This window comes from Hyla sarda, unplaced genomic scaffold, assembly GCF_029499605.1.
Source record: "Hyla sarda isolate aHylSar1 unplaced genomic scaffold, aHylSar1.hap1 scaffold_79, whole genome shotgun sequence".
Lineage (NCBI taxonomy): Eukaryota > Metazoa > Chordata > Amphibia > Anura > Hylidae > Hyla > Hyla sarda.
Genome location: NW_026610814.1, coordinates 441,064 through 513,152, shown reverse-complemented (window position 1 = coordinate 513,152; position 72,089 = coordinate 441,064). Strand labels below are relative to the sequence as shown.

Below are 72,089 nucleotides of genomic sequence, written 5' to 3'. Positions count from 1 at the left end.
CCATCTTTTTTGGACACAAAGAAAAATCCGGCTCCGGCAGGAGAGGAGGATTTACGGATAAAGCCCTTTTTTAGATTCTCCTGGACGTATTCAGACATGGCAAGAGTCTCTGGGGCAGAGAGAGGATAAATTCTGCCCCGGGGTGGAGTAGTGCCCGGGAGGAGGTCGATAGGACAATCATAAGGCCTGTGAGGAGGTAGAGTCTCAGCTTGTTTTTTGCAGAAAACATCCGCGAAGTCCATATAGGCCTTAGGAAGACCGGTTACTGGAGGAACCACAGAGTCACGGCAAGGGTTACTGGGAACCGGTTTTAGACAGTTCTTGGAACAAGAGGACCCCCAACTCTTGATCTCCTCAGTGGACCAATCCAGGGTTGGGGAATGAAGTTGAAGCCAGGGAAGTCCAAGGAGAATTTCCGAGGTGCAATTGGGGAGGACCAAAAGTTCAATCCTCTCGTGATGAGATCCGATGCTCATAAGAAGGGGCTCCGTGCGGAAACGTATGGTACAGTCCAATCTTTCATTATTTACACAATTGATGTAGAGGGGTCTGGCGAGACTGGTCACCGGGATGTTGAACCTGTTGACGAGAGAGGCCAAAATAAAATTTCCTGCAGATCCAGAGTCCAAGAAGGCCACAGTAGAGAAGGAGAAGGCAGAGGCAGACATCCGCACAGGCACAGTAAGACGTGGAGAAGCAGAGTAGACATCGAGGACTGTCTCACCTTTGTGCGGAGTCAGCGTACGTCTTTCCAGGCGGGGAGGACGGATAGGACAATCCCTCAGGAAGTGTTCGGTACTAGCACAGTACAGGCAGAGGTTCTCCATACGGCGTCGTGTCCTCTCTTGAGGTGTCAGGCGAGACCGGTCGACCTGCATAGCCTCCACGGCGGAAGGCACAGGAACAGATTGCAGGGGACCAGAGGAGAGAGGAGCCGAGGAGAAGAAACGCCTCGTGCGAACAGAGTCCATATCTTGGCGGAGTTCCTGACGCCTTTCGGAAAAACGCATGTCAATGCGAGTGGCTAGGTGAATAAGTTCATGTAGATTAGCAGGAATTTCTCGTGCGGCCAGAACATCTTTAATGTTGCTGGATAGGCCTTTTTTGAAGGTCGCGCAGAGGGCCTCATTATTCCAGGACAATTCTGAAGCAAGAGTACGGAATTGTACGGCATACTCGCCAACGGAAGAATTACCCTGGACCAGGTTCAGCAGGGCAGTCTCAGCAGAAGAGGCTCGGGCAGGTTCCTCAAAGACACTTCGGATTTCCGAGAAGAAGGAGTGTACAGAGGCAGTGACGGGGTCATTGCGGTCCCAGAGCGGTGTGGCCCATGACAGGGCTTTTCCGGACAGAAGGCTGACTACGAAAGCCACCTTAGACCTTTCAGTGGGAAACAGGTCCGACATCATCTCCAGATGCAGGGAACATTGGGAAAGAAAACCACGGCAAAACTTAGAGTCCCCATCAAATTTATCCGGCAAGGATAGGCGTAGCCCAGGAGCGGCCACTCGCTGCGGAGGAGGTGCAGGAGCTGGCGGAGGAGATGACTGCTGAAGCTGTGGTAGTAACTGTTGTAGCATAACGGTCAGTTGAGACAGCTGTTGGCCTTGTTGCGCTATCTGTTGTGACTGCTGGGCGACCACCGTGGTGAGGTCAGCGACAACTGGCAGAGGAACTTCAGCGGGATCCATGGCCGGATCTACTGTCACGATGCCGGCTGGCAGGTAGTGGATCCTCTGTGCCAGAGAGGGATTGGCGTGGACCGTGCTAGTGGACCGGTTCTAAGCCACTACTGGTTTTCACCAGAGCCCGCCGCAAAGCGGGATGGACTTGCTGCGGCGGTAGTGACCAGGTCGTATCCACTAGCAACGGCTCACCTCTCTGGCTGCTGAAGATAGGCGCGGTACAAGGGAGTAGGCAGAAGCAAGGTCGGACGTAGCAGAAGGTCGGGGCAGGCAGCAAGGATCGTAGTCAGGGGCAACGGCAGAAGGTCTGGAAACACAGGCTAGGAACACACAAGGAACGCTTTCACTGGCACAATGGCAACAAGATCCGGCAAGGGAGTGCAGGGGAAGTGAGGTGATATAGGGAAGTGCACAGGTGAACACACTAATTGGAACCACTGCGCCAATCAGCGGCGCAGTGGCCCTTTAAATCGCAGAGACCCGGCGCGCGCGCGCCCTAGGGAGCGGGGCCGCGCGCGCCGGGACAGGACAGACGGAGAGCGAGTCAGGTACGGGAGCCGGGGTGCGCATCGCGAGCGGGCGCTACCCGCATCGCGAATCGCATCCCGGCTCGCAGCGGAATCGCAGCGCCCCGGGTCAGAGGATGTGACCGGGGCGCTGCAGCGGGGAGAGTGAAGCGAGCGCTCCGGGGAGGAGCGGGGACCCGGAGCGCTCGGCGTAACAAGGAGAACACAGGAGAAAGATGATACACTAGAGAAGAGGAGAACACAGGAGAAGGATGATACACTAGAGAGGAGGAGAACACAGGTGAAGGATGATACACTAGAGAGGAGGAGAACACAGGAGAAGGATGATACACTAGAGAGGAGGAGAACACAGGAGAAGGATGATACACTAGAGAGGAGGAGAACACGGGACAAGGACGACAGACTAGAGAAGAGGAGAACACGGGAGAAGGATGACACACTAGAGAAGAGGAGAACACAGGAGAAGGATGATACACTAGAGAAGAGGAGAACACAGGAGAAGGATGATACACTAGAAAAGAGGAGAACATAGGAGAAGGATGATACACTAGAGAAGAGGAGAACACAGAAGAAGGATGATACACTAGAGAGGAGGAGAACACGGGACAAGGACGACAGACTAGAGAGAAGGAGAACAAGGGAGAAGGATGATACACTAGAGAAGAGGAGAACACAGGAGAAGGATGATACACTAGAGAAGAGGAGAACACAGGAGAAGGATGATACACTAGAGAGGAGGAGAACACAGGAGAAGGATGATACACTAGAGAGGAGGAGAACACAGGAGAAGGATGATACACTAGAGAAGAGGAGAACACAGGAGAAGGATGATACACTAGAGAGGAGGAGAACACAGGAGAAGGATGATACACTAGAGAGGAGGAGAACACAGGAGAAGGATGATACACTAGAGAAGAGGAGAACACAGGAGAAGGATGATACACTAGAAAAGAGGAGAACACATGAGAAGGATGATACACTAGAGAGGAGGAGAACACAGGAGAAGGATGATAGACTAGAGAAGAGGAGAACACAGGAGAAGGATGATACACTAGAGAGGAGGAGAACACGGGACAAGGACGACAGACTAGAGAAGAGGAGAACACGGGAGAAGGATGACACACTAGAGAAGAGGAGAACACAGGAGAAGGATGATACACTAGAGAAGAGGAGAACACAGGAGAAGGATGATACACTAGAAAAGAGGAGAACATAGGAGAAGGATGATACACTAGAGAAGAGGAGAACACAGAAGAAGGATGATACACTAGAGAAGAGGAGAACACGGAGAATGATGATACACTAGAGAGGAGGAGAACACAGGAGAAGGATGATACACTAGAGAGGAGGAGAACACAGGAGAAGGATGATACACTAGAGAGGAGGAGAACACAGGAGAAGGATGATACATTAGAGAGGAGGAGAACACAGGAGAAGGATGATACACTAGAGAGGAGGAGAACACGGGAGAAGGATGATACACTAGAGAAGAGGAGAACACAGGAGAAGGATGATACACTAGAGAGGAGGAGAACACAGGAGAAGGATGATACACTAGAGAGGAGGAGAACACGGGAGAAGGATGATACACTAGAGAAGAGGAGAACACAGGAGAAGGATGATACACTAGAGAAGAGGAGAACACAGGAGAAGGATGATACACTAGAGAAGAGGAGAACACAGGAGAAGGATGATACACTAGAGAAGAGGAGAACACAGGAGAAGGATGATACACTAGAGAAGAGGAGAACACAGGAGAAGGATGATACACTAGAGAAGAGGAGAACACAGGAGAAGGATGATACACTAGAGAAGAGGAGAACACAGGAGAAGGATGATACACTAGAGAGGAGGAGAACACAGGAGAAGGATGATACACTAGAGAGGAAGAGAACACAGGAGAAGGATGATACACTAGAGAAGAGGAGAACACAGGAGAAGGATGATACACTAGAGAAGAGGAGAACACAGGAGAAGGATGATACACTAGAGAGGAGGAGAACACAGGAGAAGGATGATACACTAGAGAGGAGGAGAACACAGGAGAAGGATGATACACTAGAGAAGAGGAGAACACAGGAGAAGGATGATACACTAGAGAGGAGGAGAACACGGGACAAGGACGACAGACTAGAGAAGAGGAGAACACGGGAGAAGGATGACACACTAGAGAAGAGGAGAACACAGGAGAAGGATGATACACTAGAGAAGAGGAGAACACAGGAGAAGGATGATACACTAGAAAAGAGGAGAACATAGGAGAAGGATGATACACTAGAGAAGAGGAGAACACAGAAGAAGGATGATACACTAGAGAAGAGGAGAACACGGAGAATGATGATACACTAGAGAGGAGGAGAACACAGGAGAAGGATGATACACTAGAGAGGAGGAGAACACAGGAGAAGGATGATACACTAGAGAGGAGGAGAACACAGGAGAAGGATGATACATTAGAGAGGAGGAGAACACAGGAGAAGGATGATACACTAGAGAGGAGGAGAACACGGGAGAAGGATGATACACTAGAGAAGAGGAGAACACAGGAGAAGGATGATACACTAGAGAGGAGGAGAACACAGGAGAAGGATGATACACTAGAGAGGAGGAGAACACGGGAGAAGGATGATACACTAGAGAAGAGGAGAACACAGGAGAAGGATGATACACTAGAGAAGAGGAGAACACAGGAGAAGGATGATACACTAGAGAAGAGGAGAACACAGGAGAAGGATGATACACTAGAGAAGAGGAGAACACAGGAGAAGGATGATACACTAGAGAAGAGGAGAACACAGGAGAAGGATGATACACTAGAGAAGAGGAGAACACAGGAGAAGGATGATACACTAGAGAAGAGGAGAACACAGGAGAAGGATGATACACTAGAGAGGAGGAGAACACAGGAGAAGGATGATACACTAGAGAGGAAGAGAACACAGGAGAAGGATGATACACTAGAGAAGAGGAGAACACAGGAGAAGGATGATACACTAGAGAAGAGGAGAACACAGGAGAAGGATGATACACTAGAGAGGAGGAGAACACAGGAGAAGGATGATACACTAGAGAGGAGGAGAACACAGGAGAAGGATGATACACTAGAGAAGAGGAGAACACAGGAGAAGGATGATACACTAGAGAGGAGGAGAACACAGGAGAAGGATGATAGACTAGAGAGGAGGAGAACATGGGTAAAGGATGATACACAAGAGAAGAGGAGAACACAGGAGAAGGATGATACACTAGAGAAGAGGAGAACACAGGAGAAGGATGATACACTAGAGAAGAGGAGGAGAACACAGGAGAAGGATGATACACTAGAGAAGAGGAGAACACAGGAGAAGGATGATACACTAGAGAAGAGGAGAATACGGGAGAAGGATGATACACTAGAGAAGAGGAGAACACGGGAGAAGGATGATACACTAGAGAGGAGGAGAACACAGGAGAAGGATGATACACTAGAGAAGAGGAGAACACAGGAGAAGGATGATACACTAGAGAAGAGGAGAACACAGGAGAAGGATGATACACTAGAGAGGAGAACACAGGAGAAGGATGATACACTAGAGAGGAGGAGAACACAGGAGAAGGATGATACACTAGAGAAGAGGAGAACACGGAGAAGGATGATACACTAGAGAGGAGGAGAACACAGGAGAAGGATGATACACTAGTGAGGAGGAGAACACAGGAGAAGGATGATACACTAGAGAAGAGGAGAACACAGGAGAAGGATGATACACTAGAGAGGAGGAGAACACAGGAGAAGGATGATACACTAGAGAAGAGGAGAACACAGGAGAAGGATGATACACTAGAGAAGAGGAGAACACGGGAGAAGGATGATACACTAGAGAAGAGGAGAACACGGGAGAAGAATGATACACTAGAGAGGAGGAGAACACAGGAGAAGGACGATACACTAGAGAGGAGGAGAACACAGGAGAAGGATGATACACTAGAGAGGAGGAGAACACAGGAGAAGGATGATACACTAGAGAAGAGGAGAACACAGGAGAAGGATGATACACTAGATAAGAGGAGAACACAGGAGAAGGATGATACACTAGATAAGAGGAGAACACAGGAGAAGGATGATACACTAGAGAGGAGGAGAACACAGGAGAAGGATGATACACTAGAGAGGAGGAGAACACAGGAGAAGGATGATAGACTAGAGAGGAGGAGAACACAGGAGAAGGATGATACACTAGAGAAGAGGAGAACACAGGAGAAGGATGATACACTAGAGAGGAGGAGAACATGGGAGAAGGATGATACACTAGAGAGGAGGAGAACACAGAAGAAGGATGATATACTAGAGAGGAGGAGAACACAGGAGAAGGATGATACACTAGATAAGAGGAGAACACAGGAGAAGGATGATACACTAGAGAGGAGGAGAACACAGGAGAAGGATGATACACTAGAGAAGAGGAGAACACAGGAGAAGGATGATACACTAGAGAGGAAGAGAACACAGGAGAAGGATGATACACTAGAGAAGAGGAGAACACAGGAGAAGGATGATACACTAGAGAAGAGGAGAACACGGGAGAAGGATGATACACTAGAGAAGAGGAGAACACAGGAGAAGGATGATACACTAGAGAGGAGGAGAACACAGGAGAAGGATGATACACTAGAGAGGAGGAGAACACAGGAGAAGGATGATACACTAGAGAAGAGGAGAACACAGGAGAAGGATGATACACTAGAGAGGAGGAGAACACAGGAGAAGGATGATAGACTAGAGAGGAGGAGAACATGGGAGAAGGATGATACACTAGAGAAGAGGAGAACACAGGAGAAGGATGATACACTAGAGAAGAGGAGGAGAACACAGGAGAAGGATGATACACTAGAGAAGAGGAGAACACAGGAGAAGGATGATACACTAGAGAGGAGGAGAACATGGGAGAAGGATGATACACTAGAGAGGAGGAGAACACAGAAGAAGGATGATATACTAGAGAGGAGGAGAACACAGGAGAAGGATGATACACTAGATAAGAGGAGAACACAGGAGAAGGATGATACACTAGAGAGGAGGAGAACACAGGAGAAGGATGATACACTAGAGAAGAGGAGAACACAGGAGAATGATGATACACTAGAGAAGAGGAGAACACAGGAGAAGGATGATACACTAGAGAGGAGGAGAAAACAGGAGAAGGATGATACACTAGAGAGGAGGAGAACACAGGAGAAGGATGATACACTAGAGAAGAGGAGAACACAGGAGAAGGATGATACACTAGAGAGGAGGAGAACACGGGACAAGGACGACAGACTAGAGAAGAGGAGAACACAGGAGAAGGATGATACACTAGAGAAGAGGAGAACACAGGAGAAGGATGATACACTAGAGAAGAGGAGGAGAACACAGGAGAAGGATGATACACTAGAGAAGAGGAGAACACAGGAGAAGGATGATACACTAGAGAAGAGGAGAACACGGGAGAAGGATGATACACTAGAGAAGAGGAGAACACGGGAGAAGGATGATACACTAGAGAGGAGGAGAACACAGGAGAAGGATGATACACTAGAGAAGAGGAGAACACAGGAGAAGGATGATACACTAGAGAAGAGGAGGACATAGGAGAAGGATGATACACTAGATAAGAGGAGAACACAGGAGAAGGATGATACACTAGAGAGGAGAACACAGGAGAAGGATGATACACTAGAGAGGAGGAGAACACAGGAGAAGGATGATACACTAGAGAAGAGGAGAACACGGAGAAGGATGATACACTAGAGAGGAGGAGAACACAGGAGAAGGATGATACACTAGAGAAGAGGAGAACACAGGAGAAGGATGATACACTAGAGAGGAGGAGAACACAGGAGAAGGATGATACACTAGAGACAAGGAGAACACAGGAGAAGGATGATACACTAGAGAAGAGGAGAACACGGGAGAAGGATGATACACTAGAGAAGAGGAGAACACGGGAGAAGAATGATACACTAGAGAGGAGGAGAACACAGGAGAAGGATGATACACTAGAGATGAGGAGAACACAGGAGAAGGACGATACACTAGAGAGGAGGAGAACACAGGAGAAGGATGATACACTAGAGAGGAGGAGAACACAGGAGAAGGACGATACACTAGAGAGGAGGAGAACACAGGAGAAGGATGATACACTAGAGAGGAGCAGAACACAGGAGAAGGATGATACACTAAAGAAGAGGAGAACACAGGAGAAGGATGATACACTAGAGAAGAGGAGAACATAGGAGAAGGATGATACACTAGATAAGAGGAGAACACAGGAGAAGGATGATACACTAGAGAGGAGGAGAACACAGGAGAAGGATGATACACTAGAGAGGAGGAGAACACAGGAGAAGGATGATAGACTAGAGAGGAGGAGAACACAGGAGAAGGATGATACACTAGAGAAGAGGAGAACACAGGAGAAGGATGATACACTAGAGAGGAGGAGAACACAGGAGAAGGATGATACACTAGAGAAGAGGAGAACACAGGAGAAGGATGATACACTAGAGAAGAGGAGAACACAGGAGAAGGATGATACACTAGAGAGGAGGAGAACACAGGAGAAGGATGATACACTAGAGAAGAGGAAAACACGGGAGAAGGATGATACACTAGAGAAGAGGAGAACACAGGAGAAGGATAATACACTAGAGAGGAGGAGAACACAGGAGAAGGATGATACACTAGAGAAGAGGAGAACACAGGAGAAGGATGATACACTAGAGAGGAGGAGAACACGGGACAAGGACGACAGACTAGAGAAGAGGAGAACACAGGAGAAGGATGATACACTAGAGAAGAGGAGAACACAGGAGAAGGATGATACACTAGAGAGGAGGAGAACACAGGAGAAGGATGATACACTAGAGAAGAGGAGAACACAGGAGAAGGATGATACACTAAAGAGGAGGAGAACACAGGAGAAGGATGATACACTAGAGAAGAGGAGAACACAGGAGAAGGATGATACACTAGAGAAGAGGAGAACACAGGAGAAGGATGATACACTAGAGAGGAGGAGAACACAGGAGAATGATGATACACTAGAGCGGTGGAGAACACAGGAGAAGGATGATACACTAGAGAGGAGGAGAACACGGGAGAAGGATGATACACTAGAGAAGAGGAGAACACAGGAGAAGGATGATACACTAGAGAGGAGGAGAACACAGGAGAAGGATGATACACTAGAGAGGAGGAGAACACAGGAGAAGGATGATACACTAGAGAGGAGGAGAACACAGGAGAAGGATGATACACTAGAGCGGTGGAGAACACAGGAGAAGGATGATACACTAGAGCGGTGGAGAACACAGGAGATGGATGATACACTAGAGAAGAGGAGAACACAGGAGAAGGATGATACACTAGAGAGGAGGAGAACACAGGAGAAGGATGATACACTAGAGAGGAGGAGAACACAGGAGAAGGATGATACACTAGAGAGGAGGAGAACACAGGAGAAGGATGATACACTAGAGAGGAGGAGAACACGGGACAAGGACGACAGACTAGAGAAGAGGAGAACACGGGAGAAGGATAACACACTAGAGAAGAGGAGAACACAGGAGAAGGATGATACACTAGAGAAGAGGAGAACACAGGAGAAGGATGATACACTAGAAAAGAGGAGAACATAGGAGAAGGATGATACACTAGAGAAGAGGAGAACACAGGAGAAGGATGATACACTAGAGAAGAGGAGAACACGGAGAATGATGATACACTAGAGAGGAGGAGAACACAGGAGAAGGATGATACACTAGAGAGGAGGAGAACACAGGAGAAGGATGATACACTAGAGAGGAGGAGAACACAGGAGAAGGATGATACACTAGAGAGAAGGAGAACACAGGAGAAGGATGATACGTTAGAGAAGAGGAGAACACAGGAGAAGGATGATACACTAGAGAAGAGGAGAACACAGGAGAAGGATGATACACTAGAGAAGAGGAGAACACAGGAGAAGGATGATACACTAGAGAAGAGGAGAACACAGGAGAAGGATGATACACTAGAGAAGAGGAGAACACAGGAGAAGGATGATACACTAGAGAAGAGGAGAACACAGGAGAAGGAGGATACACTAGAGAAGAGGAGAACACAGGAGAAGGATGATACACTAGAGCGGTGGAGAACACAGGAGAAGGATGATACACTAGAGAAGAGGAGAACACAGGAGAAGGATGATACACTAGAGAGAAGGAGAACACAGGAGAAGGATGATACGTTAGAGAAGAGGAGAACACAGGAGAAGGATGATACACTAGAGAGGAGGAGAACACAGGAGAAGGATGATATACTAGAGAAGAGGAGAACACAGGAGAAGGATGATACACTAGAGAAGAGGAGAACACAGGAGAAGGGTGATACACTAGAGAGGAGGAGAACACAGGAGAAGGATGATACACTAGAGAGGAGGAGAACACAGGAGAAGGATGATACACTAGAGAAGAGGAGAACACAGGAGAAGGATGATACACTAGAGAGGAGGAGAACACAGGAGAAGGATGATACACTAGAGAGGAGGAGAACACAGGAGAAGGATGATACATTAGAGAGGAGGAGAACACATGAGAAGGATGATACACTAGAGAGGAGGAGAACACGGGAGAAGGATGATACACTAGAGAAGAGGAGAACACAGGAGAAGGATGATACACTAGAGAGGAGGAGAACACAGGAGAAGGATGATACACTAGAGAGGAGGAGAACACGGGAGAAGGATGATACACTAGAGAAGAGGAGAACACAGGAGAAGGATGATACACTAGAGAAGAGGAGAACACAGGAGAAGGATGATACACTAGAAACGAGGAGAACACAGGAGAAGGATGATACACTAGAGAAGAGGAGAACACAGGAGAAGGATGATACACTAGAGAAGAGGAGAACACAGGAGAAGGATGATACACTAGAGAGGTGGAGAACACAGGAGAAGGATGATACACTAGAGAGGAGGAGAACACAGGAGAAGGATGATACACTAGAGAGGAGGAGAACACAGGAGAAGGATGATACACTAGAGAAGAGGAGAACACAGGAGAAGGATGATACACTAGAGAGGAGGAGAACACAGGAGAAGGATGATACACTAGAGAAGAGGAGAACACGAGAGAAGGATGATACACTAGAGAGGTGGAGAACACAGGAGAAGGATGATACACTAGAGAAGAGGAGAACACAGGAGAAGGATGATACACTAGAGAGGAAGAGAACACAGGAGAAGGATGATACACTAGAGAAGAGGAGAACACAGGAGAAGGATGATACACTAGAGAAGAGGAGAACACAGGAGAAGGATGATACACTAGAGAGGAGGAGAACACAGGAGAAGGATGATACACTAGAGAGGAGGAGAACACAGGAGAAGGATGATACACTAGAGAAGAGGAGAACACAGGAGAAGGATGATACACTAGAGAGGAGGAGAACACAGGAGAAGGATGATAGACTAGAGAGGAGGAGAACATGGGTAAAGGATGATACACAAGAGAAGAGGAGAACACAGGAGAAGGATGATACACTAGAGAAGAGGAAAACACAGGAGAAGGATGATACACTAGAGAAGAGGAGGAGAACACAGGAGAAGGATGATACACTAGAGAAGAGGAGAACACAGGAGAAGGATGATACACTAGAGAAGAGGAGAATACGGGAGAAGGATGATACACTAGAGAAGAGGAGAACACGGGAGAAGGATGATACACTAGAGAGGAGGAGAACACAGGAGAAGGATGATACACTAGAGAAGAGGAGAACACAGGAGAAGGATGATACACTAGAGAAGAGGAGAACACAGGAGAAGGATGATACACTAGAGAGGAGAACACAGGAGAAGGATGATACACTAGAGAGGAGGAGAACACAGGAGAAGGATGATACACTAGAGAAGAGGAGAACACGGAGAAGGATGATACACTAGAGAGGAGGAGAACACAGGAGAAGGATGATACACTAGTGAGGAGGAGAACACAGGAGAAGGATGATACACTAGAGAAGAGGAGAACACAGGAGAAGGATGATACACTAGAGAGGAGGAGAACACAGGAGAAGGATGATACACTAGAGAAGAGGAGAACACAGGAGAAGGATGATACACTAGAGAAGAGGAGAACACGGGAGAAGGATGATACACTAGAGAAGAGGAGAACACGGGAGAAGAATGATACACTAGAGAGGAGGAGAACACAGGAGAAGGACGATACACTAGAGAGGAGGAGAACACAGGAGAAGGATGATACACTAGAGAGGAGGAGAACACAGGAGAAGGATGATACACTAGAGAAGAGGAGAACACAGGAGAAGGATGATACACTAGATAAGAGGAGAACACAGGAGAAGGATGATACACTAGATAAGAGGAGAACACAGGAGAAGGATGATACACTAGAGAGGAGGAGAACACAGGAGAAGGATGATACACTAGAGAGGAGGAGAACACAGGAGAAGGATGATAGACTAGAGAGGAGGAGAACACAGGAGAAGGATGATACACTAGAGAAGAGGAGAACACAGGAGAAGGATGATACACTAGAGAGGAGGAGAACACAGAAGAAGGATGATATACTAGAGAGGAGGAGAACACAGGAGAAGGATGATACACTAGATAAGAGGAGAACACAGGAGAAGGATGATACACTAGAGAGGAGGAGAGCACAGGAGAAGGATGATACACTAGAGAAGAGGAGAACACAGGAGAAGGATGATACACTAGAGAGGAAGAGAACACAGGAGAAGGATGATACACTAGAGAAGAGGAGAACACAGGAGAAGGATGATACACTAGAGAAGAGGAGAACACGGGAGAAGGATGATACACTAGAGAAGAGGAGAACACAGGAGAAGGATGATACACTAGAGAGGAGGAGAACACAGGAGAAGGATGATACACTAGAGAGGAGGAGAACACAGGAGAAGGATGATACACTAGAGAAGAGGAGAACACAGGAGAAGGATGATACACTAGAGAGGAGGAGAACACAGGAGAAGGATGATAGACTAGAGAGGAGGAGAACATGGGAGAAGGATGATACACTAGAGAAGAGGAGAACACAGGAGAAGGATGATACACTAGAGAAGAGGAGAACACAGGAGAAGGATGATACATTAGAGAAGAGGAGAACACAGGAGAAGGATGATACACTAGAGAAGAGGAGGAGAACACAGGAGAAGGATGATACACTAGAGAAGAGGAGAACACAGGAGAAGGATGATACACTAGAGAGGAGGAGAACATGGGAGAAGGATGATACACTAGAGAGGAGGAGAACACAGAAGAAGGATGATATACTAGAGAGGAGGAGAACACAGGAGAAGGATGATACACTAGATAAGAGGAGAACACAGGAGAAGGATGATACACTAGAGAGGAGGAGAACACAGGAGAAGGATGATACACTAGAGAAGAGGAGAACACAGGAGAAGGATGATACACTAGAGAAGAGGAGAACACAGGAGAAGGATGATACACTAGAGAGGAGGAGAACACAGGAGAAGGATGATACACTAGAGAGGAGGAGAACACAGGAGAAGGATGATACACTAGAGAAGAGGAGAACACAGGAGAAGGATGATACACTAGAGAGGAGGAGAACACGGGACAAGGACGACACACTAGAGAAGAGGAGAACACAGGAGAAGGATGATACACTAGAGAAGAGGAGAACACAGGAGAAGGATGATACACTAGAGAAGAGGAGGAGAACACAGGAGAAGGATGATACACTAGAGAAGAGGAGAACACAGGAGAAGGATGATACACTAGAGAAGAGGAGAACACGGGAGAAGGATGATACACTAGAGAAGAGGAGAACACGGGAGAAGGATGATACACTAGAGAGGAGGAGAACACAGGAGAAGGATGATACACTAGAGAAGAGGAGAACACAGGAGAAGGATGATACACTAGAGAAGAGGAGGACATAGGAGAAGGATGATACACTAGATAAGAGGAGAACACAGGAGAAGGATGATACACTAGAGAGGAGAACACAGGAGAAGGATGATACACTAGAGAGGAGGAGAACACAGGAGAAGGATGATACACTAGAGAAGAGGAGAACACGGAGAAGGATGATACACTAGAGAGGAGGAGAACACAGGAGAAGGATGATACACTAGTGAGGAGGAGAACACAGGAGAAGGATGATACACTAGAGAAGAGGAGAACACAGGAGAAGGATGATACACTAGAGAGGAGGAGAACACAGGAGAAGGATGATACACTAGAGAAGAGGAGAACACAGGAGAAGGATGATACACTAGAGAAGAGGAGAACACGGGAGAAGGATGATACACTAGAGAAGAGGAGAACACGGGAGAAGAATGATACACTAGAGAGGAGGAGAACACAGGAGAAGGATGATACACTAGAGATGAGGAGAACACAGGAGAAGGACGATACACTAGAGAGGAGGAGAACACAGGAGAAGGATGATACACTAGAGAGGAGGAGAACACAGGAGAAGGACGATACACTAGAGAGGAGGAGAACACAGGAGAAGGATGATACACTAGAGAGGAGGAGAACACAGGAGAAGGATGATACACTAGAGAAGAGGAGAACACAGGAGAAGGATGATACACTAGAGAAGAGGAGAACATAGGAGAAGGATGATACACTAGATAAGAGGAGAACACAGGAGAAGGATGATACACTAGAGAGGAGGAGAACACAGGAGAAGGATGATACACTAGAGAGGAGGAGAACACAGGAGAAGGATGATAGACTAGAGAGGAGGAGAACACAGGAGAAGGATGATACACTAGAGAAGAGGAGAACACAGGAGAAGGATGATACACTAGAGAGGAGGAGAACATGGGAGAAGGATGATACACTAGAGAGGAGGAGAACACAGAAGAAGGATGATATACTAGAGAGGAGGAGAACACAGGAGAAGGATGATACACTAGATAAGAGGAGAACACAGGAGAAGGATGATACACTAGAGAGGAGGAGAACACAGGAGAAGGATGATACACTAGAGAAGAGGAGAACACAGGAGAAGGATGATACACTAGAGAAGAGGAGAACACAGGAGAAGGATGATACACTAGAGAGGAGGAGAACACAGGAGAAGGATGATACACTAGAGAGGAGGAGAACACAGGAGAAGGATGATACACTAGAGAAGAGGAGAACACAGGAGAAGGATGATACACTAGAGAGGAGGAGAACACGGGAGGAGGAGGATACACTAGAGAAGAGGAGAACACAGGAGAAGGATGATACACTAGAGAGGAGGAGAACACAGGAGAAGGATGATACACTAGAGAAGAGGAGAACACAGGAGAAGGATGATACACTAAAGAGGAGGAAAACACAGGAGAAGGATGATACACTAGAGAAGAGGAGAACACAGGAGAAGGATGATACACTAGAGAAGAGGAGAACACAGGAGAAGGATGATACACTAGAGAGGAGGAGAACACAGGAGAATGATGATACACTAGAGCGGTGGAGAACACAGGAGAAGGATGATACACTAGAGAGGAGGAGAACACGGGAGAAGGATGATACACTAGAGAAGAGGAGAACACAGGAGAAGGATGATACACTAGAGAGGAGGAGAACACAGGAGAAGGATGATACACTAGAGAGGAGGAGAACACAGGAGAAGGATGATACACTAGAGAGGAGGAGAACACAGGAGAAGGATGATACACTAGAGCGGTGGAGAACACAGGAGAAGGATGATACACTAGAGCGGTGGAGAACACAGGAGATGGATGATACACTAGAGAAGAGGAGAACACAGGAGAAGGATGATACACTAGAGAGGAGGAGAACACAGGAGAAGGATGATACACTAGAGAGGAGGAGAACACAGGAGAAGGATGATACACTAGAGAGGAGGAGAACACAGGAGAAGGATGATACACTAGAGAGGAGGAGAACACGGGACAAGGACGACAGACTAGAGAAGAGGAGAACACGGGAGAAGGATGACACACTAGAGAAGAGGAGAACACAGGAGAAGGATGATACACTAGAGAAGAGGAGAACACAGGAGAAGGATGATACACTAGAAAAGAGGAGAACATAGGAGAAGGATGATACACTAGAGAAGAGGAGAACACAGGAGAAGGATGATACACTAGAGAAGAGGAGAACACGGAGAATGATGATACACTAGAGAGGAGGAGAACACAGGAGAAGGATGATACACTAGAGAGGAGGAGAACACAGGAGAAGGATGATACACTAGAGAGGAGGAGAACACAGGAGAAGGATGATACACTAGAGAGAAGGAGAACACAGGAGAAGGATGATACGTTAGAGAAGAGGAGAACACAGGAGAAGGATGATACACTAGAGAAGAGGAGAACACAGGAGAAGGATGATACACTAGAGAAGAGGAGAACACAGGAGAAGGATGATACACTAGAGAAGAGGAGAACACAGGAGAAGGATGATACACTAGAGAAGAGGAGAACACAGGAGAAGGATGATACACTAGAGAAGAGGAGAACACAGGAGAAGGAGGATACACTAGAGAAGAGGAGAACACAGGAGAAGGATGATACACTAGAGCGGTGGAGAACACAGGAGAAGGATGATACACTAGAGAAGAGGAGAACACAGGAGAAGGATGATACACTAGAGAGAAGGAGAACACAGGAGAAGGATGATACGTTAGAGAAGAGGAGAACACAGGAGAAGGATGATACACTAGAGAGGAGGAGAACACAGGAGAAGGATGATATACTAGAGAAGAGGAGAACACAGGAGAAGGATGATACACTAGAGAAGAGGAGAACACAGGAGAAGGATGATACACTAGAGAGGAGAACACAGGAGAAGGATGATACACTAGAGAGGAGGAGAACACAGGAGAAGGATGATACACTAGAGAAGAGGAGAACACAGGAGAAGGATGATACACTAGAGAGGAGGAGAACACAGGAGAAGGATGATACACTAGAGAAGAGGAGAACACAGGAGAAGGATGATACACTAGAGAGAAGGAGAACACAGGAGAAGGATGATACGTTAGAGAAGAGGAGAACACAGGAGAAGGATGATACACTAGAGAAGAGGAGAACACAGGAGAAGGATGATACACTAGAGAAGAGGAGAACACAGGAGAAGGATGATACACTAGAGAAGAGGAGAACACAGGAGAAGGATGATACACTAGAGAAGAGGAAAACACAGGAGAAGGATGATACACTAGAGAAGAGGAGAACACAGGAGAAGGATGATACACTAGAAAAGAGGAGAACACAGGAGAAGGATGATACACTAGAGAGGAGGAGAACACAGGAGAAGGATGATACACTAGAGAGGTGGAGAACACAGGAGAAGGATGATACACTAGAGAAGAGGAGAACACAGGAGAAGGATGATACACTAGAGAAGAGGAGAACACAGGAGAAGGATGATACACTAGAGAGGTGGAGAACACAGGAGAAGGATGATACACTAGAGAGGAGGAGAACACAGGAGGAGGATGATACACTAGAGAGGAGGAGAACACGGGACAAGGACGACAAACTAGAGAAGAGGAGAACACGGGAGAAGGATGATACACTAAAGAAAAGGAGAACACGGGAGAAGGAGGATACACTAGAGAGGAGGAGAACACAGGAGAAGGATTATACACTAGAGAAGAGGAGAACACAGGAGAAGAATGATACACTAGAGAGGAGGAGAACACAGGAGAAGGATGATACACTAGAGAGGAGGAGAACACAGGAGAAGGATGATACACTAGAGAGGAGGAGAACACGGGAGAAGGAGGATACACTAGAGAGGAGGAGAACACAGGAGAAGGATGATACACTAGAGAGGAGGAGAACACAGGAGAAGGACGATACACTAGAGAGGAGGAGAACACAGGAGAAGGATGATACACTAGAGAAGAGGAGAACACAGGAGAAGGATGATACACTAGAGAGGAGAACACGGGAGAAGGATGATACACTAGAGAGGAGGAGAACACAGGAGAAGGAGGATACACTAGAGAGGAGGAGAACACAGGAGAAGGATGATACACTAGAGAAGAGGAGAACACAGGAGAAGGATGATACACTAGAGAGGAGGAGAACACAGGAGAAGGAGGATACACTAGAGAGGAGGAGAACACAGGAGAAGGAGGATACACTAGAGAGGAGGAGAACACGGGAGAAGGAGGATACACTAGAGAGGAGGAGAACACAGGAGAAAGCTTCTACTTAAGAGAGACAAGTACATACATATGAAGAGGCTTGGAGAGAAGAGGAGCCTTTCAATAGCCAGGAGTTGCAGACTCACCAGCGGCGGGCTATTGATAAGGTCCTCTTCTCTCCACGCCTCTTCAATTGGTGCCCTGGGCTTCCTGTTTCTGTTCCTGCGACCCTGTGGCATAGCAGCAGCTCAACATAAATGGTTCTCCATATACTTCGGGTGATAATCATTTTTTTTGCTTTTCTTGAAGGTGAGTGGCAATCTGTTAGTGCCGTGGGTTGCCCCAACATTTCTTACCTCTCTTTACCAAAGATAATACACGAGGTGCCAGTATCGGTCTTTTTCTTATTCCTACAGAAGTACATACATAGCTTATAGAAAAATATAGACTTTATTAACTTAGTAACACACAAGTATCGGTACCACTCCTGACCTATGCCCCATTTTATGACCTCTCTTCTCTGCTCCCCATCCTTCATTAACTCTTCTTTTGTTCTGTGTTCTCGCATTTGTTCTCGTTCACCTCTCTCCATATCACGAGCAGTATTTCTGGGCTTATTCCATGTACAAGCAATGCCTTCTTGTATCTACACACGTCATACTTCAGCCCATGTACATGGAAACGAGGGTCATGTCTATAAGTCAAGTTTGCTGCCAAGGCCAGGAACCCAAAATATACATCATCCAATGGGAAAACCGGCATTATACAAGACGCTTCGTATAGACTGGGCACTGAGGGTCCCGAGAAGATGTAGCCTCCACCTGACACAAATCCAGGATAGTGTCCCGATGGGTATAGGGTCTTAGTGATGCTGTATTTGGTCTGACGCATAACAGGTGGACGATGCTGATGATAGCCATGAATTACATTGGGAGAACCAAAGTCCTTAATAAGATCAACCACCATTTCTGTATTCACGAACACATCGTCATCACCTGCAGGAGGAACACAGGAGAATCAATCACTGCTAATATTATATTGTCACTCACATGATTTCTATAAGTTATAGGGTCAGTGACTTCTCCTCTACTAACCCTTGAATATGTAATCCACTTCGGGGACATTGTGGTACAGCCACTCCAGGAAGCAACGTTCCTTCAGAGATAGGTTGTGATGCCCTTCGGTCATGTCCCATTGTAGGATGTCCCCATACGTGGCACTCTCCACCTTCACTATCTCCATTGTTCCCAACACCTCTGTCGTTCCCACCAAAAAGAGTCGTCTCAGCTTGTAGCCTTTCAGTTCTTGTTCATTGCCCCAGGTCTGTCGTATGGCATTTCTCCTGGTTCCAGATCTTGGATGGGATTTTATGGCCATAAGTATTAGCGGTAGGTCACTGTCCTCGTATGGTGCAACAGGCGGACTGAGGATCATCGAGCATTGGTACGTCTGTAGGTTCGGGAACTCCAACTGAAAACTGGAGAGGTTCAAGTGATATTCAAATTTCCCATCATGAAGAGTCAATGACTGTCTTAGCACTGGAATGATGGTGGTTGTCTGGGGCATCTCAAGAGGAACTCTAGACATGGTGACATCAGACTCACCAATCCATCTAATTGTCAGGAAGATGGTGGCAGAAAAGAGGCCCAAGATGATGAAGAAGGCCTTATGTTTCATGACCTAAAAGGAGAGAGCAAAGAGTATGAGATTACGGGGGTATTGAGTAACACTTTTTTCAGACAGTAGAGTTAAAGGGGTTGTCCCAAGACTATAACTTAGCTGCTCCATTTGTTTGGCGGACAAGATTGAACCCCCACAGATCATAAGAACAGAGTTTTTGTGCGCTCAGAGTTACTCAATATATCAATTGTCAATATCAGAACGGGGAGTTCTTCCCATGCTTCACCTCAGTATACCCGTACACCACAGTACGATGCCCCACCCTACACTGTGGATGGGTTGTCCGACTCCTCAGACACTTTTGGATTGACGTGTGCACCCATAGTAATTCAGTTTGGAAAGTGAGCTGCCAACCTAACTTCATAGTCTTACTTGACCTTACCACCAAAAGCCTTACAAGAGTCTACATTGCCTCAACCACCCCTACCCAACTTTCCTTACTGACAATTCCGTACGTGGCGATAAACCTGGTAACATTTTTGCTAGTACACCGCTAAGTTCTTTGGTTGTGTCCCATCAGGTCCCTGAGACTTATTTGTCTTTACTTGGACAGCTGACATAGAATCTGAGTAAAGACACATGCATTAAGATTCATTAGTCTTCCTCCCTGAGGTGCTTTTCCTTCATTTTCTCCTAATAATACTGAACAGAAGTGTTTATTAAAGGGATATGCCGGCTTTATACATCTTATCCCCAATCCAAAGGATAGGGGAAAGATGTATGATTGCAGGGTTCCCGCCGCTGGGGGCCCGCGGCGATCTCTGCTCAGCCCCCGGCAGGGCGCCGTCACGCCATGCCCCCTCCATTCATGTCTTTGGGAGGGGGCATGATGGCCGTCACGCCCCTTCCCATAAAAATGAATGGAGGGGCGTGGCATCACGAGGGGACATGGCCGTGACATCACCTCTCGGTCTCAGAGGCAGCGCCCGGACAGAGTGCCGGGGGCTTCACTGAGATCACAGGGGTCCCAGCGGTGGAAGCCCTGCAATCATACATCTTGTCCCCTATAAGCTGGAATACCCCTTTAAGGCAGTTTTTAATTTAAGAATTCCTTGCTAAAAAAAATGTTGTTGCTTTTTTTTATTTTTTTATTTATGTTTCTAAGAAATAGCAGGGGTTACACACAGGCGCTGACCGGGAGTACTAAATTCAAACAACCATCACTGGAATGTAATAAGCCTTTTTGGCTGTATTTGTGTGAAGGGCGTGAGTGCTATGCCCCCTGCTCCTTTAGGTCGGGTTTAGGTCACTGGGGCAGGGGGCGTGCTTATTTAACGCCCCCTACTCGCGATGTTTACAAATCTGATGTTTGGATTTCCCGCCAAGATTCTGGCAGCTGCAAGCGGCGACATTCTAACTGCTACTACTGGGGACGCGGTCTCTGCTTCTCACGCAGCCCGACGGCTGCATCATGTGGGATTCTAGCCACTCGCCACCCGCTAGGTGCGGCCCTCCCTGCCTCTAAGTACAGAGGTTCCGGCAGTGCTTTGTTACTTACAGGTACGAGTGGGGGTCAGTGGGGAAGGCACCTGCACGCATACAGCTACTATACTGATCTTAGGGAAAGCCAGGGTGCTGGCTGGTGGTCATTCTCAGCTTGGTGGTCGCCATTGGCCCTGTCACAAGGGGCCCAACTGGAGACCCGACCGAATGCTGGATAGGAGGAGGTTCAGGAGATTCACTCGGCGTAGCTGACCCCAACCCTCCCCCCGCAACCTCACCTCCCCGGCACACATGCAGCACACTTTCCTTCACTCCTGTCCTGTGACACTGTGACGAGCTCCCCAGCTGTGGTCAGAACATTTTTCTTAAGGTTGATGCTCTGGCGGCAGCTATATTACACGCTATGTTAAAAGTCATAAGCGTTATACTATTTATAGCATTATTCCTTGAGTTCATTCAGAACATTCATGCAATATATTCATTCATGACTTTTACAGTACTTACACCTTAGATTAGCATTGTCTGAGCTCACACTATCCGGGGCACGCTCATAGTTATTATTTCAGACACACATCGGGCATGCTCAGAGCATTTATACAGTATGTGCGCTTATAGCATTTGTGCAGTACATACGCTCATAGCTTTCAGACAATACATATGCTCATAGTGTTATACGGTATGTATACTCATAGCATTTATACATTATATATGCTCATAGTGTTATACAATATGTCTGCTCATAGCATTATACGGTATGTATGCTCATAGCGGTTATACAGTACAGATGCTCATTGCATTTATACAGTTACATACACTCATAGCATTATACGGTATGTACTCTCATAGCATTATAGGGTATGTACGCTCATAGCATTATACGTTATGTACGCTCATAGCATTATACGGTAAGTACGCTCATAGCATTTGTGGTCATGGCTACAGCAGTATACCAATGATGAACCCTGAATCCATGTAGTTTACTAGAATGGTGACAGTGTGCCCAAACCATCATCAAGGGTAAAACCTATAAGGGGGCATACCCTAAAAAGGTGAAGTGTGAGAAAAGGGAGAGGGAGGGAGGGTCACAAGACCGAGACGTGGAGAGCAACCGGCCGTATTTATGGTGAGCCCTCGCCCCTCCCACAAACACAGGCTGACAATCAGCCTTAACTATCTGGAGAGCAGCTGGCCTCCATCGTCGTCGAGGGTAAAACCTATAAGGGGGCAAAAACCGACCAAAGTAGGAGAAGTGATTTATTGAAAAGTTATAAAGCCAGTTTTCAAAGCATGAGACATTTTAACGAATGGTTTTGGAACGTAACGGGAAAAAAAGATGACCGCCAGCGACCCAACTTCCTAATGAAATGACCACGAACGTTATGTTGGAAGCGGCTGAGGCGGCAATGATCCTATATGAATGGCTGAGAAGGACAAAGGGTTAATGCCCAAACTGAAGACTAGGACTAATGTGAATTATAAACTGGGAAGAGGTTAAAGCATGACCTGCAAAGGAAGTTGAGGACTGGCGTCTGAAGTGTCGCTTAGAGAATAGAAACGAGAATAAAGGAATTATCCTGGTTCCAGACATCTGACCTTTTGAAAATCCCTTATCGCTGGCAGAAACCCTGGCGAGTTCGCTAGTGCGGAAGAAGCCGCAGAAGCTGAGATATGTAGCCGCCTTGACTGCACGACTAGATAGATGGCCAAAAGGTGCTGTGTCTAGGGAGGCAGAGAGGTTTCTTGGACAATTGCCAAAGGCGGTTATCTTCTTGGTTGAGTTAACCAGATCGCACTTGTATTCCCCCAAGAAGCACTCAAATATTCTGTGCGATCTGCTCCTAGTAGTATTGCGTGAAAGAGACTTCTTGAAATCTTTAGCATTTTTTACAAGGCTATGTATGATATGAAAGTTATGCATATGTACAGTTTCAAACTGTGCCGTAAAAGCCACATATGTACAGTAAATGTATGCACAGAGAGACTACATATGTATGAACCAAATTTTTTTTTACAAACGTATGTAGAGCATGAAGCTACAAGCGTATGTACTGTTTGAATGCTACTAGTGTATGTACAGTATAAAAATGATATGCCCGTATGTGCGGCATAAATGGTACAAGTGTAAGTACAGTATGAAGCTACAAGCAAATGTATCGTATAATTTATGAACATTTGTACAGTACCAATTCTGTGAGCATATGTGTCACGATTCGGCTAGCTGGATGTGGATCCTCTGTGTCAGCGAGGGATTGGCGTGGACCGTGTCGGTGGACCGGTTCTAAGATGCTACTGGCATTCATCAGAGCCCGCCGCAAAGCGGGATGGTCTTGCTGCGGCGGTAGCAACCAGGTCGTATCCACCGGCAACGGCTCAACCTCGCTGACTGCTGAGAAGGCGTGGGACAGAAGGACTAGGCAGAGGCAAGGTCAGACGTAGCAGAAGGTCGGGGCAGGCGACAAGGTTCGTAGTCAATATGGATAGCAGGAGATCTGGAAACACAGGCTTTGGACAACACTAAATGCTTTCACTGGCACAAGGCAACAAGATCCGGCAAGGGAGTGCAGGGGAAGTGAGGTATTATAGCCAGGGAGCAGGTGGAAGCTAATTAGGCTAATTGGGCCAGGCACCAATCATTGGTGCACTGGCCCTTTAAATCTTAGAGAGCTGGCGCGCGTGCGCCCTAAGGAGCGGAGCCGCGCGCGCCAGGACATGTCAGCCGGGGGCCGGGACAGGTAAGTGACTTGGGATGCGATTCGCGAGCGGGCGCGTCCCGCTATGCGAATCGCATCCCTGCCGGCAATGTCAGTGCAGCGCTCCCGGTCAGCGGGTCTGACCGGGGCGCTGCAGAGAGAGGAACGCCACGAGCGCTCCGGGGAGGATCAAGAACCCGGAGCGCTCGGCGTAACAATATGAACAGTATGATGATATGAGCGTATAGACAATATAATGATATGGGCTTATGAACAGTGTAAATTCTAAAAGCGTGTGGACAATATAAATGCTATGAGCATATGAACAGTATAAATGCTTTGAGCTAATGTACAGCATGTAATAAGCGTATGTACAGTATGAATGCTATGAGCGTATAAACAATCTAATGCTACGGGCGTATAAATGCTATGATTGTGTGAACAATATAAATCTATGAGCGAATGTACCGTATAAATGCTATGAATGCATGTACGGTATGAAAGTTATGAACATATGTACAGTATGAAAGCTATGGACGTTTGTATGGTATAAATGCTATGAGCATATGTACAGTATGAATGCTATGAGCGAATGTACAATATGAATGTTATGAACATGAGGACGATATAAATGCTACGAGAGTATATACAGTATGAATGCTATGAGCATATGAACAGTAAATGTTACAAGCTAATGTACAGCATGTAATAAGTTTATGTGTGGTATGAATGCTATGAGCGTGTAAACAATATAATGCTATGGGCATATGAACAATATAAATGCTATGATCGTGTGAACAATATAAATCTATAGGTGAATGTACCGTAAAAATCCTATGAGCGTATGTACAGTATAAATGCTACGAGCGTATGTGCAGCATAAAGCTATTAGCGTATAAACAAAATAATGCTACAAGCATATAAATAGTATGAAATCTATGAGCATATGGACAATATAAATGCTATGATCGTGTGAATATAAAACTATGAGCGAATGTACCATATAAAAATGCTATGGATGTATATACAGTATGAATGCTGTGAGCATATGTGCCGTATAAATATTATGAATGTATGTACAGTATGAATGCTAGGAGCATATGTACAGTATGCATGCTATGAACATATGTACAGTGTGGAAGCTATGGGCATATGTCCTGTATAAATGTTAAGAGCATTTTAACGATATACGTGACATGCGCGTATGTACAGTATGAATGCTATGAGCGTATAAACACTATAATGCTATGGGTGTATGAACAGTATAAATTCTACGAGCATGCGGACAATATAAATGCTATGAGCGTATGGACAATATAAATGCTATGATCGTGTGTGAACAAAATAAATCTATGAGCACATGTACCGTATAAATGCTATGAGCGCATGTACAGTATGAATGTTAAGAACATATGTACAGTATGGAAGCTATGAGCGTATGTACGGTATAAATGCTATGAATACATATACAGTATGAATGCTATGAGTGAATGTACAGTATAAATTCTATGAACATGAATACGATGTAAATGCTACGAGCATATGTACAGTATGAATGCTATGAGCGTATGAACAGTATAAATGCTTTGAGCTAATGTACAGCATAATGTAATAAGCGCATGTACAGTATAAATGCAATGAGCGTATGTACAGTATAATGCTATGAGCGTATAAACAATATTAAGCCACGGTGTTTGAGGAGTATAAATGCTATGAGCATATGAATGATATGAATGCTATGATTGTGTGAACAATATAAGTCTATGAGCGTATGTACAGTATAAATGCTATGAGCGTATATGCAGAATAAAGCTATGAGCGTATAAAATAAATAAATAATGCTACAAGTGTATGAACAGTATGAATTCTACGAGCATCTGGACAATATAAATGCTATGATCGTGTGAATATTATAAAACTATGAGCGAATGTACCGTATAAATGCTATGGGCGTATGTACAGTATGAATGCTGTGAGCGTATGTACCGTGTAAATATAATGAACGAATGTACAATATGAATGCTATGAGCATATGTACGGTATGCATGCTATGAGCATATGTACAGTTTAGAAGCGATGGGTGTATGTACCGTATAAATGCTATGAGCATTTGAATGATACACATGCTACAAACGTATATACAGTATGAATGCTATGAGCATATGAACAGTATAAATGCTACAATATATACGTTTATACATAGTGTTGCTCGTGAATAATCGCAATGCAAATTTTATTCGCGAATATCGCATATTCGTGAATTCACGAATATTCGTGAATTTAGCACTATATATTCGTAATTACGAATATATATATTTTTTTCACAGTACTCATCACAGTGATCATCCCTCTCTGCTTCCAGCTTGTGTGGTCTAAAGAAGGCTCTAATACTACATTTGCATATGCTAATTTTCGCATATGTGAATTTTCGCTTATGCAAATTTTCGCATATGCTAATTTTCGTTTATGCTAATTGTAGCATATGCACATTTTCGCATACGCGAATTTACGCATATGCGAAAATATAGCGCCAATATTACTAATATGCGAATTTAGTGAATATATGACGAATATTCCTCGATATATTCGCGAAATATCGCGAATTCGAATATGGCCAATGCCGCTCAACACTATTTATACAGTGTAAATGCTACGAGTGTAGGCACAGTGAAACTACCGGCACCTGTACAGCACAAATTGTACGAGGGCACGTACAGCGCACGCGCAACAATATGCAATACCTGAAGAATAACAGAATAGATGGAAAGCAATTGAATGTTTGAACACAAGAACCGTATGAACCTGAAAGAAAAGTCATGCTAAATAAGCACTAGTGTGTTATACAAACTGAAAAGGGACTTCTCGGCAGAACGAGCAGTGACAATTCCACCAAGAACTAGCCAACCATGAACTGTGCTACTTGAGGTTACCGATGAAACATATGTAGGCCCGACCTTGAAGGCGGCCACTAACCCCTGAGTAGATGCAATATATTAGAAAAAGATGGCGGCGTTCTAATCCCAATGTATAGGTAATGAGGTGTATGTTACTCACCCGGTGTGAGTGGGGGGTCACACTAGATGTGTATTCCCCCACCGACACCCTGGGTCCTCTTCAAACGTAAAATAAGTCTCCCAGTCACCGACACAAGGACATCCCTTTCAGAAGTGCGCAAGGTATTCCGGAAAGCACATATGGAATCCGTAGCAATATAAAAACAAATGTAGAAAAAAACAGCGCTCAGAGTAGGAGAAATGACAATGTTATTTTACAGCGTCGTAGGAAGCAGAGAAGTAGCTCACTTACTTCACATGGGGGGAGTGTAAGACCAAGTCTCACATACTATCCCCCCTCCAGGAAGGCACACAGATTATCTGTGTGCCATCCTGGTGGGGGGATAGTATGTGAGACTTGGTCTTACACTCCCCCATGTGAAGTTTTTTTTTTTTTTTTTAAAGCCAAGGAACGTGCTCTCGATTCACCCAAAGTGCAAGAAAAAGTGCAAACGTGTTACACTAAAAAAACGTGCACAAAGGATGCGGTCTATCGCAAGCCCTTCTCCGATAGGAGAGAGGCCCCCCAACAAACCTCACCCTTCGCCTCCGGACCAAAAGGTACCTGCGAGGTTCCAGGTTCGATGTCCCTTTTCGCCGAAGCTACTAGGGGACCACAAATGCTCCTGGCATCCCCCTTGGCGTTAGCCAAGGTATCTGCCCGCAGAGCCGATAACGGTAGGTACCCTGCCAAAGCAGGAGTACCCGGGGTGTTTGCAGGGAGGTGCGGAACCTAATGGCCACACACACCTCCCCTAGACCGCCAGGAGGGACACCCAGAAGGGCTACCGCATCCTGACAAATCCTGTGAACACACAACACGCAAAAAGTGACACAGTGAGACAAAAATAAATATATAAGTGAATGTGTGCAGGTATACTGCCCGGACATCCGGCCGGATCTATAAAAAATTTCTCTGATCCTAGCCAGAAGGCCGGGAATCAAGAGGTGAGTGCCACAAGGTGAATAGATTATGGTGCCCGTGCTTCAACTCAGTGAGTCCATCCTCCCAGTGAGTTTCGGCACTTCGGGGTCACCACTCCCCGAGGCACAAAAGTACCTCGGCTCTAGACCCTCTCAGCCTCATGGCGAGACCCGGAGGGAACAGGTCACATCGGGGCAGCCGTCGAGCTGATTCCTCAGAACCAGCCCCGGAAAGCCCTGGTACACCTGCCCCCTCCATGCAGCACCCATCCCCACCAGCATGAAAACTGATAAGAACAGATACTACACTTGATCTTAGCCAAAAGGTCGAGAGGCCGAGATTATCTGTGTGCCTTCCTGGAGGGGGGATAGTATGTGAGACTTGGTCTTACACTCCCCCCATGTGAAGTAAGTGAGCTACTAACCCCTGAGTGACATGCACTGTCTGAAACAAACATAACAAAGAAACTAATAGACCGAAGACATGCGCACAACTGACTTGTGGAGAGGGTAAGAATAGAAAAACACTAACGATGGTCCGAAATGAATAACCATTCATGGGAGCTTAACATGCAACACCAATGACATCCTAAGATTGATCGTTAACCATTATCGAGGGCCCGGATCCGTAATGGCCAGGGATCGAGGGTGTATGAACCCAACCACAAAGAAAAACTCAAAGCACTGCTTACTGAACTAAACCCGACAAGAAATAAATTACGACCAGGAATTGATGCTTGAGTAACTGACTGGGTAGACTTAAGATGAGTCCTACAAGGAGATGTTACTGTCAACACATGTGAGTAACCAAACGCTGAAGAGGGCCCGAACCGTGATGGCCAATAACCAAGGGTAAACATACCCAACCATGAAAAACTCAAAGCACTACTTACCAAGATGAGCTCAATTGAACTTAAAAATGACAACAAGAGATTGATGCTTGACTAAATGAGTTGAATAGGCTAACGCTGAGAGCTATGATGAAATATCACTAAGTGAACGTAAATAAATGCCGAACTAGAAGAGGGCCCGACCTCGTGGTGGCCAATAACCGAGGGTGAACATACACCAACTGTGAAGAAAATCAAGCACTACTACTGAAATGAGCTTAACAGAACGTGAATGATGACTAGAGATTAATGCTTCACTAAATGAGCTGAATAAGCTAATGCTGAGACCTTGTGGTGGCCAATAAGCAACAATAAGCAAGTGTGAACCTACACCCACCATGAAGCAAGCTCAATACAGTACGTGAATATGTATAGTGAACGGAAACGAAAGACAAACACTAAAGAGGACCCGGCCTTGTGGTGGCCAATAAGCAAGTGTGAACGTACACCCACCATGAAGCAAGCTCAATACAGTACATGAATATTTATAATGAACGGAAGAGAAAGACAAACACTAAAGAGGACCCGACCTTGTGGCGGCCAATAACCGAGGATGAACATACACCAACCGTGAGGAAAATCAAGCACTACTACCAAAATGAGCTTAACAGAACGAGAATGATGACTAGAGATTAATGGATGACTAAATGAGCTGAATAAGCTAATGCTGAGACCTACAATGAAATATTACTGTATTGAGCGGAAATGAAAGACAAACACTAAAGAGGGCCCGACCTTGTGATGGCCAATAAGCGAGTGTGAACATACACTCACCATGAAGCAAGCTCAATACAGTACGGGGGCGTGGCCTGGCTGCCGTGGTGTATGGTCGCACACTGAGTGAGCTCGGCTCCTGAGCCCGGCATAGCGACTGTTAAAGCGACTCTGCCATCCTAAAAACGATATCCTCCGGACCCTTGCGGCCCCCTGACATGCCTACCAGGAGGAGAAAGCAAGGGAAAGCTGACTCGCTGAAGAAATTCAGCTTTACTCCCCGCTCCGCAGCAAGGCAAGATGACGCCGGCGCTGTGCTTTCACCGCGATCTCCCGCGGCGGGACTTCCACCCCTCACAGAGAACGCACCTTCCATCTCTCCTCGGCTGAGGAGATTTTCCTCTGATCCAGCGCTGCATCGTACATCCTCCTCTCCATACGGCAGGCAGCAGCACTCACAGGCAGCGGGGACCCCCTCAGACGGAAGCAGCAGCTGCTCCAAAGGTGAGCCCTCTACCGCAGCTACTAGGCCCCATCTTACCACTCCAGGGGCGCGCTCTACTGATTCATCCCCTGCCGGCTACCGTGAGGCTACAGCTCTAAGGAGCCTTCACAACCCCAGCATTGATACAGGGGTTGACCCTTTTTCAGCTATACAAGTCCAGAATCAGTCCCTGACGGACACATCTATGAGAGACATGCTATCCATATTGCGCAAAACCTTTTTGGCTGACATGTACAAGCTGGTTAACCCTATGCAGATTGCCATTGATTCACTAGGGGACCGCGTAGACCATGTGGAGACGAAGTTTGGTGAATTTGCAGATTCACACAATAATTTACTAGACTGTTGCGCTCAAATCTAAAGTGGCGGACCTTGAAGATAGGACCCGCCGCAATAACATAAAATTGAGAGGGGTCCCTGATATTCCTACTTATGTCCCTACATTGCTACAAACAGCTCTTCCAGATTGCTCCCCTCAAGAGCTTGAAGCGGACAGGGCCCATAGGGTCCTGAGACCCAAACATCTGGAGGACACCATACCACGTGACATCTTAGCCCGTGTTCACTTCTACACTGTCAAAGAGCGTCTCATGGAAACTGCCAGAAAAAACAACGGTCTTCCTGCGCCATTTCACCATGTATCAGTGTATGCCGACTGATCAGCAGCTACACTTCAAGCTAGACATGCCTTGACACCTGTGACAGCGGCTCTGCGATCAGCGAAAATAGCCTATAGATGGGGATTCCCTGTACGCCTACTTATCAGGAAGGACGACTCTATGCATATCATACGTTCCCTTGAGTAGGGATTGGAACTGCTAAAACACTGGAACATTCCTCCTGCTCTTGACCCCAAGCCTCAACGTGCTATGCGTCAGGCTCCAATTGCCAAAGATTGGTCCACTGCATGAAGGTCCTGAGAATGGTTGCTTTCTTTATTTTCCCTTTGACAGGTTTAACCATGGGGTCCGGTGTTGGGTCCAATATCCATGGCTTCAGAGTGGACTCTAACCCCCACTCACCCTTGGGAGACCCCTCTGGTTGAGGGTCATCCTAATTCTAAGCATATTCTGATGATTTTTTATGTTTATTATTGTATTATGTTTTTTGGTTCATGTGGCTTTACCACATCACCTGTATCTTTTGTGCTAGGTACTCTCCTGAGGGACGGGCACACGCTGGCTGGGAGGTGTGTTCAAGAATAAGGCTCATTCTTGAGCCGAAACGCGTCCCCTGTGCCTGCTGCATCCATGTATCCAGGGTTTTAATCAATAAAGTGAATTGGTTGGACCATACTGCGCTGGACATTCCATTTTATTCTAATTATGTATTATGGTAGTGAAATTCGCTAGCATGAACGTGAATGGGCTAAACGCCCCTCATAAACGATCTCATCTGTGGAGGCAGGCGCGGAAACTGGGTTGCGACATTTTTTGCGCTCAGGAAACGCATCTGCTCTCCAGAGATGCTCACAGAATACATCATCCTTCTTATTCTAACATTTTTCATTCCCACTACAGTTCAAAGGCCAGAGGTGTTATGGTAGCAGTGAAAAATACCATCACCTTCACTCTCCAGGAACTCGTATCAGACGCCCAGGGGAGGTATGTAATCTTACATTGTACCATTAATGCTGCACGTCTCACCATTGTGGCCTTGTACGCACCTAATAGGGGACAGCTCCGTTTCTTTAAAAAATTACTTAACCTAGCTCGCAAACCTAATTGGGGCCCCTTGCTACTATGTGGTGACTACAATGTAGTGACCGACCCGTCTATTGATTATTCCCCACTTACTCGTCATTCTCCTGCTTTTCTATCTACTTCCCTTTGGGAGGAGGACCTTTATGACATATGGCGAGTGCAGCATGGCACAGACCGAGAATACACTTACCTATCGTACTCTCGTCTTGACATGTTTATAGTGGACAGGCAGTTACTCTCAAAAATACACACAACCACCATAGAGACCATCACCTGGTCCAATCATGCGGCCATTACCCTACACTTGCAGCATAAAATATCCTCCCAAACATGTTACTCATGGCGCAGCAATCCATACATCTGGTCCAACTCCTCTGAAACACGATATATCCGAATATTTTAGGCACAATAAAGATTCAGTGACAGATCCTATGACCATATGGAATTGCCATAAGGCGGTTGCCCGTGGTAGCTGCATTAAGTACGGCGCATTTTTTTTAAAAACAAAGGGAAAAAATGCTTGACTCTACATTGTCTCAACTTTGCTCCGCTGAGCTCAATAACCAACTAACCCCTCTGCGGAGTCAGCGTTGGCGGTATCCACACTTAGAAGGGATCTGAGATGCTTATTATTGTCATCTTATGAGAAAGCATACCGCAAATTGCAAGCCCAGTACTACTCACAAAATTATAAGGCAGGCAAACCTTTAGCTCGAAGACTAAAAAAACGACAAACTTTATACCCCCAAAGAAATAGCAAATGGTTTTAAAGTTTTTTTTACCATGCCCTGTATAATATAGAAAAAACAGTCCCTACTCCACCCGATTTGACCACATCCATTTCTGCATACTTGGACAAATTATTCCTCCCATCCCTTTCACCATCCCAATTACAACTAATAAATACCCCTATCTCTGTAGAGGAGGTTTCCCAGGTCATTCGCTCCCTACCTAAGGATAAAGCCCCCGGCCCAGACGGGTTCATTAATTCATATTATAAATCTTTCAGTGACATATTATCCCCTTTCCTTAGGGATTTCTGTCAAGCAGCTATGACTGCTGGGAGCCTCCCTAAGGAAAATCTAGAGGCCACCATAATCACCCTCCCTAAGCCTGGTAAGCCAAACAATGTCCCACAAAATTTTCTCCCCATTTCCCTATTAAACCAGGACATCAAGATCTTTGCCAAATTATTAGCGACACGAATAGCGGGGGTTCTCCCATCCTTGGTCCATATGGATCAATCCAGCCTTGTAGCTAGCCGGCAGGCGTCGGATAACATGAGGCGTTTGTTGAACATCTTTTCACACCTAGAGCATACACGCACCCCGGCACTGATAATGGCATTGGACGCTGAGAAGGCGTTCGACCGTCTAAGGTGGTCGTATGTCTTCTCGGTATTATCCAGGTTGGGTTTCACAGGCCCTATTTATTCTGCCTTACACTCCCTATACACACAGCCATCAGCTAGAGTTATGGCCAATGGGGCCATGTCAGAACCTTTCGACATAACCAATGGTTCTAGACAGGGTGGCCCCCTGTCCCCTCTCATTTACATTCTTGCAATGGAACCCTTGGCATATGCTATAAGGTCCAACCCTCTTATATCTGGGGTTGTTCTTGGAGATAAAACTCATATAAATCACGTTATACGCTGATGATGTTATCCTATCATTGACTAATCCAAGCATATCACTCCCAGCAGTACTAGAAGCTATCTCTTCTTTCGGTGACATCTCCTATTATCATCTTAATAGCACTAAAACACAAGCACTCCCCATAAACCTTTCCCCATCCCTTCTACTTTCCCTGAAACATACTTACCAATTTGATTGGCAGCCCTGCTCTTTGCAGTATTTGGGGATTAGATTGGCATTCCCTCATAAAAAATTATAAATTACGAACCTTTGCTCACAACAATAGAGAATGACATGGCATCACGCCTGGCGGGCGCGAACACGGAAGCCCGCACACAGCGTTTGGGGTAATGAACTTCCGGACGCTGCGTGCGGAGCTCCGAAAGGAAGGGCAGCGCACAACCCCTTTAAAACTGTACACGTATCATTCCAATGTACCTCTCATATTGAATCCGCTCTCAAAACTATCTTAAGGTGGTATTACACTCCAGATCGCCTCTCACATATATATCCAGACACCTCTCCTTACTGTTGGCGCGGTTGCGGCTCAAAAGGTACCCTCCTACACGTTCTCTGGACCTGCCCCCGGGTCCAGGAATATTGGTCCTCATGTGAAAAACTTGCTAAGGATATACACCTTGAGCTATATACCTTGGTCTCCACAAGCTGTTTTGCTGTTCTTAGATTTGGATTCCATTCCTCGCGAACATAGAGACCTATATTATCTTTTATGTATACTTGTGAAATTAGCTTTGGTGGTGAACTGGAAAACAAGCGTGATCCCTTCTATAGACACAGTAATTGCCAAACTAAACACCACACTATCATACGAAAAAATCATAGCATTAGGGTCTACCACCTACACACGCTTTGAAAAACGATGGAAGTTATGGTTACTCTCACCCCACTGTAAAAACATCTAACAAGATCATATGGTATTTTTCTTTTTTTAAGGGACTTGTTTAGATTGCAAATGTCTTACTAACCCAGAATGCATCTCAATGCACCAAAAGAGGTTATATATATGTATTATGCGTGCTCCTTCACCATCCTCATGTCTTCTCTCTCTTTTGCTTTAATCTATGCAACTAGTCAAACACAATAAATAAGAGTGTTTAGCACTACTGAATACCACTAGGATAGTAAACTTCAGGTCATGTGATACTTTCTATTTTGATAACATCAAGCCACTTCTAATGTTGATGTTACGCCGAGCGCTCCGGGTCCCTGCTCCTCATCGGAGCGCTTGCGGCGTTCTTCTGTGTGCAGCGCCCCGGTCAGACCCGCTGACCGGGAGCGCTGCACTGTTATCACCAGTGGGGATGCGATCCGCGTAGCGGGACACGCCCGCCCGCGGGTCGCATCCCAATCTCCTCACCTGCCCCGTCCTCCTGCTGTTCTGTCCCGGCGCACACGGCCCCGCTCTCTAGGGCGCGCGCGCGCCGGCTCGCTGAAATTTAAAGGGCCAGTGCACCATTAATTGGTGCCTGGCCCAATCTGTACCTACACCTGCTAACACATAAAAACCCACTTCCCCTTCCTGTCCTTGCCGGATCTTGTTGCCTTGTGCCCTGTGAAAGCGTTTTGTGTGTTCCCAAGCCTGTGTACCCAGACCTTCTGCTGTTGCCCCTGACTACGACTCTTGCTGCCTGCCCTGACCTTCTGCTACGTCCGACCTTGCTCTTGCCTTGTCCCTTGTACCGCGCCTGTCTCAGCTGTCAGTTGGGGTTGAGTCGCTATCGAGTGGAACGACCTGGGGGTTACCTGCCGCTGCAAGTCCATCCCGCTCTGGTGAAAACCAGTAACCCCTTAGACTCCGTTCCTCTGGTACGGCCCATGTCATCACCTCACTGACACAGAGGATCCACCTCCAGTGTCCTCGCTGCATACCAGTCCGGATCCTGACAGTAGATCCGGCCATGGATCCCGCTGAGGTCCCGCTGCCTAGTGTCGCTGACCTAACCACAGTGATCACCCAGCAGACACAACAGATCGCGCAACAAGGACAGCAGCTGACCCAACTGACCGTCATGCTGCAACAGCTTCTGCCGCAACTTCAGCAATCATCTCCTCCGCCAGCTCCTGCATCTCCTCCTAGCCTCTGCCTGTCTCTACCGGACAAGTTTGATGGGGACTCTAAACAGTGCCGTGTCGGACCAATTCCCCACTGAACGGTCTAAGGTGGCTTTCGTGGTCCGTCTCCTGTCTGGAAAGGCCTTGTCATGGGCCACACCGCTCTGGGACCGCAACGATCCCGCCACCGCTACTATCCAGTCCTTCTTCTCAGAAGTTCGTAGTGTCTTTGAGGAGCCAGCCCGGGCCTCCTCAGCCAAGACTGCTTTGCTGAACCTCGTCCAAGGGAGTTCTTCTGTGGGCGAATACGCCATCCAGTTCCGTACCCTCACCTCTGAGCTATCCTGGAACAATGAGGCCCTCTGCGCGACCTTCAAGAAAGGCTTATCCAGTAACATCAAAGATGTCCTGGCCGCACGAGAAATTCCTGCAAATCTGTCTGAACTAATCCATTTGGCCACCGCATCGACATGCGTTTCTCTGAAAGATGCCAGGAACTTCGACAGGAAAAGGATCTTGTTCGCACCAGGCGGTTTCTCTCCCCGGCTCCTCTCTTCCAAAGTCCTTTGCAATCTGTTCCTGTGCCTTCTGCCGAGGAGGCTATGCAAGTGGATCGGTCCCACCTGACCCTACAAGAGAGGACTCGCCGCCGTAACGAGAATCTGAGCCTGTACTGTGGTAGTACCGAACACTTCCTAAAAGACTGTCCTATCCGCCCTCCGCGTCAGGAGAAATGCACTCACTTACTTCACAAGGGTGAGACGACTCTTGGTGTGAATTCTGCTTCTCCACGTCTGACGATACCAGTGCGGATTTCTCCTTCCGCCAACTCCTCCTTCTCAGCAGTGGCCTTCTTGGACTCAGGTTCTGCAGGAAACTTTATTTTGGCCTCTTTTGTTAATAGGTTCAGCATCCCAGTAACCGTCTCGTCAAACCGCTCTTTATCTCTTCTGTTAACGGAGAAAAATTGGACTGCACTGTGCGCTACTGCACTGAACCCCTGCCCATGAGCATTGGACTGCACCATGAAAAAATAGAATTTTTTGTTCTGCCCAACTGCACCTCTGAAGTTCTTCTCGACCTGCCGTGGCTCCAACGTCATGCTCCCACCCTCGACTGGACCACCGGGGAGATCAAAATTTGGGGTCCTTCTTGTCACAAACGATGCCTCACATCTGCTCCCACTTGTCAAACCCCTGAGGCTCCACCTATACCGGGCCTTCCCAAGGCCTACCAGGACTTTTCAGATGTTTTCTGCAAAAAGCAAGCAGAGATCTTACCACCTTATAGGCCTTATGATTGTTCCATTGACCTCCTTCCTGGTACTACTCCGCCCCGTGGCAGGATCTCCCTCTGTCTGCCCCAGAGACTCAAGCCATGTCTGAGTATATCCAAGAGAACCTAAAGAGAGGTTTTATTCGGAAGTCCTCATCCCCTACTGGAGCGGGGTTCTTCTTTATTTCTAAAAAGGATGGATCCTTACGACCATGTATTGACTACCGTGGTTTAAATAAAATTACCATCAAAAACCGCTATCTCCTGCCTTTGATCTCTGAACTCTTTGACCGTCTTCGTGGAGCTAATATATTCACTAAATTGGACAATACCACCATACAATGACTGGATAACACCGCCATACCAGAACAATACCGCCATACAATGATTGAATAAAACCGCCATACCAGAACAGAACAATACCGCCATACAATGACTGGATAACACCGCCATACCAGAACAGAACAATACCGCCATACAATGATTGAATAAAACCGCCATACCAGAACAGAACAATACCGCCATACAATGATTGAATAAAACCGCCATACCAGAACAGAACAATACCGCCATACAATGATTGAATTAAACCGCCATACCAGAACAGAACAATACCGCCATACAATGACTGAAAAACAACAGCATGCCAAAACAGAACAATACTGCCATGCAATGACTGGATAACACCGCCAAACCAGAACAATACTGCCATACAATGACTGGATAACACCACCATACCAGAACAGAACAATACCGCCATACAATGATTGAATAAAACCGCCATACCAGAACAGAACAATACCGCCATACAATGACTGGATAACACCGCCATACCAGAACAGAACAATACCGCCATACAATGACTGGATAACACCGCCATACCAGAACAGAACAATACCGCCATACAATGACTGAAAAACAACAGCATGCCAGAACAGAACAATATCGCCATACAATGACTGAAAAACAACAGCATGCCAGAACAGAACAATATCGCCATACAATGACTGAATAAAACCGCCATACAATGACTGAAAAACAACAGCATGCCAGAACAGAACAAAACCACCATACAATGATTGAATAACACCGCCATACCAGAACAATACCGCCATACAATGACTGGATAACACCGCCATACCAGAACAGAACAATACCGCCATACAATGACTGGATAACACCGCCATACCAGAACAGAACAATACCGCCATACAATGACTGAAAAACAACAGCATGCCAGAACAGAACAATATCGCCATACAATGACTGAAAAACAACAGCATGCCAGAACAGAACAATATCGCCATACAATGACTGAATAAAACCGCCATACAATGACTGAAAAACAACAGCATGCCAGAACAGAACAAAACCACCATACAATGATTGAATAACACCGCCATACCAGAACAATACCGCCATACAATGACTGGATAACACCGCCATACCAGAACAGAACAATACCGCCATACAATGACTGGATAACACCGCCATACCAGAACAGAACAATACCGCCATACAATGGTTGAATAACACTTATACCAGAACAGAACAATACCCCATACAATGACTGGAAAACACCGCCATACCAGAACAGAACAATACTGCCATACAATGACTGGATAACACCGCCAAACCAGAACAATACCGCCATACAATGACTGAATACAACCACCATACCAGAACAGAACAATACCCCATGCAATGACTGGATAACACCGCCATACCAGAACAGAACAATACCGCCATACAATGACTGAAAAACAACAGCATGCCAGAACAGAACAATATCGCCATACAATGACTGAAAAACAACAGCATGCCAGAACAGAACAATATCGCCATACAATGACTGGATAACACCGCCATACCAGAACAGAACAATACCGCCATACAATGACTGGATAACACCGCCATACCAGAACAGAACAATACCGCCATACAATGACTGAAAAACAACAGCATGCCAGAACAGAACAATACCGCCATACAATGACTGGATAACACCGCCAAACCAGAACAATACCGCCATACAATGACTGAAAAACGACAGCATGCCAGAACAGAACAATATCGCCATACAATGACTGAATAAAACCGCCATACAATGACTGAAAAACAACAGCATGCCAGAACAGAACAAAACCACCATACAATGATTGAATAACACCGCCATACCAGAACAATACCGCCATACAATGACTGGATAACACCGCCATACCAGAACAGAACAATACCGCCATACAATGACTGGATAACACCGCCATACCAGAACAGAACAATACCGCCATACAATGGTTGAATAACACTTATACCAGAACAGAACAATACCCCATACAATGACTGGATAACACCGCCATACCAGAACAGAACAATACCGCCATACAATGGTTGAATAACACTTATACCAGAACAGAACAATACCCCATACAATGACTGGAAAACACCGCCATACCAGAACAGAACAATACTGCCATACAATGACTGGATAACACCGCCATACCAGAACAATACCGCCATACAATGACTGAATACAACCACCATACCAGAACAGAACAATACCCCATGCAATGACTGGATAACACCACCATACCAGAACAATACCGCCGTACAATGACTGGATAACACCGCCATACCAGAACAATACCGCCATACAATGACTGGATAACACCACCATACCATACCAGAACAGAACAATACCGCCATACAATGATTGAATAAAACCGCCATACCAGAACAGAACAATACCGCCATACAATGACTGGATAACACCGCCATACCAGAACAGAACAATACCGCCATACAATGATTGAATAAAACCGCCATACCAGAACAGAACAATACTGCCATACAATGATTGAATAAAACCGCCATTCCAGAACAGAACAATACCGCCATACAATGATTGAAGAAAACCGCCATACCAGAACAGAACAATACCGCCATACAATGACTGAAAAACAACAGCATGCCAAAACAGAACAATACTGCCATACAATGACTGGATAACACCGCCAAACCAGAACAATACCGCCATACAATGACTGGATAACACCACCATACCAGAACAGAACAATACCGCCATACAATGACTGAAAAACAACAGCATGCCAAAACAGAACAATACCGCCATACAATGACTGGATAACACCGCCATACCAGAACAGAACAATACCGCCATACAATGACTGGATAACACCGCCATACCAGAACAGAACAATACCGCCATACAATGACTGAAAAACAACAGCATGCCAGAACAGAACAATATCGCCATACAATGACTGAAAAACAACAGCATGCCAGAACAGAACAATATCGCCTTACAATGACTGAATAACAACAGCATGCCAGAACAGAACAATACCCCATACAATGACTGGATAACACCGCGATACCAGAACAGAACAATACCGCCATACAATGACTGGATAACACCGCCATACCAGAACAGAACAATACCGCCATACAATGGTTGAATAACACTTATACCAGAACAGAACAATACCCCATACAATGACTGGATAACACCGCCATACCAGAACAGAACAATACCGCCATACAATGGTTGAATAACACTTATACCAGAACAGAACAATACCCCATACAATGACTGGAAAACACCGCCATACCAGAACAGAACAATACTGCCATACAATGACTGGATAACACCGCCATACCAGAACAATACCGCCATACAATGACTGAATACAACCACCATACCAGAACAGAACAATACCCCATGCAATGACTGGATAACACCACCATACCAGAACAATACCGCCATACAATGACTGGATAACACCGCCATACCAGAACAATACCGCCATACAATGACTGGATAACACCACCATACCATACCAGAACAGAACAATACCGCCATACAATGATTGAATAAAACCGCCATACCAGAACAGAACAATACCGCCATACAATGACTGGATAACACCGCCATACCAGAACAGAACAATACCGCCATACAATGATTGAATAAAACCGCCATACCAGAACAGAACAATACCGCCATACAATGACTGGATAACACCGCCATACCAGAACAGAACGATACCGCCATACAATGATTGAATAAAACCGCCATACCAGAACAGAACAATACCGCCATACAATGATTGAATAAAACCGCCATACCAGAACAGAACAATACCGCCATACAATGATTGAAGAAAACCGCCATACCAGAACAGAACAATACCGCCATACAATGACTGAAAAACAACAGCATGCCAAAACAGAACAATACTGCCATACAATGACTGGATAACACCGCCAAACCAGAACAATACCGCCATACAATGACTGGATAACACCACCATACCAGAACAGAACAATACCGCCATACAATGACTGAAAAACAACAGCATGCCAAAACAGAACAATACCGCCATACAATGACTGGATAACACCGCCATACCAGAACAGAACAATACCGCCATACAATGACTGGATAACACCGCCATACCAGAACAGAACAATACCGCCATACAATGACTGAAAAACAACAGCATGCCAGAACAGAACAATATCGCCTTACAATGACTGAATAACAACAGCATGCCAGAACAGAACAATACCACCATGCAATGACTGAATAAAACCGCCATACAATGACTGAAAAACAACAGTATGCCAGAACAGAACAAAACCACCATACAATGATTGAATAACACCGCCATACCAGAACAATACCGCCATACAATGATTGAATAACACCGCCATACCAGAACAATACCCCATACAATGACTGGATAACACCGCCATACCAGAACAGAACAATACTGCCATACAATGACTGGATAACACCGCCATACCAGAACAATACTGCCATACAATGACTGGATAACACCGCCATACCAGAACAGAACAATACCGCCATACAATGGTTGAATAACACCGCCATACCAGAACAGAACAATACCCCATACAATGACTGGATAACACCGCCATACCAGAACAATACCGCCATACAATGACTGAATACAACCACCATACCAGAACAGAACAATACCCCATACAATAAATGAATATTACCGCCATACCAGAACAGAACAATACCCCATACAATAAATGAATATTACCGCCATACCAGAACAGAACAATACCACCATACAATAAATGAATAACACCGCCATACCAGAACAGAACAATACCACTGTTACGCCGAGCGCTCCGGGTCTAGTGGATTGGGAAGGCTGTGGCCCAGAAGAGAGATCTTGGGAACCTGAGGACAACATCCTAGACAAAAGTCTTATCCTCAGGTTCTCAGGCTCCAAGAAGAGGGGGAGACCCAAGGGGGGGGGGTACTGTTACGCCGAGCGCTCCGGGTCCCCTCTCCTCCCCGGAGCGCTCGCAGCATCCTCGCAATTGCTGGGCCCTGGTCAGACCTGCTGACCGGGTGCGCTGCAATATCTCTCTCAGCCGGGATGCGATTCGCGATGCGGGAGGCGCCCGCTCGCGATGCGCATCCCGGCTCCCGTACCTGACTCGTTCCCCGTCTGTCTTGTCCCGGCGCGCGCGGCCCCGCTCCTTAGGGCGCGCGCGCGCGGGGTCTCTGCAATTTAAAGGGCCACTGCGCCACTGATTGGCGCAGCTGGCTTAATCATTGTGTTCACCTGTGCACTCCCTACTTATACCTCACTTCCCCTGCACTCCCTCGCCGGATCTTGTTGCCATCGTGCCAGTGAAAGCGTTTCCTTGTGTGTTCCTAGCCTGTGTTCCAGACCTCCTGCCGTTGCCCCTGACTACGATCCTTGCTGCCTGCCCTGACCTTCTGCTACGTCCAACCTTGCTCTTGTCTACTCCCTTGTACCGCGACTATCTTCAGCAGTTAGAGAGGTTGAGCCGTTGCTGGTGGATACGACCTGGTTGCTACCGCCGCTGCAAGACCATCCCGCTTTGCGGCGGGCTCTGGTGAATACCAGTAGCAACTTAGAACCGGTCCACCAACACGGTCCACGCCAATCCCTCTCTGGCACAGAGGATCCACCCCCAGCCAGCCGAATCGTGACAGTAGATCCGGCCATGGATCCCGCTGAAGTCCCACTGCCAGTTGTCGCCGACCTCACCACGGTGGTCGCCCAGCAGTCGCAACAGATAGCGCAACAAGGCCACCAGCTGTCTCAACTGACCGTGATGCTACAGCAGCTACTACCACAGCTTCAGCAACAATCTCCTCCGCCAGCTCCTGCACCTCCTCCGCAGCGAGTGGCCGCTTCAGGCCTACGATTATCCTTGCCGGATAAATTTGATGGGGACTCTAAGTTTTGCCGTGGCTTTCTTTCGCAATGTTCCCTGCACTTGGAGATGATGTCGGACCAGTTTCCTACTGAAAGGTCTAAGGTGGCTTTCGTAGTCAGCCTTCTGTCTGGAAAAGCTCTGTCATGGGCCACACCGCTCTGGGACCGCAATGACCCTGTCACTGCCTCTGTACACTCCTTCTTCACGGAGATTCGAAGTGTCTTTGAGGAACCTGCCCGAGCCTCTTCTGCTGAGACTGCCCTGCTGAACCTGGTCCAGGGTAATTCTTCTGTTGGCGAGTACGCCATCCAATTCCGTACTCTTGCCTCCGAATTATCCTGGAATAATGAGGCCCTCTGCGCGACCTTTAAAAAAGGCCTATCCAGTAACATTAAAGATGTGCTGGCCGCACGAGAAATTCCTGCTAACCTGCATGAACTTATTCATCTTGCCACCCGCATTGACATGCGTTTTTCCGAAAGGCGTCAGGAGCTCCGCCAGGATATGGACTTTGTTCGCACGAGGCGGTTTCTCTCCCCGGCTCCTCTCTCCTCTGGTCCTCTGCAATCCGTTCCTGTGCCTCCCGCCGTGGAGGTTATGCAAGTTGACCGGTCTCGCTTGACACCTCAAGAGAGGACACGACGCCGCATGGAGAATCTGTGCCTGTACTGTGGCGGTACCGAACACTTCTTGAAGGATTGTCCTATCCGTCCTCCCCGCCTGGAAAGACGTACGCTGACTCCGCACAAAGGTGAGACAGTTCTTGATGTCTACTCTGCTTCTCCACGTCTTACTGTGCCTGTGCGGATATCTTCCTCTACCCTCTCCTTCTCTGCTATGGCCTTCTTGGATTCCGGATCTGCAGGAAATTTTATTTTGGCCTCCCTCATCAACAGGTTCAACATCCCGGTGACCAGTCTCGCCAGACCCCTCTACATCAATTCTGTTAACAATGAAAGATTGGACTGTACCGTGCGTTACCGCACAGAACCTCTCCTAATGTGCATCGGACCTCATCACGAAAAAATTGAATTTTTGGTCCTCTCCAACTGCACTTCTGAAATTCTTCTTGGATTACCGTGGCTTCAACGCCATTCCCCAACCCTTGATTGGTCCACAGGAGAAATCAAGAACTGGGGTACTTCTTGTCACAAGGACTGTCTTAAAGCGGTTCCCAGTACTCCCTGCCGTGACCCTGTGGTTCCCCCTGTATCCGGTCTTCCTAAGGCTTATATGAACTATGCTGACGTTTTTTGCAAAAAGCAAGCTGAGACTTTACCTCCTCACAGGCCTTATGACTGTCCTATTGACCTCCTCCCGGGTACTACTCCACCCCGGGGCAGAATCTATCCTCTGTCTGCTCCAGAGACTCTTGCCATGTCAGAGTACATCCAGGAAAATCTAAAAAAGGGGTTTATCCGCAAGTCCTCCTCTCCTGCCGGAGCTGGATTTTTTTTTTGTGTCCAAAAAAGATGGCTCCCTACGTCCTTGCATTGATTACCGCGGACTTAATAAAATCACGGTAAAAAACCGCTACCCCTTACCTCTTATCTCGGAACTCTTTGATCGCCTTCAAGGTGCCCACATCTTTACCAAACTGGACTTAAGAGGTGCTTATAATCTCATCCGCATCAGGGAGGGGGACGAATGGAAGACTGCATTTAACACCAGAGATGGACACTTTGAGTATCTGGTCATGCCCTTTGGCCTGTGCAACGTCCCTGCCGTCTTCCAAGACTTTGTTAATGAAATTTTTCGTGATCTCTTATATTCCTGTGTTGTGGTTTATCTGGACGATATTCTGATTTTTTCTGCCAACTTAAAAGAACACCGCCAGCATGTCCGCATGGTTCTTCAGAGACTTCGGGACAATCAACTTTATGCCAAAATGGAGAAATGTCTCTTTGAATGTCAATCTCTTCCTTTCCTAGGATACTTGGTCTCTGGCCAGGGACTACAAATGGATCCAGATAAACTCTCTGCCGTCTTAGATTGGCCACGCCCCTCCGGACTCCGTGCTATCCAAAGTTTTTTGGGTTTCGCCAATTATTACAGACAATTTATTCCACACTTTTCCACTATTGTGGCTCCTATCGTGGCTTTAACCAAGAAAAATGCCAATCCCAAGTCCTGGTCTCCACAAGCGGAAGACGCATTTAAACATCTCAAGTCTGCCTTTTCTTCTGCTCCCGTGCTCTCCAGACCTGACCCATCTAAACCCTTCCTATTGGAGGTAGATGCCTCCTCAGTGGGAGCTGGAGCTGTCCTTCTACAAAAAAATTCTTCCGGGCATGCTGTTACTTGTGGTATTTTTTCTAGGACCTTCTCTCCAGCGGAGAGAAACTACTCCATCGGGGATCGAGAACTACTGGCCATTAAATTGAGGAATGGAGGCACCTGCTGGAGGGATCAAAATTTCCAGTTATCATATACACTGATCACAAGAATCTCTCCTATCTCCAGTCTGCCCAACGACTGAACCCCCGCCAGGCCAGGTGGTCGTTGTTCTTTGCCCGTTTTAACTTTGAAATTCATTTTCGCCCTGCTGACAAGAACATTAGGGCCGATGCTCTCTCTCTCGTTCCTCGGATGCCTCCGAAGTAGAGGTCTCTCCGCAACACATCATTCCTCCTGACTGTCTGATCTCCACTTCTCCAGCCTCCATCAGGCAAACTCCTCCAGGGAAGACCTTCATTTCTCCATGCCAGCGTCTCGGGATTCTCAAATGGGGACACTCCTCCCACCTCGCAGGCAATGCGGGCATCAAAAAATCCTTGCAACTCATCTCTCGTTTTTATTGGTGGCCGACTCTGGAGACGGATGTTGTTGATTTTGTACGGGCCTGTACTGTCTGTGCCCGGGATAAGACTCCTCGCCAGAAGCCTGCTGGCCTCCTTCATCCTCTGCCTGTCCCCGAACAGCCTTGGTCACTGATTGGTATGGACTTTATTACAGACTTGCCCTCATCCCGTGGCAACACAGTTGTTTGGGTGGTCGTTGATCGATTTTCCAAGATGGCACATTTTATTCCTCTTCCTGGTCTTCCTTCAGCGCCTCAGTTGGCAAAGCAATTTTTTGTACACATTTTTCGCCTTCACGGTTTGCCCACGCATATCGTCTCGGATAGAGGCGTCCAATTCGTGTCTAAATTCTGGAGGGCCCTCTGTAAACAGCTCAAGATCAAATTAAACTTCTCTTCTTCTTATCATCCCCAATCCAATGGGCAAGTAGAAAGAATTAATCAGGTCCTGGGTGACTATTTACGGCATTTTGTTTCCTCCCGCCAGGATGACTGGGCAGATCTTCTACCATGGGCCGAATTCTCATACAACTTCAGAGTCTCCGAATCTTCTGCTAAGTCCCCATTTTTCGTGGTGTACGGCCGTCACCCTCTTCCCCCCTCCCTACTCCCTTGCCCTCTGGTTTGCCCGCTGTGGATGAAGTGACTCGTGATCTTTCCACCATATGGAAAGAGACCCAAAATTCTCTTTTACAGGCTTCATCCCGGATGAAAAGATTTGCCGATAAGAAAAGAAGAACTCCCCCCATTTTTGCTCCCGGAGACAAGGTATGGCTCTCCGCTAAATATGTCCGCTTTCGTGTCCCCAGTTACAAACTGGGACCACGCTATCTTGGTCCTTTCAAAGTCTTGTGCCAGATTAACCCTGTCTCTTACAAACTCCTTCTTCCTCCTTCTCTTCGTATTCCCAATGCCTTCCATGTCTCTCTCCTTAAACCACTCATCATTAACCGCTTCTCTCCCAAACTTGTTTCTCCCACCCCTGTTTCCGGTTCTTCTGACGTCTTCTCCGTGAAGGAGATTCTGGCCTCCAAGACGGTCAGAGGAAAAAAAAATTTTTTAGTGGATTGGGAAGGCTGTGGCCCAGAAGAGAGATCCTGGGAACCTGAGGACAACATCCTAGACAAAAGTCTTATCCTCAGGTTCTCAGGCTCCAAGAAGAGGGGAAGACCCAAGGGGGGGGGGGGTACTGTTACGCCGAGCGCTCCGGGTCCCCGCTCCTCCCCGGAGCGCTCGCAGCATCCTCGCAATTGCTGCGCCCTGGTCAGACCTGCTGACCGGGTGCGCTGCAATATCTCTCTCAGCCGGGATGCGATTCGCGATGCGGGAGGCGCCCGCTCGCGATGCGCATCCCGGCTCCCGTACCTGACTCGTTCCCCGTCTGTCTTGTCCCGGTGCGCGCGGCCCCGCTCCTTAGGGCGCGCACGCGCCGGGTCTCTGCAATTTAAAGGGCCACTGCGCCACTGATTGGCGCAGCAGGCTTAATCAGTGTGTTCACCTGTGCACTCCCTACTTATACTTCACTTCCCCTGCACTCCCTCGCCGGATCTTGTTGCCATTGTGCCAGTGAAAGCGTTTCCTTGTGTGTTCCTAGCCTGTGCTCCAGACCTCCTGCCGTTGCCCCTGACTACGATCCTTGCTGCCTGCCCTGACCTTCTGCTACGTCCGACCTTGCTTTTGTTTACTCCCTTGTACCGCGCCTATCTTCAGCAGTCAGAGAGGTTGAGCCGTTGCTGGTGGATACGACCTGGTTGCTACCGCCGCTGCAAGACCATCCCGCTTTGCGGAGGGCTCTGGTGAATACCAGTAGCAACTTAGAACCGGTCCACCAACACGGTCCACGCCAATCCCTCTCTGGCACAGAGGATCCACCTCCAGCCAGCCGAATCGTGACAACCATCATACAATAAATGAATATTACCGCCATACCAGAACAGAACAATACCACCGTAGAATAAATGAATATTACCTCTATACCAGAACAGAACAATACCCCATAAAATAAATGAATATTACCGCCATACCAGAACAGAACAATACCACCATACAATAAATGAATATTACCGCCATACCAGAACAGAACAATACCACCGTACAATAAATGAATATTACCGCTATACCAGAACAGAACAATACCCCATAAAATAAATGAATATTACCGCCATACCAGAACAGAACAATACCACCATACAATAAATGAATATTACCGCCATACCAGAACAGAACAATACCACCGTACAATAAATGAATATTACCGCTATACCAGAACAGAACAATACCCCATAAAATAAATGAATATTACCGCCATACCAGAACAGAACAATACCACCGTACAAAAAAAATATATATATATATTCACAACAATGGCGCAGCATTCCAGTGCAAAAAACGTGAATTTATTTTCTCATGTCACACGAAAAGCAGCAATGTTTCAGCTCCTCAATTGAGCCTTTTTCAATCATGCTTGAAAAAGGCTCAGTTGAGGAGCTGAAACGTTGCTGTTTTTGTGTGACATGAGAAAATAAATTCACGTTTTTTGCACTGGAATGCTGCGCCATTGTTGTGAATATCTGCTTGGAAGAACAGAGTGGTAAAGAAGTGCTGAATTTCTTTGAGAAACTATATATATATAGTAAATTTGAGTAGCCGTATTAGTCCAGTGATGCAGATGCACATTTTATTATTTGCATCTATATATATATTCTCCATGGATGGCGGGTTATTACATATATATATATATATATATATATATATATATATATACACCATGTGTGTGTGTAGAGATGTATATGTGTATGTATGTGTATATTTACGCACACACACATCAGCATTTCCCAACCAGGGTGCCTTCAGCTGTTGTTAAACTACAACTCCCAGCATGCCCTTACAACAGCTGGAGGCACCCTGGTTGGGAAATGCTGATGTGTGTAAATATATACATATTACACATATATATCTCCACACACACACTGTGTATGTATATATTTATACAGTATGTACATGTAAGTGTATATTTGCACACACACACACACACACACACACACAAATCAGCATTTCCCAACCAGGGGCACTCTGGAAAACACTGATGTGTGTGTATATATATATCAATAACACCGGCTTGTGACTGGGATCCTGCTCGTGTTATCAGAAGCGGGGGGGGGGGGGGGGGGATTATCGCACTGAAGCACCAGTCACCCGGACAGCCCCACACACAATAACAGGAACATGACTAAGGGGAACGTAAACCTCCGCTTCCTTACAACAACCTTCTTACCCACAACCTTCCCATAACAATACACACACACTCTATTGTTGGGTGGAAAGGCCACAGCGGCCATTTTATTAAATAACACCAAACATTACTTGTAAATAATCATCATCATAAATAACAGTGCAAAACATATTTTATCTCATCCCAAAAGGAGGGGGACTTGGAGGCAACATGACATTCCGATCTCCTACTTTGCCCTGGTCGTCCATAAACTTGACCCCAGGACACCATCTTCAGAGACCTTCTCTTCCCTTTGCCCGCAGGGGTTTTCCAAGCCCAGCTGGGCACCGCCCCAGCTACACAATACCATCACCACGCCGCCTTCTCCTTCAATACCTCCTCTTCCCCCTCCTTCTCCAGCCACGACGGGCACATGTGACCCCTTACACGTGCCCGCCCGCCCACAACCACACAGCTTTCTCAACCGCCTCTCTAATACCCAAGGCCCACAGGTCCATTCCTAGATCATTCAAATGCACTCCATCCTCATCCATGAATTCCGGCAAAGGCCTCTCCAAATCCACATGTCTCACCACAAAACCCCCATTTCTCTCCACAAAGCGACCCACCACCTTATTTACTCGAGCCCTAGCCTTATTCAAATGCCTCACAGACCTAGCCTCACACCACCTCAACCTCGCCACAATATCCGACCAACTGAGGAGCAAGCCGGGGAACATTGACCACAAACGCAACAAATCTAACTTGATATCCCTCATAAGGGACCGAGAGGTCCACAACCCCAGATCGTTACCACCCGCATGAACTACTACCACGTCCGGGGCCCTGTCCAACTCCACAAAAGACTGGATAAATGGAAGTAGTCTTGGCCACAACAAGCCTCCCTTTCCCATCCACCTAACCTGTGCCCCTGCTCTAGGTAACCCCAGCTGTCTACCGTGTGGGCGAACAGCAGCCCGACCTCTCCTCACATACGAGTGACCAGCGATCCAAACCAAACAAGGATCGCCACCTGAAAGAAAACAAAGAGAGAGAAATCAAACAAAATAACAAACACCCACCACAACACCATCATGACAAATGAGGTCTCACATAAATTTTAAACCTATCAGATTCCCACCTACCAATCTTCTTCACAACCTCCGGCCCCAGGCCCCATTGGGAAGCCTCCGTCGCCGCCCCTATCCTAAAGGAATGTGAACTAAAAAACCCCGACTCCTCACCCACCAAGACCAAACATTTCCTAAACACCTGAATAAATTGAAACCGGGAAAGACACTCCCCATTACTATGCACCAAAAGCGCAGCACCACCCGGCGGCCGCACCGTAGCCAAATCCTGAAATGACTTAACCGGACACATATCAGATCCATTCAAAGCCGCCATGCGCACCAGCACTCCCTTACCGGCCTGATCAGTCTTGGACCGGCTAAGCCGGCACTCCAAGATCGACTCCACCACTCTCACATCCGTCCACAGCAAACCTCCGGCCACTCTCTTACTATGAGACACCAATTCCCCCACTCTGAATTCCCCAAAGAAAGCCAGGGAAAAAGCTGCCCTGAACAAAACAACCTCAAAATCCGAAACACACACCTTATGTAACACCCCACCCACTCTCAACAACAGAGAATACGACACCGGGCGCCAGGAATCCCGCCTCCGGGACCCCCGCCGGAAACCTCTAGCTGCCTGCCGCACAAAAAAGGATTTGGAAACATCCTGAAGACCCTGCAATTTGAACCAAAAGGCTATCGCCGAAAGGCGACGGGACAAACCAGACGGAGACACCCCGTTACTAAACAAACGCCCCACAAAGAACAACAGAATCACTTCCCAATCACTCTGCGCACCAACCCCACAAACCTCACGCACCACCGACTATTCTCACCAGACTGCACAGTAAATACCATTATACCGCTCCAAGAACCGCCCCCACACCCTCAAGTCCTCCCGCACATCCGCGAACAAACGCACATAATGATGCGGCCTCCGGACGCCTTCCGAGGCCGCCGCCAGCCGCCTACAAAACACCCTGCCCATCGGCATGATGCGGCAGGCAAAATTCAACTTCCCCAACAGGGACTGTAACTCCCTCAACTGCAATTTTTTTTACCCTAACTGCCGAAGCCACCGCCCCTTTCAGGTCCGCCTGCTTGTCATCCGGCAAGCGACATTCCATTGCGCCAGTATCAATGACGATACCCAAAAACTTCAACACTGTCGCAGGCCCCTCCGTCTTGTCCTCCGCAAGCGGCACCCCAAAATACCCTGCCAACCGCTTCATGGTCTGTAACAACATTGCACATAACGCCGAACCCCGCGGACCAATGAACAAAAAATCGTCCAGATAATGCAGGACGGAGTCCACCTGCGACTCCGTCTGCACCACCGACTCTAGGAAAGTGCTGAAATACTCAAAGTAAGCGCACGAGATGGAACATCCCATGGGCAGGCACTTATTCACAAAAAACTGACCATCCCAACAACAACCCAACAAATAAAAACTCTGGGGGTGCACTGGGAGCAACCGAAACGCCGCCTCCATGTCCGTTTTAGCTAACAACGCCCCGGCCCCATACCTGCGCACCCACTCTATCGCCTTATCAAAAGACGTGTAAGACACTGTGCACAATTTCGGATCAATACCATCATTCACTGACTCCCCAACCGAGTGAGACAGATGGTGAATGAGCAGAAACGTACCCGGTTCCTTCTTGGACACCAACCCCAAGGGTAACACCCGCAAGTTATCCAAAGGCATGCTCGGAAACGGGCCTGGCAATGCGCCTCAACTGTACCTCCTTCATCAACTTCTCCCAAACTACCCCCGGCCGTTGCAACACTGAAGACAGATTCCTCACCTCCCCCACCGAGCGCGTCAACTCACAAGGAATCTGAAACCCAGACTCAAAACCCTCCCCTAACAAAACCACCACCTGCCTATTTGGATAACGGTCGAGAAACGGCCGCATCCTTCTCACCATCACCGGCCTCTCCCCTCTTATTCTCAGCATCACCCCCTTACCTTTTCCCTTCCGGAAACATCTCGCCAAAGCATGCGCCCCCCCGCATCCTGAGCACTCGTGCTTAAACTGGCAGTCGCTCCCGAACTTACACTGCCCCTCAGCATCCTGACTCTGGGGGCCAGGCAGATGCACGGCAGATCGTGGCCCGGAACCACGACTGCGATCTCCTGAGTCTCCAGCTGACCTCCTCTGCAATTCAGGCTCCTCCTCCAAAATGTCCTCATCAGAAGCACAGGGGACTGGGCCGACTGCCCCCCCCGAACTGCCGCAACCCTCTCGTCGGACCGCCGCCGGCCACCTGCACTGCCCTGGGCCGCGGCTACAACTAGCTCCTCGTCTGAAGATTACTGCATCGCTCAGGGACCCGGTCATTGCCTCCAGGCCCCCATCCGCACTGCCACTACGGCCAGAACTCTGCCCCCGAGCCTCAGTCCTGCCAGAGGTAGAACTCCGGACTCCCGTCCGATCTGCCTGGTCGCCACCACCAACCTCTCGCCTGCCCCGCCGGGCCGCGGGTGACACGATGCTCCTCCTCGCTGTAGGCCGGGCCCGGCCGGTACTCGGCCGGGCCGTCTCACATTGATGACTATGCCGCGGCACATGCGCAGCAGGAACCACCGGACCAGGCCGCTCACCCGTATTCCTCTCGGCCACCGTCGGCACAGCCCGAGCTGTGGACCGACCAGCGGCCGCCGGAGATCCCATGCCTCCTCCGTGGGATCACCTCGGGGCTCAGCCGCTCAGGACGCCGGGACCTCCGACCGCTGGTTCGCCTCTCCGCCACAGCCGGGGCCACTCCGGCCGACAACGCCTCCGGGAACTCCTCCAGCCACCGAGAACCCCTCCGCTGGGCCTCCTCCCGGACTCTCTCCGCCAGGTCGCCAGTGTGAGTCATGGCAAAGTAGGGAACGCAGGGAACACTGTATCCAAACTTCTCCTCAGCTCCAGACTGATTTTTTCCTGCCACACTTGCCCCTTTTAACACCTCCTCCTATGGGCCGCCCCTTCACCTTTCTCTGACCCCTCCACTTCTCTCCTACCTCCCCTTGTCTCACTATTAACCCTCTCCTTGCTGTCCCTTACTCCCTCTGTCATGCAGGCCCTCTGCTGAAAAATTTATGGGCAGAATTGTCACGCCCCCTCCCATAGACTTGCATTGAGGAGGAGGGGCATGATGCCATGAGGAAGCGGGGCTATGACATCACAAGCTCCCGGCGCCGGCTCCAGCGTTCGGAACAGTTATTCCAAACACTGAGCAGCGGAGTACCCCTTTAAGGGTAGACTGACTGTATTTAGTGTGGTTGAAAGTTTTCAGATATGGTGCTTATTTGTGTCTTGTCTAGTCTACAGGCATTACTGGTTGACCAGTTAGCATCATCAAAGGTTGATCTTGTTTACAGATTTCTTGAATGTCAATTACCTAACAGTTTTCTCTGTTTTGCCTCTCAATAGCAGGGTATGGGACGGTACTGCATTTATGATTGACAAGCATCCAATGATTTCTTGCTGCCGTCCTCGATACGGGTAAGTCTGGCAACACGTGGTTATTTCAGCTAGCTTGGCAGCCTGTGCTAGGTTCGGTGTCAGGTTGGGCTTTCGAATGAATATGGCTACGACAGCTACTGAGCACAAGGCACCGGCTCCCGGGGTTACGCATGGCAGATGCAGTCTTTTCTGTTGGGCTAGAAATAGTGCAGCATATAGCATGAGGTCGGGATGTGGGAAATGAAGTTGTGATAATTATTTTTGTATGGTTTGCATCCTATTTCGTTGGACTTTTGCCCTCTCTAGGCGTGCCCTGGGACGCGGTTTATGGCACACCTCTGACTGCTATGTTAGCTTATTATAATTCACACCTCTGACCACTATGGTAAGGTTCATATTACTCATTACAGGTACGTATTTCAATGCATACAGCCATGAGCGCAAATTAAATAATAAATCATTTATTGAAAACAGACAAATCCTATTTGTTCCTAATAAATCATTTATTATTGTACATACCTGTGACAGCTGTTTGAATTTACTACTCAGCGCCTGTAAGTATCCCTCGATATCCTGTTGTGTCCCGCAGTTGGTCTTCGAATATTGTAAAAAACGTAATCGCAGGCACTTGAATATACGCTGTATACCTACATATATTTACACATACATATATGCACACACACTTATACACTCACTTTCGATACATATTAATGTCACCCCCTGCCTCTTTGTATTGTCATGTCTGCAGCCTTGTACTCCTCTGTGTAGTCTCACCCTTTGCCCTGCCTCTTTGTGTTGTCATGTCTGCAGCCTTGTACTCCTCTGTGTAGTCTCACCCTCTGCCCGGCCTCTTTGTATTGTCGTGTCTGCAGCCTTGTACTCCTCTGTGTAGTCTCACCCTCTGCCCTGCCTCTTTGTGTTGTCATGTCTGCAGCCTTGTACTCCTCTGTGTAGTCTCACCCTCTGCCCTGCCTCTTTGTGTTGTCGTTTCTGCAGCCTTGTACTCCTCTGTGTAGTCTCACCCTCTGCCCGGCCTCTTTGTGTTGTCATGTCTGCAGCCTTGTACTCCTCTGTGTAGTCTCACCCTCTGCCCGGCCTCTTTGTATTGTCGTGTCTGCAGCCTTGTACTCCTCTGTGTAGTCTCACCCTCTGCCCTGCCTCTTTGTGTTGTCGTTTCTGCAGCCTTGTACTCCTCTGTGTAGTCTCACCCTCTGCCCAGCCTCTTTGTATTGTCGTGTCTGCAGCCTTGTACTCCTCTGTGTAGTCTCACCCTCTGCCCTGCCTCTTTGTGTTGTCGTTTCTGCAGCCTTGTACTCCTCTGTGTAGTCTCACCCTCTGCCCGGCCTCTTTGTATTGTCGTGTCTGCAGCCTTGTACTCCTCTGTGTAGTCTCACCCTCTGCCCTGCCTCTTTGTGTTGTCATGTCTGCAGCCTTGTACTCCTCTGTGTAGTCTCACCCTCTGCCCGGCCTCTTTGTGTTGTCATGTCTGCAGCCTTGTACTCCTCTGTGTAGTCTCACCCTCTGCCCGGCCTCTTTGTGTTGTCGTTTCTGCAGCCTTGTACTCCTCTGTGTAGTCTCACCCTCTGCCCTGTCTCTTTGTATTGTCGTTTCTGCAGCCTTGTACTCCTCTGTGCATTCTCATCCTCTGCCCTATTTGTGGAGGACACAGTAAGAAGCAAGGGAAGGGGGATAGAGGAGAGCATTCCTGTGTGCTCTCCATGTAACCACTTGTTTGCAGCCATCTTTTTGATATGGGGAAGCACTGTAATGTTTACTGCCATGATACTGCCCCTGCTGTTGGTTCAGGGACTACCCTGTCACGCTTCCCATCCTCTATTCCCCAACCTGCAAAACATACCAGATTTACTAGTATGTGCATAAGGAGGCAGGAAGGAGTTCAAAAATAGATGCCGCTCTGTCTATCTGGAAGTACCATGGGCATTGCTTACCTCAGTTCAGGTCCTCATACACATTAGACATATCTAGGCCGAACCAGCAGATTTTAGCAGAACCAGACAGCAATTTGATATGTGGAGGGCCTTACAACTTCCCCAACAGATAATGTACAGGGAGGTAAGAATCAGGTTTGTTGGATTCAAATGCCCGATCCTTATGTATTTGTGGAGATGAACTGCTGCCAGGGGAGTCTGGAGAGGACAGAGGAGTCTGGGAGGGACAGAGAAGTCTGGGAGGGACAGAGGAGTCTGAAGAACACAGAGGAGTCAGGAGGAGGACACAGAAGTCTGGAAAAACCAGAGGAATCTGGAGAAGACCGAGGAGTCTGGAGGAGAACAGAGGAGTCTGGAAAAGGACAGAGGAGTTTGGAGAAGGCCAGAGGGTTCAGGAGAGGACAGAAGGGTCTGAAGGAGACAGAAACATGTGGAGAAGACAGAAAAGTCAGAGAGGTACAGAAAGGGACAGAGGGATCAAAAAGAGGAGTGATGGGTCTGAAGGAGGACAGAGGAGTTTGGAGGGGAAAAATGTGTCTTGAAAAGACAGGGGGTCTATAGGAGACAGAGGGGTCTGGAGGAGGACAAAGGAATATGGATAAGATAAATGGGTCTAAAGGAACCAGATGCATCTGGAGAAGACAGAAGGGTCTGGAGAAAGACAGAGGAGTCAGGAGGGTGTGGAGGAGTCTAGTGAAGACAGAGGGTTCTGGAGGAGACAAAAGGGTCTGGAGAAAGACAGAGGAGTTTGGAGGGGTGGAGGAGTCTAGAGAAGACAGAAGGGTCTGGAGGAAACAGAAGGGTCTGGAGAAAGACAAAGGAGTCTTATGGAATACACAGATATCTAGAGGAGACAGAGGGGTTTGGAGGGGGCATAGGAGTCTGGAAGGAAAAGAGGAATCTAGAGGAAGATAGAGGGGTCTACAGAAGGACAGAAAAGTCTGGTGATGACAGAGAAGTCTGGAGATGACAAAGGGGTCTGGAGATGACAAAGGGGTCTTCAGAAGACATATGGGTCTGGAGAAGACAGAGGGGCCTGGAGAAGACTGAGGAGTCTGGAGAAGACGGAGGAGTCTGGAGAAGACAGAGAGGTCTCGAGGAGACAGAAGTCTGAAGAAGACTAGAGTCGGAAGAAACACAAAGGAATCTGGAAGGGAGAGAGGAGTCTAGGGCAGGATAGAGGGGCCTAGGGGAGGACAGAGACATCTAGAGATGACAGAGGGGTCTGGAGTCTGGAGATGACAAAGGTTTCTAAAGGAGGATAGAGGAGTCTGGAGGAAGGGACAGAGGGGTCTGAACGAGAGGGCAGAAGAATGTGAAGATGTCAGATAGGTCTGAAGATGACAGAGAGGTCTCGAGAAGTCAAAGGAGTTTGGAGGAGACAGAGGAGTCTGGAGGGGGCAGAAGAATCTGGAGATGAGTGGTTTGGACGGGACAGGGGAGTCTCGAAAGAACAGAGGGGCCTGGAGAAGAACAGAGGAACCTTAAGAAGAACAGAGGAGTCTGGAGGGGTTGGTGTGGTGGACCGGCTGCTGTGCCATCTGCATAATCAGATAATCAGATAATTTGAAAGAGCAGAATGTGGTCACATGTACAGCTCCTAGCCAATAGATGCAGGAGTCGTCCCCACATCACTGATGTGTCCTGTCAGAGCTGGAGTCACTTGTACATTCTTCAACTGTGAACAGAGGCACAACAACTCCCAGCATCCCCTGACTAAAGCTTACATCATCCTGGGAGCTGCAGTTCAGCACCTTAGTATATTGTTATAGTGAAAACAATTTCCCACAATGGCCCCTGTTTGGCCACTGTAGGGCAGTATTGTTGGCTATATTGTTTCTTACATAGTGGAAAAGCACAGAGGTGTGGTGTGTTATGAACAGAATACGGAATAGGTGAGGGAGGCCGGGTGTGGTTGGAGGGTGGCTGGAGCCGTTGTTTGTATTTTTAGGTGAACACCCTAGTGCAATAAGCTGCTACAAGTGCAATATAGCAGAAAGACAAAATATCTGCTAAAAATATAGTCTACGATGCACAAACATAAAGGGACAGAGACGAAAACTACGTAAACTCCAGCAACGTTCCAAGTATCTGCATCGTATTGTTCTGCTTTAGGGCGCGTTCACACAGAGTAATTCAAAAGGAATTTACTCGTGTATTTCCTCTTGAATTCTCCGCTCCAAATTAATGCCCATCTCCTCTGCCCATTGACTTTAATGTTATTTCCGCTGTCCTGTTCACACTGCGTAAATTCTACTAGCAGAATACCGACGCTGAATTCCGTTCCGCTTGAAGAAAGAGCATGTTCATTCTTCAAGCAGAATCTGCTAGCAGAAATCAATAGAAGTTAATGGTAAAAAATTATTCCGCCCGACATCGTTTTCGTGCGGAATTTGCACGGAATTTGCACGAAATTCACGTGGAAATGGCTGAAAAACACTTCACTTCTTTCTCCCCCATTTCCGCGCGCAATTCTGCACGCAATTCCGCACAAATTGCGTGCAAATTTTGCGCAAAAATAAAATTATTTTTTCCGCCCGTAAAATTTTTGGCGTCAATTACTCTTGATTTACTACGTGTGAACGCACCCTTCGGAGCTACAGCATTAGTGTCATTTGTAAAAACATTTAACATCTCGTCCAGACATGTCAACAGTTTAGATCGCACCAGGGGATAGAGGAGCCGAGGGGACAGAGGAGCCGAGGGGACAGAGGAGTCGAGGGGACAGAGGAGTCTGGAGAAGACAGAATAGTCTGGATGAGGGATAGAGGGCTCTGGGGCAAGATAAATGAGTCTGGAGGAAGAAAGAGGAGTCTGGAGATGGACAGAAATCTGAAGTGAGAAAGAGGGGTCTTAAGTAGGACAGAGGGTCTGAAGGTAACAAAGGGGTCTGGAGAAGGACAGAGGGACCTAAAGGAGACAGAGGAGTCTGGATAAAGACAGAGAAATCTGGAGGGGACAGAGGGTCTGGAGGAGTGCAAAGGGGTCTCGAGGAGTACAGAGGGTCTAGAGGAGGGTCAAAGGGGTCTGGAGGGGGATGAGGGGTCTGGAGAAGGACAGTGGGGTCTAGAGGAGGGGCAGATGGGTCTGGAGCAAGACAAAAGCGTTCAGAGGGAACAGAGGGGTCTGGAGAAGAACAAATGGAACAGAGCATTCTGGAGGATGACAGAGCCGTGTGGAGAAGGAGAGGGGTCTGAACGAGGAAAGAGGGGTCTGGATGAGAAAGAGGGGTCTGTAATAGGGGCAATGGGGTCAAGAGCAGGACAACAGTGTCTGGAGGAGGACAGAGGGATCTGGAGGAGGACAGAGGGCATTGGGGAGGAAGGAGGGGACAGTGAGGTCTGGAGAAGGGTACAGAGGGGTCTGGAGAACACAGGTGTCTAGAAGAGGATAGAGGACTCTGGAGGTGGTGACAGTGGGATCTGGAGAATGGGACATAGGGGTCTGCGGAAGGAAAGAGATGTTTGGAGAAGGACAAAGGAATCTGAAAGAGGACCGAGGAGAATAAAGGGGACAGAGGGGTCTGGAGGGGGCAGTGGGGTCTGAAGGCAGGGATAGAAGGGTTTGTAGGGGGATTCATCTATCCATGGAGGAGGACAGAGGGGTCTGGAGAAGGATAGAGGAGTTTGAAGGGGACAGAGGAGTCTGGAGAAGGGTACAGAGGAGTCTAAAGGAAGGGACAGAGGGGACTAGACACTAGGACTGGAGAGTTGTCTGGAGGAGGACAGAGGATTCTCAAAGAGGTGAAAGGAGTCTGGAGGACAGAAGGGTCTGGAGGAGGGACAATAAGGTCTGGAGGGGACAATAAGGTCCTTGAGAAGCTTTTCTCTCCCATCCCCATTGAGAACATAAACACTTGGTGAAGCCAATTCACGTGTTTAGACATAAATAGACTCCGCACCTGCCGAAATAAAACCAACTAGAATATCACTAATAACTACTATAATACGGGTGATGCCAGGACCCTAAAGTTATGTTATTAGAAGCTTTGGGGGGGGGGGGATTAACCCCTTAGATCTTCCCTAGTCAGAGATGGAATCTTGTTGTTATACAGTGTGATACATCTAGAATCGTTTACGATGAGACTCATATGACAAAATACCAAACACATTGTAAACAAATGGATCCATGGGGCCAGGTCCGACGGGGCCCAAATTCTATTTTATTGTACTTAGTTATTGGATAGTTAGAAAATAAAACAAAGAGATTTAACGTCCAATCAGAAAAATCGCCCAAAAATATTCCCCTTATGTGAAAGGAATTTAATAGATCTTATTTTTGCTGCATTTGGAGAAATAAACAAAAAACACAAAAGTGAAAAAAAAAAGACATTTAAAATTAATGGAGGAAAATTTAAATGACTGTAATTTATATTATTATATAAAAAATATAAATCTAACATATATTCCCAAAGAAAAACACAAAAATATTGCTATTTCTAATGAGAATTCTTCTAGGATAATTAAATAAATAATGATCTTAGAAAATTAGATAATTTATAGAAATAATTACTGTATAAAAAGTCACAAAAGTCTTAAAATGGTAAAGATAATCGGAATCCTGAAATGTAATAATAAATAATAATAATAAAATAATAACAATAAGAGTTATAAAAAACAAAAATAAGTAATAATAATAATAATAATAAAATAATAAGGATAACCAGAATCCTATAATATAACAATGAGGATAAAAATAATAATAATGATAACCAGAATTCTTTAATGTATCAATCAGAAAATTATAATTATCATCAAAATAATAATAATAATTAAATAAAATAATAAAATAATTATTATAACCAGAATCCTGTAATGTATCAATCAGTATAATAATAATAATAATAATAATAATAATAATAATAAAATAATCAATAAATTACATAAAACCATTGAAATCTCTAATTCGTAGAGCTTCAGCTGAGATACTTGTAGATACACACTACACATGGCCGGCTGAGATACTTGTGGATACACACTACACATGGCCGGCTGAGATACTTGTGGATACACACTACACATGGGGGCTGAGATACTTGGAGGATACACACTACAGATGGGGGTTGAGATACTTGTAGATACACACTACACATGGGGGCTGAGATACTTGTAGATACACACTACACATGGGGGCTGAGATACTTGTAGATACATACTACACAGGGGGCTGGGATACTTGTGGATACACACTACACATGGCCGGCTGAGATACTTGTGGATACACACTACACATAGGGGCTGAGATACTTGTGGATACATACTACACATGGGGGCTGAGATACTTGTGGATACACACTATACATGGGGCTGAGATACTTGTGGATACAGACTACACATGGGGCCTGAGATACTTGTGGATACACACTACACATGGGGGCTGAGATACTTGTGGATACACACTACACATGGGGGCTGAGATACTTGTGGATACACACTACACATGGGGGCTGAGATACTTGTAGATACACACTGTACATGGCTGGCTGAGATACTTGGAGGATACACACTACAGATGGGGATTGAGATACTTGGAGGATACACACTGTACATAGCCGGCTGAGATACTTGGAGGATGAGTGAAGGACACTTACCTGCTGTGCTGCCGCTGCTTCTCCTCTCTGCTCGGTATCAGGAATTGTTTCTAGTTTTATAACAGGAAATAAAAGGAATCTGTGTAATAAAATATTAACACACTGGGTCCGTCCTCACCGTCACGCTCAGGTCCTGCATGTGACATATCACTTTCCTTTACAGATTTAACAATTCGTCTTAAAACCTTAACCCTATCACTGCCACAACTCCCTGCTTACTCTGCACCAAGGGGGTGTATCCCATCACTGAACCTATGAGGTTTACTTATCACTGCATTTATAGTGTCAAACCTACCAGTGATCCAAAGGGGTCTACCATATTACTACACGTAAGGGGTCTACTATATCACTGCACATAAGGGGTCTACTATATCACTACATATAAGGGGTCTACTATATCACTACACATAAGGGGTCTACTAAATCACTACACATAAGGGGTCTACTATATCACTACACATAAGGGGTCTACTATATCACTACAAATAAGGGGTCTACTATGTTACTGCACATAAGGGGTCTACTATATCACTACACATAAGGGGTCTACTATATCACTACACATAAGGAGTCTACTATATCACTGCACATAAGGGGTCTACTATATCACTACACATAAGGGGTCTACTATATCACTACACATAAGGGGTCTACTATATCACTGCACATAAGGGGTCTACTATATCACTACACATAAGGGTCTACTATATCACTGCACAAAAAGAGTCTACTATATCACTACACATAAGGGGTCTACTATATCACTACACATAAGTGGTCTACTATATCACTACACATAAGTGGTCTACTATATTACTACACATAAGGGGTCTACTATATCACTGCACATAAGGGGTCTACTATATCACTGCACATAAGAGGTCTACTATATCACTACACATAAGGAGTCTACTATATCACTAAACATAAGGGGTCTACTATACCACTGCACATAAGAGGTCTACTATATCACTACACTTAAGTGGTCTACTATATTACTACACATAAGGGGTCTACTATATCACTGCACATAAGGGGTCTACTATATCACTACACATATGGGGTCTACTATATCACTGCACATAAGGGGTCTACTATATCACTACACATAAGGGGTCTACTATATCACTGCACATAAGGAGTCTACTATATCACTGCACATAAGGGGTCTACTATATCACTACACATAAGGGTCTACTATATCACTGCACATAAGGGGTCTACTATATCACTACACATAAGGGTCTACTATATCACTGCACATAAGGAGTCTACTATATCACTACACATAAGGGGTCTACTATATCACTGCACATAAGGGGTCTACTATATCACTACACATAAGGGGTCTACTATATCACTGCACATAAGGGGTCTACTATATCACTACACATAAGGGGTCTACTATATCACTGCACATAAGGGGTCTACTATATCATTGCACATAAAGGGTCTACTATATCACTACACATAAGTGGTCTACTATATCACTGCACATAAGGGGTCTACTATATCACTACACATAAGTGGTCTACTATATTACTACACATAAGGGGTCTACTATATCACTGCACATAAGGGGTCTACTATATCACTACACATAAGGGGTTTACTATATCACTACACATAAGGGGGTCTACTATATCACTACACATAAGGGGTCTACTATATCACTACACATAAGGGGGTCTACTATATCACTACACATAAGGGTCTACTATATCACTGCACATAAGGGGTCTACTATATCACTACACATAGGGGTCTACTATATCACTGCACATAAGGAGTCTACTATATCACTACACATAAGGGGTCTACTATATCACTACACATAAGTGGTCTACTATATCACTGCACATAAGGGGTCTACTATATCACTACACATAAGTGGTTTACTATATTACTACACATAAGGGGTCTACTATATCACTGCACATAAGGGGTCTACTATATCACTACACATAAGGGGTCTACTATATCACTGCATATAAGGGGTCTACTATATCACTACACATAAGGGTCTACTATATCACTGCACATAAGGAGTCTACTATATCACTACACATAAGGGGTCTACTATATCACTATATATAAGGGGTCTACTATATCACTACACATAAGGGGTCTACTATATCACTACACATAAGGAGTCTACTATATCACTACACATAAGGGGTCTGCTATATGACTACACATAAGGGGGTCTACTATATCACTACACATAAGGGTCTACTATATCACTGCACATAAGGGGTCTACTATATCACTACACATAAGGGTCTACTATATCACTGCACATAAGGAGTCTACTATATCACCTCACATAAGGGGTCTACTATATCACTACACATAAGGGGTCTACTATATCACTACACATAAGGGGTCTACTATATCACTGCACATAAGGGGTCTACTATATCACTACACATAAGGGGTCTACTATATCACTGCACATAAGGGGTCTACTATATCACTGCACATAAGGGGTCTACTATATCACTACACATAAGTGGTCTACTATATCACTGCACATAAGGGGTCTACTATATCACTACACATAAGTGGTCTACTATATTACTACACATAAGGGGTCTACTATATCACTGCACATAAGGGGTCTACTATATCACTACACATAAGGGGTCTACTATATCACTGCACATAAGGGGTCTACTATATCACTACACATAAGGGTCTACTATATCACTGCACATAAGGAGTCTACTATATCACTACACATAAGTGGTCTACTATATCACTACACATAAGGAGTCTACTATATCACTACACATAAGGGGTCTACTATATCACTACACATAAGGGGGTCTACTATATCACTACACATAAGGGTCTACTATATCACTGCACATAAGGGGTCTATTATATCACTACACATAAGGGGTCTACTATATCACTACACATAAGGGGTCAACTATATCACTACACATACGGGGTCTACTATATCACTGCACATAAGGGTCTACTACATCACTACACATAAGGGGTCTACTATATCACTGCACATAAGGGGTCTACTATATCACTACACATAAGTGGTCTACTATATTACTACACATAAGGGGTCTACTATATCACTGCACATAAGGGGTCTACTATATCACTACACATAAGGGGTCTACTATATCACTGCACATAAGGGGTCTACTATATCACTACACATAAGGGTCTACTATATCACTGCACATAAGGAGTCTACTATATCACTACACATAAGTGGTCTACTATATCACTACACATAAGGAGTCTACTATATCACTACACATAAGGGGTCTACTATATCACTACACATAAGGGGGTCTACTATATCACTACACATAAGGGTCTACTATATCACTGCACATAAGGGGTCTACTATATCACTACACATAAGGGGTCTACTATATCACTACACATAAGGGGTCAACTATATCACTACACATACGGGGTCTACTATATCACTGCACATAAGGGGTCTACTACATCACTACACATAAGGGGTCTACTATATCACTGCACATAAGGGGTCTACTATATCACTACACATAAGGGGTCTACTATATCACTACACATAAGGGGTCTACTATATCACTGCACATAAGGGGTCTACTATATCACTACACATAAGGGTCTACTATATCACTACACATAAGGGGTCTACTATATCACTACACATAAGGGGTCTACTATGTCACTACACATGAGGGTCTACTATATCACTACACATAAGGGGTCTACTATATCATTACACATAAGGGGTCTAATAAATCACTACACATAAGGGTCCTACTATATCACTACACATAAGGGGTCTACTATATCACTGCACATAAGGGGTCTACTATATCACTACACATAAGGGGTCTACTATTTCACTGCACATAAGGGGTCTACTATATCACTACACATAAGGGGTCTACTATATCACTAAACATAAGGGGTCTACTATATCACTACACATAAGGGGTCTACTATATCACTACACATAAGGGGTCTACTATATCACTACACATAAGGGTTCTACTATATCACTACACATAAGGGGTCTACTATATCACTGCACATAAGGGGTCTACTATATCACTACACATAAGGGGTCTACTATATCACTACACATAAGGGGTCTACTATATCACTACACATAAGGGTCTACTATATCACTACACATAAGGGGTCTACTATATTACTACACATATGGGGTCTACTATATCACTACACATAAGGGGTCTACTATATCACTACACATAAGGGGTCTACTATATCACTACACATAAGGGGTCTACTATATCACTACACATAAGGGGTCTACTATATTACTACACATATGGGGTCTACTATATCAGTACACATAAGGAGTCTACTATATCACTGCACATAAGGGGTCTACTATATCACTACACATAAGGGGTCTACTATATCACTACACATAAGGGGTCTACTATATCACTACACATAAGGGGTCTACTATATCACTACACATAAGGAATCTACTATATCACTACACATAAGGGGTCTACTATATCACTACACATAAGGGGTCTACTATATCACTACACATAAGGAATCTACTATATCACTACACATAAGGGGTCTACTATATCACTACACATAAGGGGTCTACTATATCACTACACATATGGGGTCTACTATATCACTGCACATAAGGGATCTACAATATCACTACACATAAGGAGTCTACTATATCACTGCACATAAGGAGTCTACAATATCACTACACATAAGGAGTCTACTATATCACTACACATAAGGAATCTACTATATCACTACACATAAGGGGTCTACTATATCACTACACATAAGGGGTCTACTATATCACTACACATAAGGGGTCTACTATATCACTGCACATAAGGGATCTACAATATCACTACACATAAGGAGTCTACTATATCACTGCACATAAGGGGTCTACTATATCACTACACATATGGGGTCTACTATATCACTACACATAAGAGGTCTACTATATCACTACACATAAGGAGTCTACAATATCACTACACATAAGGAGTCTACTATATCACTACACATAAGGAATCTACTATATCACTACACATAAGGGGTCTACTATATCACTACACATAAGGGGTCTACTATATCACTACACATAAGGGGTCTACTATATCACTGCACATAAGGGATCTACAATATCACTACACATAAGGAGTCTACTATATCACTGCACATAAGGGGTCTACTATATCACTACACATATGGGGTCTACTATATCACTACACATAAGAGGTCTACTATATCACTACACATAAGGAGTCTACTATATCACTACACATATGGGGTCTACTATATCACTACACATAAGAGGTCTACTATATCCCTACACATAAGGGGTCTACTATATCACTACACATAAGGGGTCTACTATATCACTACACATAAGGGGTCTACTATATCACTACACATAAGAGGTCTACTATATCACTACACATAAGGGGTCTACTATATCACTACACATATGGGGTCTACCATATCACTACACATAAGGGGTCTACTATATCACTACACATAAGGGGTCTAACAAGCAGCAAAAGAGAAAAAACGGAGTCACTTATAAAGCTATGGGATTGTCTTGTGCGCCCTCGTATTCTTGTCTTTTCCTGGGTCTCTGGGTGAGGGACCTGTTCCTGTCAGATCGTGGGGATGTCGCAATTGTCTGCATCCTTTTTTGGGTGCGGTACATCGACGACATCCTCCTGATCTGGCAGGGAGACACTACACAACTTTCACAGTTTATTTCCAGCCTCAATAACAACAGTTGTAACATCAAACTCACTTATTCATGTGATGCTTATCAAGTGGAATGTCTTGATGTTTTCCTACAGCGTGATCCAATAGGATCCATTCAGATGTATTTCACAAGAAGACTTCATCTAACTCCTATCTACGTGCTACATCCTCTCATCCGACACATACTGTGAGAGCCATATCATACGGCCAATATGTACGCGCTCGGCGTATCTGTTCTTCGGAACAAGCCTTAAAGACACAAGCCGACGATCTGAGAGGTAGGTTTCTACAAAGGGGGAACAGTCATAGTTTGCTGATAATAGGGCAAAACAACAGTCCCGGGTCCAACTACTACGCCCAACACCTAAAACCCGTGGTGATGACACAGTACGGCTCATCACGAATTACCACTCTCATTGGGACAAAATGAAATCCTACACGACTAAATATTGGTCAATCTTGACCACGGACCCGGTCCTCAGACAATATATTCCATCCAAAGCCCAAATTACAGCTCGACGGGCGAAAAATTTAGGAGATCTCCTAGTCAGGAGTGAATACCTACCTGAACCATCCAAAAAATATTTTTGGCTCACGACGGCCCAGATGGGGATCATCAGCATGTGGACAGTGCGTTGCTTGTCCCAACATGAGGCGGTCTACTACTTTCACCAATTCCCAGACCACGATGACATACAGAATCAAACATCAGATTACATGTACTAGTGCTGGGCGGTATATACCGGTATGAACCGGATACCGTTTCTTTCTTTCTCCCATGGTATGGATTTTTGCCCATACCGCTATACCAGTCGGGCCCCTCCCCCCACCCTCCGAGTCAATAATAAAAATTAAACTTACCCGTAATTGGGGTGGTCCGGGCCATCCATCCTTCCTGTAGTGTCCGGTGGCATTCCGGGTGGAGGGTGAACCGGTCTGGGCTGTCCTTCCGGGGGTCATCTTCTCCACTCCTATTGGATGACGGGACGGCGTGCGCGACGACGTGATGACGACGAAGGAGAGCGCTGACCATGCAGGGGATCCCAGCACGGAGCAGTCACCGAGGAGGCAGGTAAGGTCCTGTAAGCTGTTCGGGACACCGTGATTTCACCGCTGCCCGACTGAGCAGCCGGGTTAGTGTCACTTTCGCTTCAGACGCGGCGGTCAGCTTTGATCGCCGCATCTGAAGGGTTAATACAGGGCATCACCGCGATCGGTGATGTCCTGTATTAGCCACAGGTCCCGGCCGTTGATGGCCGCAGGGGCCGACCCGATAGGTGTGTGTGTATTTGCCGTATAAGACGCACTGACTTTTCTCCCTCAGTTTTGGGGAAGAAAAAGTGCGTCTTATATGGCGAAAAATACGGTATATGGGAGATTATTCATGGCTTTCTACATACTCAAGACTTCGGGCCTTGGATTCATAGATGTTATTTCACGGTGCCAATATTTATTTCTTTATTATGTCCGGATGGGGTTTGGTGCACTACAAAACAATTTTGTTTTATTTAAAGGGGACCTCTCATCAAATAAACTTTTGATATATTTTAGATGAATGAATGTTGAATAACTTTCCAATAGCATGTTAATGAAAAATATGCTTCTTTCTATTGTATTTTCCCCGATCAGTCCTGTCAGCAAGCATTTCTGACTCATGCTGGAGTCCTAAACACTCAGAGCTGCCAGCCTGCTTTGTTCACAGCCAAACAGGCTGTGAACAAAGCAGGCTGGCAGCTCTGAGTGTTCTCCTTTGTGAACAAAGCAGACTGGCAGCTCGTAGTGTTTAGGACTCCAGCATGAGTCTGAAATGCTTGCTGCCAGGACTGGTAGGGAGACCCCTAGTGGTCATTTCTTCAAAGTGGAAAATTAAATAGAAAGAAGCATATTTTTTAATAACATGCAATTGTAAAGTTATTCTGCATACATTAATCTATAATATATTAAAAGTTTTTTTTTTGATGAGAGGTACCCTTTAAGGGGATGTAAAGGGGTTCTTTTTTAATATTAAATATGTACATGAATTCACATTAGTTGATACTATTGTTCTTTCACCTATTCATAATATATTGGCTGGATATAGTATACGGGTCTATATACTTGCGTTTGGTGAGGTGGCATGGGGACCATGTGTTACTATATACACTTTTCACTTACCTGCACCAAATGTAGTTTCCGTCCACTTCTTCGCCTCCCCTCTTCACACTTATTTTCTCGTGTGCATTTTTAATTTGTCACTTGTTTTTTCACATAACTCCCCTCCTTTTCCTTCTCTTTTGTCAATCATCATCACGTTCTCAATAATCACTTCTTCCCTTACACAATATTCATTTTATCACTATATTTCCTTAAAGGGGTATTCCAGACAAAAACTTTTATATATATATATATATATATATATATATATATATATATATAAATAAGATTAATGCTTATGAAGAAATATAAAATCTCATCCCTTCCCCAATATCGCGCCACACCCCTACCCCTTAATTCCCTGGTTGAACTTGATGGACATATGTCTTTTTTCGACCGTACTAACTATGTAACTATGTAACTATGTAACTGGCTCCGGAAAGTTAAACAGATATGTAAATTACTTCTATTAAAAAATCTTAATCCTTCCAATAGTTATTAGCTTCTGAAGTTTTCTGTCTAACTGCTCAATGATGATGTCACGTCCTGGGACGTGAGTCATCAGAAAGCAGTTAGACAGAAAATAACAACTCAACTTCAGAAGCTAATAAGTATTGGAAGGATTAAGATTTTTTAATAGAAGTCATTTACAAATTTGTTTAACATTCCGGAGCCAGTTGATATATATAAAAAAAAAGTTTTTGCCTGGAATACCCCTTTAATTATACTATTTTATTTATTATTATTTCTCATTTTTTATTTTTCCATCACTTCGCTTCTTACATTACTTTACTTATTCGTCTTGCCATCTTTTTTCACTGGCCCATATTCCTGATTACCCATAGATATCCCCACTCCATGCATAATCCCCCTTGACCCCAGGAGATCTCCTTTATTACCCTATATTATTTACATAGGTCACCCTATCCACTCTTCCCATACACACACACACATCATATCCCATTCATTCTATGCACTTATATTCTATTTCAATTGAAATCTTAATTTATTTAGTGACAATATTTATTGTGATCTTGTATATTCTGTTCTGTTATTATAAAGTTGTATTGATATGGTTGATCTGATGATCACAGACACTGCCCCTGTCGCTGGGGCGCCGCCGGAGTTCCGGGTTCATGGCACGGTCATGTGATTTCTACCATCGCCGGGTCATGTGACGCGGCTCCTTCCGGGCGGCGGCGGGGCCAGCGTACGCGTGCACCGTAACAGCCACAGGTGAGGATTATATTATTATTTTCTTATAATTCAATCTGATTGGTTTTCCTGGATATAAATAAACAGTCGGACTGGGATAGAGCCACTCCCAGATGAAGGTTGCGAACCGAAACGAACGTTGGAGTGATGCTGTCTCGGTCTCTGCCATTTGCTGCTGTACCTTGGTTTACTTTATTATTGATCTGTGTCCCTACAATGTTATGTTTCTTTACATGCACACTCTTTGCTCTCACTGTGAGATTTTGTACTTTTTACACGCTGCAAACCATTTGGATTGTGTAATTTAATGTACAAGTTTATTTGTATCATTGATGACTTCATTGTGGGGGACCCAGTAAATAATATACTATATACACCCCACCTTCTATTGCAGAGCCGGTGATACCACCTTTTTAGCCATATTTCTCTTTGAAAAACAACTAATTTTTAACCTTTATGTATTTACATTCTATGGAATTAATAAAATGATATATGCTTTATAAGTGACTCCGTTTTTTCTCTTTTGGTGCTTGTTTTTATGTTTGGAGATCATATACTTGTAGCCATTACCAGCACCTGCGTTAATTGATAGTGCTCAGTCACTAATGTACTAAATATATATATAATTGTTCCCAGGTCATATTTGTCTGTTTGTGTATAATTGTCATAAGGGGGTCTACTATATCACTACACATAAGGGTCTACTATACCACTACACATAAGGGGTCTACTATATCACTACACATAAGGGGTCTACTATATCACTACACATAAGGGGTCTACTATACCACTACACATAAGGGGTCTACTATATCACTACACATGAGGGGTCTACTATATCACTACACATAAGGGGTCTACTATATCACTACACATAAGGGGTCTACTATATCACTGCACATAAGGGTCTACTATATCACTACACATAAGGGGTCTACTATATCACTACACATAAGGGGTCTACTATATCACTACACATAAGGGGTCTACTATATCACTACACATAAGGGGTCTACTATATCACTACACATAAGGGGTCTACTATATCACTACACATAAGGGGTCTACTATATCACTACACATAAGGGTCTACTATATCACTACACATAAGGGGTCTACTATATCACTGCACATAAGGGGTCTACTATATCACTACACATAAGTGGTCTACTATATCACTGCACATAAGGGGTCTACTATATCACTACACATAAGGGGTCTACTATATCACTACACATAAGGGGTCTACTATATCACTTCACATAAGGGGTCTACTATATCACTACACATAAGGGGTCTACTATATCACTACACATAAGGGGTCTACTATATCACTACACATAAGGAGTCTACTATACCACTACACATAAGGGGTCTACTATATCACTACACATAAGGGGTCTACAATATCACTATACATAAGGGGTCTACTATATCACTGCACATAAGGGGTCTACTATATCACTACACATAAGGGGTCTACTATATCACTACACATAAGGGGTCTACTATATCACTACACATAAGGGGTCTACTATATCACTGCACATAAGGGGTCTACTATACCACTACACATAAGGGGTCTACTATATCACTACACATAAGGGGTCTACTATACCACTACACATAAGGGGTCTACTATATCACTACACATAAGGGGTCTACTATATCACTACACATAAGGGGTCTACTATATCACTTCACA

The 72,089-nt window shown here is 46.0% G+C and overlaps 1 protein-coding gene and 1 pseudogene across 1 annotated transcript; both read right to left on the bottom strand.

Annotated features, from left to right (window-relative positions):
- Positions 1-18,807: 18,807 nt before the first annotated feature.
- LOC130346487 (beta-1,3-galactosyltransferase 5-like) lies at positions 18,808-61,367 on the bottom strand. The gene is made up of 3 exons (XM_056554560.1): positions 61,271-61,367; positions 19,438-20,023; positions 18,808-19,338 (listed from the first exon to the last, which is right to left on the bottom strand). Exons 2-3 carry the CDS (start codon positions 20,018-20,020, stop codon positions 18,881-18,883), a joined length of 1,041 nt encoding a protein of 346 aa, XP_056410535.1. The 5' UTR covers positions 20,021-20,023; positions 61,271-61,367; the 3' UTR covers positions 18,808-18,880.
- LOC130346490 (U2 spliceosomal RNA) lies at positions 28,313-28,472 on the bottom strand (annotated as a pseudogene).
- Positions 61,368-72,089: the final 10,722 nt, after the last annotated feature.

What these genes read in the sequence shown, in the direction of transcription:
- LOC130346487 (XM_056554560.1), bottom strand. Translation starts at nt 20,020, where the DNA reads ATGAAACATAAGGCCTTCTTCATCATCTTGGGCCTCTTTTCTGCCACC. An exon ending in AGTGGATTACATATTCAAGG is followed by an intron (nt 19,339 to 19,437) that starts GTTAGTAGAGGA and finishes TTCCTCCTGCAG; the next exon opens with GTGATGACGATGTGTTCGTG.